The sequence below is a fragment of the Nuphar pumila genome, chromosome 5 (genome assembly GCF_984573655.1).
Source record: "Nuphar pumila chromosome 5, dmNupPumi1.hap1.1, whole genome shotgun sequence".
Classification (NCBI taxonomy): domain Eukaryota; kingdom Viridiplantae; phylum Streptophyta; class Magnoliopsida; order Nymphaeales; family Nymphaeaceae; genus Nuphar; species Nuphar pumila.
Window position 1 is genome coordinate 132,780,926 of NC_143253.1, and position 72,089 is coordinate 132,853,014.

At 37.9% G+C, this 72,089-nt stretch overlaps 2 protein-coding genes across 4 annotated transcripts; both read left to right on the forward strand.

The window, feature by feature from the left end:
* The first annotated feature begins 18,411 nt into the window (after positions 1-18,411).
* LOC149838802 (protein DWD HYPERSENSITIVE TO UV-B 1-like) lies at positions 18,412-39,241 on the forward strand. 3 transcript variants are annotated; one of them, XM_090006810.1, is made up of 9 exons: positions 18,412-18,791; positions 20,734-20,800; positions 21,990-22,246; positions 34,524-36,057; positions 36,272-36,718; positions 37,076-37,270; positions 37,849-37,905; positions 38,628-38,690; positions 38,777-39,241. In XM_090006810.1, exons 1-9 carry the CDS (start codon positions 18,760-18,762, stop codon positions 38,843-38,845), a joined length of 2,721 nt encoding a protein of 906 aa, XP_089862936.1. In that variant the 5' UTR covers positions 18,412-18,759; the 3' UTR covers positions 38,846-39,241. The 3 variants fall into 3 exon arrangements, with proteins under 3 accessions (XP_089862936.1, XP_089862938.1, XP_089862939.1); XM_090006812.1 differs by lacking the exon at positions 37,849-37,905 and having other exon boundaries at positions 18,413-18,791; XM_090006813.1 differs by lacking the exons at positions 18,412-18,791; positions 20,734-20,800 and having other exon boundaries at positions 22,093-22,246; positions 34,537-36,057.
* Positions 39,242-45,813: 6,572 nt separating this feature from the next.
* Positions 45,814-70,680, forward strand: LOC149838803 (thioredoxin domain-containing protein 9 homolog). The gene is made up of 4 exons (XM_090007799.1): positions 45,814-45,955; positions 46,047-46,322; positions 69,778-69,936; positions 70,287-70,680. Exons 1-4 carry the CDS (start codon positions 45,932-45,934, stop codon positions 70,467-70,469), a joined length of 642 nt encoding a protein of 213 aa, XP_089863925.1. The 5' UTR covers positions 45,814-45,931; the 3' UTR covers positions 70,470-70,680.
* Positions 70,681-72,089: the final 1,409 nt, after the last annotated feature.

The following is a 72,089-nucleotide window of genomic DNA, read 5'->3' on the forward strand; positions in this document are numbered from 1 at the left end:
TGTGTTTATGGCAGGCAAATCCAGCACGGCTAGGTCTCTGTTTTGGAGGCGGTATCTCCATGTAAATATCAAAAATAAGAAGGCTCGTGGGTCCCGCATGGGTTCCACCTTATGAGTATTCATTTCAATGGAGGTGGGAAAATGCCCAATTTCATACGAAAATGGATCATTTATCTTCTTGCATCCAACAGACTTACTCATTTCATAACAACTAAGTAGGCTATAATCGATAAAACATGGATGGTGGTAATTATATGTTCAATGCATGAATAGAGACTTAGCTAGCTACCTAATAGATTGTTAATATGGCATGATATTGCTCTTTTCTATGTCTAGGATGAGGGGCATGTAAACCAAACTTCGTGATTATGGATGATCGATTGACATCCAAATTAACCCTTATTTTCTTCCTCAAGCAGTCAAACAAATTCACATATTTCACAAGTGTGACAGCAAGGAGGGCGAGAAAAAAAATTAAAACATTGCGTGTTGCATCGTATTTTATATATGTTTTATCAAAATATAAGGACAAGTTTTCGGGTTACAACTCACCTTTGGACGTACGATAGCACCTGACATTCTTATGTATTTGTCATTTTTGCCTAGATGATCGGAGAATGAAGTACATAGATTTTCAAGCACACTTTTACTCTCTCTCTCTCTCTCTCACATCACTTTGTCTACAGCTTGTAGTTCTCATGAGAAATTGCTGAGCTCTCTTTTTCTGACGATGAGTGAGACAAACATTCAAGAATCATGATGAAAAAGTTGGAACCTCGGTGGGTTCAAGAAACTCGTTTAGGGTGGTCATGGACGGTGGGGCATGTGTACTAGAAGGAGAAATCAATCATTCATCTATCTCCAGATGCTCTTTCTTTGAGCTATTCCAACCCCCTTCTCCATGGTGGTGATTCTCTCAATCTCCTCTCCAGAGAGATCTCACTTTTTTTTTATTCTCATTATCTCTCTCACTAAGGGATTCACCACTTTTTTATTGTGCAGCATGCCCCACTCTCCAATAACCACTGCACAGTCATTAGATTTTTTTGTGAAACTCAATGGCCATACTCTGGATCCAATACCTATATCCAACAAAAGTGTCATGCTGACGCAAGCTGACCCTCATTTTTACCACCACCTTATTCTTTTCATATGAAAATCCCTTCATATCTTCCCCATTACGAAAGGACTTTCATGAATAAGCTGAGATGGCAGGAGTTTTAGAAACACATACCCTTTCCCATGAAAGCTGGCCCTTCACTTCCGTGTGAATGAAACGAATGGGCTCTTAAGATGACATGAGCACTGCAATATCAGGTCATTCAAACAAGTGTAGATTGAATCTGGTTTTGGTACTGCACGTATTAGAAAAAAAAAAGTTTCTGCTGTTGGAGCTCGCAAGAATTTCGAATTAAGGGTGGGCTACAGAGCAATAATTTTCAGCTGGACTTCAGAGTAAGAATGCTACCACATTAGACGGCAGTCTGCCCAAGAAAATGTTTATCCCACTAGTTGTGGGGCTTGGCTGTTTGCTTAGATCAGTAATATACCATGTTAAGCATGTCAAAAACAGTGAGTTTTTGGTTTGGCCCATACTTGCCGTGTTCCTAGAATCTTGCAAATCTGTTAGTTGTGTTAGCAAGAGCACATGGGGATGTCAATGAATCGGAATTTATCCATCATCTGACCCAATTCAATTCAGTTTAGTTTCATTTGCTAAGCCAAAACCATATCCTATTATAATCGGATGCAGATATGGTTTTAAACAATTTTTTGTTATCAAATCCAACAAATATTCAAATTTGAAGGATATCCAAATTTGTTTACATCTAAAAAGCGGATTGATATGAGCTTTTCACCATCTGGATCCAATCTTTTATTCAAACACATTTAGCCAACATCCGATTAGGCCAATATGGTGTTGGCCACATCCAATCCCAATCTTAACCCTTTTCATCCCCAATAGCATGGGATGAGACTTTGAAGGTGAAAGTTAATGGTGTGCCAGCACGTCTGCACATAAGCGAATATGTTGATGTATGAAACCCTAATATCAAATTAAAAAGGAAAGAATATTGGTAATTATGAGTGCATGCAGCTGCAGGTTGCAGCATTAATTGATGCATAAGAGGCTTTGGTCGGTGGAAACCCATAAACGGGATCATCTCTAGCAAAAGCAATACGCATGAACAGTCAGAGTTGCTCTATGGAGAACATACCCTTCTCTGATGATGAGTTACAACAACAACAACTACTACTACTACTACTCCTTCATCCCAAAACAATTGGGGTCAGCGATATGAACCAAAAAAGAAAATCATTCTTGGTCTTCCACATGATTCCTTCTCCTCCAATCATTTCTATTGAATGCCATGTCCTCGGTGAGGTTCAAAGCATTCATATCCTTTCCTAACATCTCCATCCATGTCTTCCTAGGCCTACCCCGACCTCTTTTAACTAATATATTTTTCCATTTCTCCATCCTTCTAACTGAAGCATCATTAGGCCTTCGCCAAATATGTTCAAACCACCGTAAACGATTCTCTGTCATCTTATTTTCAATGGGTGCAACGCCTACCTTCTTACGTATCTCCTCGTTCTGAATCTTATCTTTTATTGTATTTCCACACATCCATCTAAGCATACGCATCTTAGCTACACTCATTTTTTGAATATGATGTCTCTTGGTAGCCCAACATTCCGTACCATATAATAAAGTGGGCCTAATAGTCGTCCTATAAAACTTTTCTTTAAACCGTAATGGCATTCTACGATCGCACAATACTCCAATTGCACCTTTTCATTTCATCCACCCAACCTTTATCCTATGATTTACATCTCTATCAATTTCTCCATACTTTTGAATGATAGATCCCAAATATTTGAAACAATCATCCACCGATATTTCTTGTTCACCAAGCTTCACTACGCTCCCATCACTACTCCGTTGCTTACTAAACCGACATTCCATATATTCTGTCTTACTCTTACTCAACTTAAAACCTCTTGCTTCTAATGTCTGTCTTCATAATTCTAACTTAGCATTAACCCTAGCTCTAGACTCATCAATCAAAACAATATCATCAGCAAACAACATACACCATGACACATTTTCTTGAATTGATCTCGTAAGCTCATCCATCACTATAGCAAATAGGAAAGAGCTTAAAGCAAATCCTTGATGTAACCCAACCGTTATAGGAAAATTGGTTGTCACCCCTCCACAAGTACGGACGTTGGTTACTACTCCTTCATACATATCTTTAATTATACTAATGTACTTGAGAGAAACACCTTTCTTCATCATTATCCACCAGAGAAGGTCCCTAGGTACTCTATCGTATGCCTTCTCCAAATCAATAAAAACCATATGCAAATCTTTGTTCCTCTCTCTATTTCTCTCAATAAGTTGTCTAAGAAGATGTATAGCTTCCATAGTTGATCTTTCAGGCATAAAACCAAATTGATTCTTCGATATCATGACAACCCTTCTCAACCTAGACTCAATCACCCTCTCCCAAAGTTTCATAGTATGACTCATGAGTTTTATACCATGATAGTTTGTGCAATCTTGTATATCACCTTTATTCTTATATAGAGACACAAAAGTACTCTTCCTCCACTCATTAGACATCTTATTTGTCTGCCAAATCTTGTTAAAAAGATTTGTCAACCATTCTAAACCTTTCTCTCCCAAGCATTTTCAAGCCTCGATAGGTATACCATCTGGGTCAACTGCCCTTCTTGATTTCATTTTCTTCAAAGCCTCTGTAATTTCTTTCTTTTCAATCTTGCGCATGAAGTCACGATTCATCTCATGAAAAGGAATGGAGAAGTCTCCAAGATTCTGAGCATGACTTCTATTAAATAGCTTATCAAAATAATCTTTTTATCTCTCCTTAATCTCCTCATCTTTGACTAAAACCCTTTGCGTTTCATATTTGATACATCTAACCATACCCAGATCCCTCAATTTTCTATCTCTCATCTTTGCAAGCCTATAAATATCCTTCTAGCCCTCTTTGGTAAACTTGTCATAAACCTTCTTATATACCTTATCCCTCGCGTTTCAAAATACTTTTTTAGCTTTCTTCTTTGCTATCATATACTTCTCCAAATTCTCATTATCACGACTCTTACTTAGATTTCTATAACACTTTCTTTTAACCTTAATAGCTAATTTGACATCCTTGTTCCACCATGATGTATCCTTACCTAGCGGTGCACCACCTTTAGACTCACCCAATACCTCCTTAGCCACCTTTCTCATGCCACCCGCTATCTTATTCCACATTAATTCTGAATCCTCCTCGAGACACCAATCAGCTTCTTTAACTACCTGCTCTACAAACATTCCTTTTTTAACTCCTTTCAGTGCCCACCACTTAATTCTAGGATCTATCCTATGTCTATCTCTTTTGCGGCATTGTCTAATTCTAAGATCTAAAATTAAGACTCTATATTATGTAGCTATACTTTCTTCCAGTATAACCTTACAATCGATGCAACAACCCCTATCTCTCTTTTTAAGTAGGAAAAAATCTATCTGACTCGTAATAACCTCACTTTTAAATGTTACTAGGTGAGATTCCCTCTTCCTAAACCAAGTGTTTGCTAAGATCATATCATAGGACAAACCAAAATCTAAAATTCTTTCTCCACTTTCGTTTCTTTCTCCTATACCATCGCCTTCATGGATGCTCTTAAATCCATCTCTACTAATGCCTACATGTCCATTAAGGTCACCGCTGATGAAAATCTTTTCTCCATAAGATATCCCTTGTACTACATCTAAATCTTTCCAAAATTGATGCTTAATGAAATCATTTAAACCTACTTGAGGTGCATAAACATTAATAATATTAATAATATCCGTACATAATACTAATTCAATAAGTAAAATCCTATCACCCTTCCTACGGACCTTAACTACATTATCTATAAACTCACAACTCATAACAATCCCTACTCCATTCTTATTTCTATTTATTCTTGTATACCAAATCTTATATCCCAAAGGTTCTATCACTTTTGCTTTCTCACCTACCTATTTGGTCTCTTGTAGACATAAAATATCAATCTTTCTCCTACACATAACATCTACTAACTCTACCAACTTACAAGTTAAAGACCCTATGTTCTAAGCGGCTAACCTAATTTTATGGTCTTGGACTAACTTCTTTACTCCCACCCGTCCAACAAAGTGAGGAAACCCTTACCTATTTGACACCACACCCGGGCGCCAGTGTGACGTGTCGCTTCTGGGCGACGACCTAACAACCCTTGCCCATTTATCACTGCCTTCGGGCCTATAGAGTATAGTGTGTCGCTCAGTAGGGAACGCCCCAACGAAATTCTCATATTGGTTCATATTCATAGGGTATGACTAAGTTTTTATGTTGGTTGTCACTGGCCTACCGCAACCCTCCTCCTTTATTCGGGTTTGGGACCGGCAGTGTATAACTAAACAGTTATACACAGACAGAGTTTCTCTGAAGATGAGTTGAAAAGCCTTATTCCTTTACCATTTGGTATTTACTACTTCCTCGCTAACCTCTGTCATCTTGCCATCCTTATACATATCCTTTTCTTTTTTCTCCCGCACTTCTTTTGTCCAAGGCAGTGCCTCCTACTGCTACTACCTGAACTGTAAAGCTTGTAATTGGAAAATTTTATACCATCCAGGCTGCTTCGCTCACTTAGACATGGGATTTTATTTCTCCTAAGAGTACTTGAAGAGATACATGAATAACTAGTTGACCTGAGTTCTGCTGTTAATTTGTTTCTAAATGTAACTAGTGAATGATTGGAGTCGTAACATCATAGCCCAAGCCCACAAGGGCTCTGCACGCTTGGCTAGATGGGTTGGCTTAAGGCGTTCAGCAGGTTGAAAGACATCAACAGTTTGATAACAGGGTGTGTCCCTTTCCACAAGGCCAAAGCTGACATAAAACTATTCCGAGTAGGAAGTAGGAGGGGAGCTACTGAAGGTAAATCAGACACGAGAATGAAAGACTAGGAATTATATGATTCGGTGTAAAGGTCACCTACGTCCAAGAGTGTAATTTTCTACACACAAGCACTGTAGGAGTTTCCACTAATATAGCACACGGTTACAAGAGTAAATAGAAGGTGATTACAATCACCAAGTTACAAAGCAAATCTCCTATTATTGAGGCACAAAGTAGGATGTTATCCTTTCATAGAATCTGAGCCAGCCTTAGCACTGATCCCATATGACCTTATCTCCTTTATTTTGAAAATCTTGATGTCATTGTCATTTGGATCTCCAATTGGATCTGATTCTCCTGTCATCTGGGTCTTCTCACTATAATGCTCCCTCAAACATTCGAGAGTCTCAAGCTTGATCTTCAATGGTTCAAACTGTTGTTTGGAAAGAGCTTGAGTAAAGATATCCACCACTTGATTAGAAGAAGCAACATACTTGGTCACTAATGTTTTCAACACGACCTTCTATCTAATGAAGTGATAGTCTATTTCCACATGCTTCATATGAGAAGTAAAATGATGACTTAATTGTAGTTAGGAGAGCAAAGATATTATCACAAAAAAGAGTTGGTGGCCACCAAAGATAGATTTCAGTATCCTGAAGAATGTAGATAAGCCAATTTATTTCAGCAGTGTAATAGACATTGAGGATTTGTATTCCACTTCAGCACTGGATCTGACCACTGCATATTGCTTTTTGGCACTCTATGAAATACAATTAGCTCACAGGAAAGAGAAAAATCCAGATGTAGACCCTTTGGTGATAGGGCAGACACCCGGCCCAATCAACATAAAAAAAGGCATAGAGTTGAAGTGGGAAATTGGATAGCAATTTGATCCCATGATCCATAGTATCATGTATATACCTCAAAATGCATTTTAGCGTTTGGATTGTTCAATGGGTTTTGCATGAATTGACTGACCAAATTAACACTAAATAAAATGTGTGGCCTTGTCATGGTTACATATTGAAGACCCCCAACTAAACTCATGTAGAATGTAGGATTACCAAATGGTATTTCTCCTTCTATACTCAATCCAGCACTAAGAACCATTGGTGTTGACACTAGTTTGGATCCAATCATTTGAGCGTTATCCATAAGCTTATAAGCATATCTCTTCCTATTCAAGAGGAGACCAGTTGAATACCAACAAAATAGTGAAGGAAACCTAGGCCCTTCATGACAAATTCTTGACTTCCTGTAAGAAACATGAATCATTTTTAGTCAATATGATATCATTTACAAATAAATGTAACATAATAGTCTTCTTGTTATTATGACATATAAATAATGATGGGTCCATAATGTTTGAGAAAAATCCCAATGACAGTAAAAAAAGATACTAATCTTTCATACCAAGCTCTAGAGGATTGTTTCAAGCCATATATAGCACGTTTCAGTGTACTGGCCAATCTAGATCTTGAAAGCATTTTTTATATCGATTTGGTGAATATCTCATTTATAGGCTAACACAATGGTACGAACAATCTGAATTGATGCAAGTTTGATAACAGAAGAAATAGTTTCTAAAAAATCCACTCTTGTAACGTGATCAAAGCCTTTGGCCACAAGGCAAGGCAGGCCTTTAGAAGTTCCAAGGTCCCATCACTCCTTATCTTAGTTTTAAGACCCACTTGCTCCAGTTCACATGAATATCAGATCTTTTGGGAACCAATTTGTAAGAATCTTTCATATGAAGAACATGCATCTCTTCCTTCATAATTTCTTTTCATCCTGGTTGACTTATGAAAGATTTTAAAGATCTTGGTTTAAGAGGAACAGACAGGGTAATAAAATATCTTGGATTTGGTTTGACAATTCCATCCTTCATGCGTGTAATCATGTGATAACCACTTGGCTGACTTTATGTGATTAGCTACATTTTCTTCAACCATAGGGGTACTTTGGTCAGCTCCATTTGGACTTTCATCAATCTGATTTTCTTCAGCAGCCTAATTATCATGCATGATTTCAGCCACATGGTGATTAAGTTCAGTGTTAACCAATTCAAAATAATTGGTCATACGGGTAATATCAAAATCATCAGGCATGTGTAACCTGTTTTTCACTGCATTCTTGAGTTTCAACCCACTCATTAAAGGTCGTGAACTCTTTATTTTTGTTACTAGTAGAGATCAATGTCCCAGGTTTAGCATAGGGCAGATTTGACTCATCGAACACCATGTGCCGTGAGGTGTATACATATATACCTTATGTAACCAAGGAACACATGTCAATGTTTTTTTTATCAAACTTATTAGCAACATAGCCACCGAGATAGGGAAAACATTGATACCCAAACACACGTAAACATATATAATTTGATTTATTGGTGTACAAGACTTCAAGAGGTGACTTCATATCCAATGTTGGAGACGGTAGCCTATTGATAACCTAGTCTGCAATAAGAAAGGCTTCGACCAAGAACCGAACAGGAACAGGCGTTTGAGCATAGAACATCATGGTCAAGCCTAGTTCGATAATGGTGCTATGCCGCCTCTCGGCCATGTCATTTTGCTTGGTCATTTTTCGGGCAGGCCCTGTGGTGCAATATGGATAGTTTCTGAGATAAGCATTCATATCATAGCTATAAAATTCTTCCCCCTTATTGGTTTGAATTTTTTTTACTTCTTTCCCAAACTGAGTTTTAACAAACTTACGAAATTTCATAAATTTTTAAAATAACTTGGATTGGTGCCTCAATAGATAGAGCCATGTATACCGAGAACATTCATCAACAAAGACAACATAAAATTTAAATTCCTGATGAGAAACAACTGGCGTAGGGCCCCAGATATCACAATGTTTTTTTTTCTAAACTTCTTGACAATGTTCCTCTTTAGACATAAACAACCTACAAATCCTACACATCTGGCAGCTTGGGTCGACTTTATTTGAATAACATTGGTTCTTTTCTAAAAATTCAATAATTTGGGCGTGAAAGTGGCCCAAATGCTGATCCCAACTAATAGTTCTAAACCTTGTTGAGAAATACACCTCTTATTCATTCATGTTTATTTGATGAAAACCCATAGAGATCTCCAATCCTATCCTCGGCTGCCACTTGGTGAATTATGCCCATTGATGAGGGGGCCTAGCGCAGGGGTCTGGTCAAACCTTCCGGACAAGTGCTTACGCTCAGCCTTTGCTTTGACTGCCCGTCACATATGGAGGTTTTGATTTACCAGTTCGAGTCCCAAGAGGCTTCTTGCCATCGCATCGACTTCCTCAATCTCCGTTCATGTGTGCTTTCTTACCGATCAACTGGAAGGGTCAAAGCAGCTCCAACACACAAAACCATCAGATTTCAGATGTTAGTTGGCTTACTGAAATAAGGTTTTTTCTTTTAATTTCAGGAACCACTAACCCATTCTCAAGTTTAAGAGATTTACTTTTTAAATTTACATTGGCAGTTTCAACATGTGTAATTTCCAGGTTTTTTCCATTTTTTATCACAACCAAAGTATTTAGAGGAGGTTTCAAGATTACCTGAGCTGGTTGTTATGTGTGATGTGGCCCTCGTACCGGGAACAAGGCATTGTCTTGACTATCAATTAAAGAGCTTCATTGCCACATATGCATGAGGAACATCTTCACTGTGGTAAGGTTGAGAGCACTGTGATTCAACTTGTTGCAGATTTGACATAGGATTCCCTTCTCCTTTCCTTGCTTGGACCCATTTTGACCACCAACCTTGGCAGCCTGCTCAATGCTAGTTCCTCCTGGTTTAGATCCCTCCTTATTTTGGTTGTTTCTATTGGATGACTGGCTGTCCTACATGAAGCCACGCCCCTTATAATTAAAATACTGATTGCCATTGTTTTGGAATTTTCGCTTATCCACTCTCTGACCGATAAAAGCGACATTGTTGTTGATGCCTTCTTCTGAAGCATGGATAGACTTCATGGTCCCGTGACCTTGAAGGAATGCCACCACGTTATCATACTCATGAACTGGTGGCTTGATCATTGTTGTAACAAAAGCATCATATGTTGAGTCAAGGACATTAGGTAGCAGAAGACCTTATTTCTGTCTTCAACCGGCTTACCTATCGTGGATAACTCATTGCAAATAGTCTTGAAACTTGTGATATATTCAACAATTGAAAGGTTCTCTTTCAATACAGTTGGAGCCGTTGCATCAGCAGGAACTCACGTTCATTAGAAACATGAGCAAACGACTTCACAAGTGTGCTTTACCCTCAGCTTATGTCTGCAGCCCAACAATTGACAGAGCACCTCCTCAGAGAATGTCCCAGTTATCCATCTATAGAGCAGGCGATCAGACTTATTCCATGCAATGAGATCGAGACTGGGTTCAATATTGTCATTCTGAGACGTTGCAATAGGAATTGGGCATTCACCATCAAGCCAAGAATTTGTGTTTGTCATAACAGAAAAATAGAATGATTCAGCTTGAGTGTAATGTAGTTCGCTACATTTTCAAGTTGGGTAATGATATTTATGGGCAGCTGGGGATAATGCATCATTGTTGATAGTCATGGTGAAAAAGAAAAATGATGCGAACTCCTTCCAATATCAGCGCCCTGATACCATAAAGGTAAATCAGACACAAGAATGAAAGACTTGAAATTACATTGTTCAGTGATTCTCCACACACAAGCATTGTAGGAGTTTTCACTAATATAACACACAGTTACAAGAGAAAATAAGAGATTGTAGGATCTTCCTCCTGCTTTTTTCTTTTCCTTTCGTTTTCTTTGCTTTTTCTTTTCTCTTTCCTTATCTTCTTCGTCCTCTTTTTTCTTCATTTGCCTTTTTTTCTCTTCTTCATCGTCCTTCTCCTTCGTATTTTCTTCTCTTTCTCATTCTAATGCTTCTTTTTTTGTCTTTCCTCTTCCATCTTCATCATGTCTTTTCTTCTCTTCCTCCTCTTTCTTCAATTGTCTTTTCTTCTCTTCTTCATTCTTATTCTTTCTTTGTCTTTCCCTCTCCTCCTCCTCCTTCCTTTGTCTTTCCCTCTCATCCTCCTCCTTCTTCATCTGCCTTTTCTTCTCCCTCTCCTCCTCCTTCATTTGCCCTTGCTTTTCATTTCCCTCCTTATTCTTTCTTTACTTTTCCTTCTCTTTGTCATCCTTCTTCTTCTTCATCTTTAGTTCTTCCCCATGCTTCCTTTGATCTCCAGCCTCAATATCTGATGGATATTGCTTTGCATAATACAATTTCAACATTTTGTCCCTTTCTTTATCATTTTCAATCTTTATTATATTTTGGTACCTTTCATAACGCTCATATAGATGAGACTGTCAGATCATTTCAGATTTCTTGTCTGACGAGCTTTAGACATTGCTAACTTGCATAATACATAAATTTAATTGCATCATTATATGTTACAACCATCTCTCCAAGTATATAATAATACAAATTATCTTATTCGTTAAACAATCACCAACATTACAAATCATCGCAATATTTGGCTTCATAAGTAAACATCGTTATAAGATTTAGCAAACTTAAGTACAAATCGAGGTAACTTCATAAATACACATCGCTACTGCTTTAAATGTATAAATTGTTGTTGCTTCAAACTTATAAATCGTTGTAGAAATCGCAATTTTCATAAGTACATATCGTTGTAACGTTTGGGCTTCATACATAAATATTGTTGTACGATTTATCAAACTTAAGTATAAATCCTGGTAATTTTATTAAATTGTTACTGCTTTAAACGTATAAATCGTTGTTGCTTCATAAGAATAAATCGTCCTTACTATTTTTCGATGCCCAGAAGGTAGATAGGTACAAATCGATTTATTTCACTATGAAAATAGGTGTTATTTAGCATGAATAGTAAAACCAGTTGTAAGATTTAACATTCAGATTTACAATTGATTTGTTTGTATAACGAAAATTTACACGAAACTCACCGAAATGATACGAGTTTTGGTAATTCGACAGTGGAGAAGAAACACCTGTAATGTAGATGCAGCTGATGGTGGCAACTATGTTGCCACTACGTAGACGAGGGCAAAGGATGTTTCGATGGTAGTAGACGATGTCAAAGGGTGCTATGGCGACAATAGACGAAGGCAAAGGGTGCTCCAGCGGCAGCAGACGACGACAAAAGTTGCTCTGATGAAAATAGACAATGACAAAGGAGGGTCTGGGGCAACAGACGACAGCAAAGAGGTGCGTCGTCAAAGGGAGCTGTTGTTACAGCAGATGGTGCAAAAGTTTACTGCTTAGGGCAAAAATGAAACGTTTGGACTTTGAAGAGTTAACATCATTATCAAACCGGCGTTTCACTTTTCTAGATAGAGGATCTCGAACCATCGTTTCACTTTTCTAGATGGAGGACATTTTTGTCTTTTTCTCGAACTTTCGTTTCTTGGCGAGAATGGCGGGAAAGGGTACTTAAGTCTTTGCAATCACACCGGATTTTGATGTTAAGTGATGTCGACACACACGGGGATACGAGCCCCACAAGCTTATATATGTGGCACTCATTTGGACCCCTGAACACGCACTGTAGCAAACAATGTGTCTTCAGGGGAGAACATATAACCTGCTTCGATCAAGTATCCGTGCAATGACACTGAAATTTATTAAGCACCTATTCAGTTGCAACGCATGTATTTCTTTTATTTAGGGAAATTTTCAAAAACGCACCCAAAGTTTTAGTGACAATAAAAAACACAACCAAGTTTTTGATATTGTTAAAAACACACCTAATTAATTTTATGTTCTAGTAGGGGTGGGCATCCGGACGGTCTGGCCCATTTACTATCAGACCAGGTTTTGGCCCAGTTCTTAACTGGTTCGGGTTTGAAGAGAGGCCCATTGGCCCAACAGGCCAATGTGAAGCGGGTCGGGTCTGAACTGACAAGGGCGGGCCCAAATAAGACTATTCCTACACAAAACAATCCTAGCCAAATGTGTGTGCAATTAATGTGATTTGGTACAATTAATTATCTTTTTCTTAAAATTAGTACAATTAATTAGGTAATTAACAGTAGTTAACAAGTTCACATGTACCCAAGTTACTCTGTGATTTCTAGTTTTCATAAAAAAATAATTTTATTTATTTTTATTTTGTATAACTCAGGCCCATCAAGTTGGCCCGGGCCCAACCGGCCCGCTAATGGACCGGGCTGCATTTTGGGCTGGTTCCTAATAGGCCCGAGCATAAAATCCTAGCTCAAACCCAGCCCATGGTGGGCCGGGTCGGCTTGGCTCATCGGGCTGCCCCGCCCGTTGCCCACCCCTATGCTCTATTAATCAAAAACACATTTCTTTCAATTTAACTTGGGTTATCATCATTAACTCAAGTTGAGTCAATAGGATAAAGTTACTTATTTACCCTCCAAGCAATAATTTTTGTCTTTGAAAAAAAAAAGAAAACATTTAAAGTTTTGGTGAAAACAAAAAACACACCTAAGTTTGGTAATTGCAAGACATTTAATGGCAACATTGATGGTGATAATAAAAAAGGGTTGCTTCTTGTCTTCTACACCTAGCCAGAAGCAATTGGCGACACTGGGGGGTTCTGAACCCTTTACCTGAAACTCATAGGGTCGTATTGACCAAATCTGACCTTATAGATGTATTCAAAATAGTCCTTTTAGTAGTGGTTGGTCGTATTTTTTTGTCATAAAAACATGAATTTTTAAGGGGGTAAAATTTTGGTACACTTTAAGCTGTTAGAATTTTTCAACCCCAAGAAAAAACTGTATATATGCTGGAAAAACATGACCTAACTGTTGGTCCCTACTCAATTAAGCATGTAGATCACATCTGAAGGTCTGAGCTACAAATAATACATATATAAAATATAAAATAAAAAAATTAACATTTTCATTCATAGGTAACCCACCAGTGAATCAATAATTTCTCTATTAAACTATGGGCTCATATGAGCACCATTATCATTTCCAGAATCACTATGCGAATTTTGATGGAATATACAATGTGAAGATCACCAAAACAAAGTTTGTTTGTTTTTTTTTTGAAAGAAAAAACAAAGAAATAAATCATGCATGAGATTTAACGTGGTTTGGCAAAAATGCCTTTGTCCATAGGGTAGCAACACGAGAATTCTTTTTCACTGTGTCAAAGTGAACACACGGGAGAAATAGCACCCAAAACTCTAATAAATAAAAAAACCCAAATAAGCTATATTACCTCTCACTTAAAAGATCCCCTTTTTATAACCCATGCACATGAGGTAACCAAGTTAAATCAAGACTCTTTCACCCCATACATATGACTAGTCAATGGGTTAGGTTTGGTTCGAACCTAGGTGGAACCAGACTCACACCTGATTTGAGATGCCGGTATTAGGACACCTGGGTCCAATCGAACACACCATAAGAAAAATCATACCTATATCTTATAAGTAATACATGAACCAGACTCATACCATGGTAAAATAATATTTTTTATCCTTTTACGTTAGAAGGTTTTCTATCTCAACATATATATACTATGGTGGAGACCTCAAACAAGTCCTTGAGTCTAACATCCCCATTTGAGAGAAAGTCTGATCAAGACAAGGGCCTTGATCTCCATGTCCATGGATCATTTTAGAGAACTACAACATTCAATCATGGAATTCTTGTTCACCCAAATATAGGATAAACAATGGAGCCGGGGCTCCAGTTGTCTGGTAGGAGCTGTGAGTGCATGTCACCTTGTGTTGGGATGTTGCAAGTTCAAGGGGTCTGACTAAACCCAGCTTGCCTATCAAAAAAAAAATATATATATATATAGGACAAACAAATTTTCCTGTACGTTTGGAAGAAAGAAAAACTCATAGGAAAAAAAATTTGCCTATGAGAGTTTTTGATATGAGAAGTTTTTCAAAAGAAAGTTTTCTGCATGTTTGTGTAGCATGAGAAAAACAGAGTAGGAAAATGTGAAAAAATGAGAGGCTAGGAGAAAGAGGGTGGTAGTGATGGTGGTGGTGATGGTGAGATTGTGGGTGGTGGTGGTGGTGGTAGTGGTGAGATGGGTGGCAGTGAGTCTAAGAAAAACATCTCTTAGTAGGAAACATTTTTCTACCACGATAAAGCTATAAAATAAAATATATTTAAAAAAAAAAAAAAAACTTCTCTTTTGAAAAGGCCAAAAAATCCATACTGATTTTCTATTTTGCATCATTTTTCCTACATCTTTCTCGCTTCCCGACCGTGATAAAAGCAAATTCCGATTAGTTGTTCTTATCCTATCCATAGCTGCTGAGACCCTCCATAGAAATCACTTGCAAGAGAAGGCTTTGCAGGAAGTCAATGCACAAAGCCCAAACGAAAACGTGTCAAGGTGAGACAATGTTACGTGTGGGTATGCTTTTTTAATTGGTGTCCTGAACATCTAATTGACTGTTTGAAAAGTTTGGTATGTTTTCTCAATAACGATTTTCTTTGGGATCAAACCCACAAGGGAAGGGAAGGGATCAGGTCAGAGGCACATTATACGGATTACCATTTGGATTGCCGTTCATCTCATGGATGAACGGCATCCAAAGCACACTCTGATAGGGTCTCCATCGATCGACACTGAGGGGCTGGTCAAATCGTCCGAGGTTTACCACTATAAGGTGGGGTCAATTAAAGCTCTATCGGATTGGGTTTCTTATGAAAAAAATAAATAAGTACTTTTTTTTTATGACCATGGAACCTTAACGACCACCCAACCTTATATGCCGCAGCCCTGATAAAATAAATAAGTAAAATTATTCTCAATAATTCAAATCCTCTTAACCTGTGGCCCATTGTTTTGGACTCTATCAAAATTACGCTTTCTTGAAGGATATGAAACGGGGATGGATGGACTTACGCTTTCTTCTGTTCCACTCCACTTGTCTCCGATCTCGGTTAGTAAAAATAACTAAAATGTCTTTAGGGATGGCAGTGAATTTGGGAGAAACAAAGCCCGTCCCGCCTCGCCCTGCCTCGACCAGGAATGAAGGACATGAAACGAGGATGAAGATGGGGATGAAGGTTAAAATCAAAACCATGAAGCTACGTTTTTTTGGTTTTTCTTTTTGCTTGGTCAAGAGAAAATCCTTCAATTGTCAACCACACATGTCCTGTTCATCGAGGAGTACATCTAACTTTGACCTTCCTCGCAACGGCGGCTAGGGTGTTTTGAACCTGTGACGTTCCATTAATTTGTTAATGTTAAGAAGTCACCCTTACCAGATGAGTGGTGCCTTTGTGAGCCTTGTTAGAACATGTATATATATATATATATAGTAATGGGTAGGTGCTTCACTCTTTTTGTGCCTAGTGTGTGGATATGATTTATGTGCTTGATTTTGTGGAAATCCACTTTTGGATCATCCGATTCCAATACAAGTTAGGTTTTCATGAGATTCAAAAAATCAGCGGTCTATAATTTTAAAAAACATTCAATGCTTAAAAAATCACCTTTTTCTCAAAAAAACATTATCCAAGTTTGATTTCTTAGCAAATGGATCATGCAGGGTTAGATTTTTGAAAAACAACCTGAAGACTCCTATCCACTGTTGTTGATTAGGATCATTAGGTGGAGTTGGGGTCACATTTCAAGTGGGGGTCCAAAATCACGTGCAATTATTGAAATGCATGAAAGATGGCTGATAAACCTAAGGTTTTTTTCCTTTTTCCTAAATAAAAATATCTCTGAATTATTGGTACTCTCTCTCTCATAAAATTAGACTTTAAATTTTCATTGAGTAAGCAAATTTACATCTAAACAAATACTAATTGAATCTAAATCCGATAGATTATCCTACCTGAGTGCATATAAAATATATGAAAATTGATTATACTACCCTTAAGAATAATGCTATTTTACGAAAATAACTGCAAGATATTGTAATATTCTTTGTATATCCACCTGCTCTATTTTCATTGAATATGGGAGCATTTCTTAAAATTTTACCGTTCTACTAAAACATGAAAAATGAAACTCACCATTCAGCAAAACAGAAATTCACCTATACTATTTTAATGAAACTCAGTGTTTCAGCAAAACTCATCACCAACGAAACTGAGAATCACCTATACAGTTTTAGCCAAACTCAACATTTCAAAGAATCTCAACCGCCTACAAAATTGAGTTTCGCCTATAAGTTTTAGCAAAACTGAATAACCATAAAAATAGTGATAGATGGTAACGGTAATTGAGAATGGTGAGTGGTGTCAACCTTGGTGTCAATAGAAAAACTCATCAATGATTTTGCCAACATGGTAGTGGTGTCAATGATAATGGTGTGGTGGCCATGGATGGTAGTGATGGTAACGGTGATGACAATAGTGATAGATGGTGGTGGTAATAATGACAAAGAAATGGTAGTGATGATGATGGTGGTGATAGAGATTATGAGAGTAGAGTGAAAGAAAAATAATTGTAAAAAATGTCTCAAAACTAAGATTTATTAGTTCTGTGGCAACTAAATTGAGTTTAGCTATTTTGATGTATAGGAAAATCTTAGATTGTGTTTTGTTGAAATAGTGACTTTTGCTAAAATTATATAGGTGGATCTTAATTTCGTAGTGACGAGTTTCGCTTGAATGGTGAGTTTCACTAATACTGTATATAAGCGCATCTTAGTTTTGTCGTCGATGAGTTTCGCAAAAATAGTGAGTTTCACTAAAACTGTATAGAAGAATCTCAATTTCACTTGAGTGATGAGTTTTGTTGTTTTATGATTTAACGGAAGGGTAAAATCTTAAAAAATACCCTCATATTCAACAAAATAGTGGTTGGTATTTGAAGAATATTACGATGTCTTGCAGCTATTCTGTAAAACAGCATCATTTTTAAGAATAATACAATCATTTTTCATAAAATATATGGATTACTTGGTCGGGTTCGACTTCACATTAACTTTTTCCCATCCGACTCTAAATACTGGCCTCATTTGATGACACTTTAAACAAGCATTAGTAGGGGTGGGCAATGGACTGGGCGGCCTGATGGGCCAAGCCGACCCGGCCCGCCATAGGCTGGGTTTGGGCCAAGGTTTTAGGCTCGAACCCAATAGATACCGGGGCAAAATCCGTTTATCATATGTGGGTCGAGCCTGGTCGGGCTGACCTGGCCTGGTGGGCTTAAGTTATTTATTATTTTTTTAATAATATAAAAATTTTAAAAATTAACTTTTGCATATTTATTTAGTAACTATCATTATTTACCTAATCAGTTGCATTAATTTTATGAAAATTAGAAAGATAATTAATTGGGTGTGAGAAGTTGACAATTTGTTAATTCTTAATATTTACAAATGAATTTGGGTCGGGCTGGGCCAAACTCGGACTGCTTCACAATGATCCGTTGGGCTATTGAGTCCGGCCATGGGCTGCGTTTCAAACCGGAACCCGTTAAGAATCAGGACTTCTCCGGGCCCATTACTCCGGCCGAGCCGCACTTAAAGCCCGGCAGGCCGAGATATAACATGCCCGCCCGTAGTAAGGACTAAGGAGACAAAAAAAAAAGAATCAAAAGTAACTTGGATTTTGGTCGTTTAGACAGCGGTTATGGACTGTGTCCGTGGATTTTACCAAAGGAGAGTGAAATCCGTGAGATTTTTCGTACCATGGCCTGGATGTATCCGCTCTTTGGATATATAATGCACGCCTCTTCATAATGTCAATCATTTTCCATGATTTCTTCTTCTTTCCACCAACCATCCAATCTTATCCACCCCTGGAGGGGTTCTAATCCTTCTGATACTCTTCTGCTTTGAATTCGTAGTTTTCATTTGTTGGTGTCTTGCAGAAGTGTTGAACGCAATAGGAAGATTGATGGCTATTGGTATTTGTTGTTTGGAGTCAAGGTATGGCGTTTCTTTTCCTATCCTTTTGGTTGGGATTTTGGTGGTGGTTGCCTTTTCGTGAGGTCTCCTTGGAGGAGCGTGAATTGTTGATTGGAGTGTTTTCTGGAAGATGGTGTTCTTTTTTTTTCTTTTGTGTTAATGTTTTGCATTGTTTTTCGGGTGGTGGTTGTGGTGAAAAATTGTATTTGGTAGGATCTCTGGTTCTCTGGTGAAGAGATCAACTTGTTGGTGTGGTACCAATTTTGTTCATGGATTCTTTCTTTTTTATTGATGGGTGTTGTAAAAGTCGGTCATGCGTGTTTGTTGCTGGAATTGGTTGATGTTATATGCTAATAATCTGTATATTGGATTCCTTTTCCTTCTTCAATTTTTGTAAGTTTTAAGATGATGTAGTCTTGTAGTTCTCTTTACATAATTGGTATGAATTCAATTTTCATGATTTGTATGAGATTAAGATGACACGGAGGATCATATATCTGGAGGAAATGAAATGCATAGCAGTAGGTGAGCGGTGCTATTCTCTGTGGTGAACTAAGCATGTTCATAATCAAATAAGCACAATAATGTTTTTGCGTACCCTAAATATGCTGGAAACTTTTAGATGATGAAAACACTGATGGAGGAGCCACTAGGAATTAAGCGAGAATTGTCCAGGGTATATTTCTAGGGCTCTTGGTCCGTTGTGACGGTTATGACCGTCTGTTTTAAGGATTTATTTGAGATCATATAGTTTAGAAGTTTGCTAGATCGTGCTTGATAATCTGTGTGATCATGCTTAACTATCTTTGTTGTTATTTTCTTCTTTTCTCAAATGTGTGGTATATTGTGCATGAGAGACATATGATGCTATCACGAAGAGGAGGCCTTGGATGTTTATTTGGAGAAATGCGCAGAACAACTTCTTTTATTCATGTACTTAGGTGAAAATGGCCTTCTGCAAGAACTGAAGAAAAAACCTATGAAAGTGGAGAAGTACAAGCGCGCATGTTGAAATAATAACAGATGTGGAGTGAAAATTATACATAATGCATCTATATTATATATCTTTTTGGGAATTTACCAAACAATAAACTGATCTTATGCAATGACCAGGACTTTGCAAATAGTTTATATGTGGAATGTAATATGTGATAAGGTGATGGTCAAATCAGGTTAATGTATCAATCATAATTGCAAGCAACCATAACATGTTTAATTTTAAAATGAAACACAGAGTTGAAATCAGCAACTACTGTCCTTCCACACAGTTGGCTCCTGACCTTTTCTGGCTTCTGAAGGCTATAGCGGTAAATAAAATTTGGATGATATACTGATATTCTGATATTTCTAGTATCTTCCACAGCAGCCATCAGATCATGGACTGAAGTGGATGTTAGAGCACATGGTCCATTAATGTCTAGTATCTTTTTGAGTAGGGACACCATATGGTTATGTTATTAAAATATTCTTAGTTTCCCATCAAAATCATGGTTATATCTTTCTCTATTCTTTTAAGTTGCATTTGCTTTTTGGTTATTGGACATTGAGTAGCATTTGCTGGCTTTATGCATTATATCTGGTACCGACCAGGTACATGAACAACATGAATGATTGTTTGCTTTCATGTTGTATTTTAGGAGCACCATCTTTTACAGAACCCAGAGCCTCCACTTTGGGCTGTATGTTCGTTTTGAATAGGAGAATATTGGTGGTGTTACTAGTTTTTCCTTCTGCTTTTGATATGAAGGGCCAGTTAATTTGTTTAACCCTTTTTAGATGAAGAAAAAAGAAAAGAGGAACCTTTTAGGATATGAATGACTTCTGCATTACTGTATGTACTATGTGATCATTTAGAAGTTATCATCGCTAGGTATTCCATGTTTCATGCAATTTTATTGATATCTAAAGTTCCCTCTAATTTTATTGGCTTTCTGACTTATTTTGTTCTTGGCTGCATTACCAGGTATCTCATTGCATGCAAGAAAGAAGATTTGCAACCCAACCCTTCCATTTTATTTGGATTTCTTAAGGTTAGCCTTTTTGACTTAATATTGGTTGGTCATTTATAAGTTTGCACAAACATTGCTTTTGTCATATTTTGTTTTGGGCATGTTATTGTTTTCACCCATCTTCCTGTTTATCCATGTTCACTTTGTTAACAAGTGTTTTTCATGTACATTATATATATATATATATATATATATATATATATATATATATATATATATATATATATATATATATTTCTGTTATTGCATGTTTAGTTTCTTGGTAGTGTTGGTGGACATGGTGGTGATGCGGAAAATGGATGATTCCTTGTGGCAACTGGCAACAAGGAGGTGGAGAGATGAAAGTGATGCTTTGGTCAGTGAAGGCTGTGCAGAAGATAGGAAGGAATTGGTGGGTTAGGTCTTGCACGCGTGTGTGTGTTTCTATATATATATATATATATATATATATATAAAGGGGGGGAGGAGAGAGGGATAGTTCTTGAGATGTGGTTGAAAATGCTGCATTTTGTGGAACTTAATTATGGGCGTTGTAATCTAAAAAGCAAAATATTGACAGGGAATTTTGCAGTGATAATTCACAAATTTTTGTGGCATATCAATGTATTATACATGTACTTGAATCCACCATCTAGATGGAACTCAAGTTCCACCTGAGTTAGGATGCCAATATTACCAATTCTAGTTACACCTAAAAGGAATTTCTCTTTTCAAGGAAGTGAGGGACAGTGGCTCGTTTAGAACTTAATTTGTGACATTTCTCTGTTGTGGTTGCTGGATAATGTTTTTTCCTTATTAGGCCTTCTGCATTTTGAAGAAAGTAAAAAATGATGATGCATCCTCTGAAGAGTTGACTGATTTAGTCTTTTGTTCATCTTGCCACATTTTAAATCTGTATGAATGATCTTTCCTAAATAATTTATTTTTAATGGTACAATCATTAGCAATTTCCCAGTGTTTATAATTTATATGATGCTGCTGCTGACATGAAACCATCAAATTTCTATCTTGGATACACCAGTTGAGAGGTGTTTGTTCAATAGCAACAACCTATTGGTCATTGTCTGGTCGTCGGTGATTGTTTATCTGTCATTAACATGTAGTTGAGATGTTTCTATTGCATTGTGTCCTGGTTATTTGTATTGTCCTTTTGAATTACAAGAAAAGGATTTGGAACCTTTTGTTTAAATCATTTACCTTGTTTTTCCAGGCGAAAGTTCTGAAATCCCTCAAGGAGGTGTGTTGCTTTGAGGTATTTTTGGACCAGATGAAGGAATCCGATATTCTGTCTCTTATTGACGTGTTTTCTGTAATTGACTTGTCTGAGATTGAGGCAGTTGATTTCCTTCACAATACACCTTGTGCACTTTCCGATCAAAAGTTTATTTTGTCTCTCATTCGTTTGGTTGGACAAAAGGTCCGGATAGTCGATCTGGAGGATGTTTCATGTGGCAAAAACTTTATGAGGTATGCAGCCATAATTGCTCTATTTTATCCTGTGACATTGTATTCCCCATTTTGTTTGTTCAGAAACTTATTTGAAGCAAGCCAAAATGACATTGAACTTGTCTCTTTCTAATGGTCTCCATATTTTATTCTCTTCCCTTGGAGGTGAAATTTTTACATTGTGGGTAAATGTTAAGCATCTTGGCTTAATTTTTTGCATTAGATTTTCATGTGTGCATGCACGTGCTCATGTGCATATGCACATGCTTTATTTACCTTGTTAATCAATGTATTAATTTACTCTCCTTGTCAAGTTATGCACTGAAAGTTATTTGTTTCTCTGTTTTAACTGTATGTGATTTTCCACCTATTTTTAAAAATCTTGAGTTTTTATATTTGTCAACTTTATCCTTAGGCCTTGAGTCTTCTAACTGAGATCGGCTCTGTTAGCTTTTGAAGTTCTGTTTCTTTCTATCTCTTGTTAAATCTATAGCAATTCTATAGCTCTTTGTGTCCCTATTGAATTTCTACTTTCAAGTCTCCTCATTCAACTTACCAAACTGTAACATATCGCTGTTTGTAGTGATGCTGCTCTCTACGTCTGTGTTTGGCATACATGACGTTAATTTTCTTTGTTGTGATGCTATGCCTAAGTTTTGTATTTTATACTTTTATAACAAGAAACATGTTAAATTACAAAGAAAAATAAAAGGTGAGCAAGAAAGTAATTATGCGCGGTCATCCTAACAGAGATTGCAAGTTTCACAATCAAAGGGTACACAATCCAGCTCTGATCTTCCATCATCCAGGTGATGCCACTTGGACTTGATGTCGTCATTAAAGTTGTTCAAGATCAAGAGCAGGCCCAAAATACCCCTTGAATGCCCTTACATTCCATTCCAGCTAGAACAATCACTGGGTAGATTTGAATGACCATCATCACATTTTGATCCATTCTTCTTTTTTGAGGCCATCTTCCTTTGCCACAACTCTTGTTCTTCAATCTCCAAAAAGAGGCATAAGGCCGACCATCAAGTTCCATGCAAGATTATGGAGAGTGCCAAAGAGCATCCCAGGCATACATACAGAACAATTTCTGTTGCATACTGCAGATTGTTGCAAGTTGGAATGTTGCCCCAAATTACCAGCTAAGCAAAGTCTTTATTGAGGGAAGGGTCATATAGCCACAGAGACTTGGCTGCTAAGGTGTTGGCCAAGGAATACATCTTGCATAAGTAGATTTAGATTTGATAGCAAACCTGCCATATCTAGCTTTACCCTGTAGCGTAGTGACAAAAGTTTAAAATGGGAATTATCGTTTGTGCTTGTCTCGTATGATTTAAAAAATATTATTGTTCTCATGTTATTCTTTTGGGAAAATCTCTGCTAACATTAATTAAATTACAATTTAAAATAAATATGGTGAAATTGGAAAAAGAAAATAATCCTAGATACCATTAAAGGTTTATTTCAAAACTCTAATTAAAAGAAATTAAGTTCCACTTTCCGAAGCTTCATTTTAGGAAGTCCACAAGGGCTCCACTCATCTTGTAGGGGCAACTTGTGAATGTCACCAAAGTTGACGAAACATCACAAGTTCAAAACATGTAGCTTGAGTTCCTTGCCACAAGGTCAAAGTTGGGTGTACCCCTTGGTGGACAAGGGAGAGCTCAAGGGTTTTATCAACCAAAGGTCAGTCAGTGTGTGGTTGGTTATGGGGAGCTTTTTCCCTTAGATTATCCAAAAAAAAGCATAGTTAGCATACCCGTGACTCGAGCTCGGATTGCTCGACCCTTGACTCGCGGGTCAGCGGGTCAACTCGGTAACTCGGACGGGTTAGGACCTAAAATTTTTTTACTGTTTTTTTATGTTTTCTACAATGTGAATGCAAATAATCAAACTCCAATCAGCAAATTCACTAAATCAAAGCATCAAAGAACAAAAACTAAAAAATATCGGCATAAAAAATAAATAAGCTTCATAACTACACATAGCCACATACATAAGAACAATAATGAAAATTGTGAAATGAATATTAATAATTAAGCTACACAGGTAGAGATAAAACAAGTAAACTAGTAATCACTACCTTTCTAAGTTCTAATAACTTCTAACAGTATTATACATTAAAAATTAAAAATCATAAATTGCAATTAACACATAATGCATAATTATTAAGTATGCACTGCAACCTGCATAGTGCATACTTAATAATTACAAAGAAAAGAAAGGCGAAAAACCCCTAAATGTGGGGTTTATTACTTTATTTGTTGTTCGCATTCCACACAATTCCACACTGCACACACACACATGGTACACAACGTGGTGAAAAACACCAAAAGTGTGCATTGTACACACTGCGATATAGGGAAACCCCCAATAGTATGGAAAAAAAAGTGTGCATCGTGCATCTCCTCTCATGAGCTCGCCTCTCAGAGGTTGTCTTGTAGAGAGAGAGAGAGAGAGAGAGAGTTTGGTTGTCGGTGGTCGTTGAAGGTTGTTGATAGTCGTCGGTGGTTGTTGACAGAAAGAGGGTTGCTGAAAAATAGAGAGGAGGGGAAGAAGGTTCGTCTTCGAAAAATGGGGAAGGAGAAGAAGAGTCAACTCAGTCGACCCACTTTTATACATTAAAACTGGTTCATCTTGGAATGAACTGGTACAAATACCGGTTCTACCCGATGAATCGGGTCATAATCGATTGGTCATGTATCAGTCCTGAATCGTCCAATTCAAGAATGACTCAACGAGTTGCCGAGTCGGGAGATTTATAGTCAATTCACGCCTAGCTAAAACAAGTTTGAGCTGGATCAGTGGCCCAGTTATTAGACGATCTTATCCGAATTGGACGATTCCTGAGTCGAATCACTGGGTTTGCCAACTATGAAAAAAAACTTCATTTTAGGAAGATTTTTTCCTTTCTTACCATTTTCCATTTTTTTTTTTGGAAACCCATCTTGTGGTCTTAATGAGTAATCAATGAGTGTGAGAGAGAGGTAACAAATCAATTAGTACCAACGGGGGCTCCGCTTGACTGGTAGGAGCAGCTAGTGCACGTCACCTTGTGTTGGGACATTGCAGGTTCAAAACTCAATTGTATAGTTGTATAACTGGTATGGGTCTGCCTAACCCCAGCTTGCCTTTCAAAAAATAATAATAATAATTGGTAAACCAATCATAAAGGTTGTTAAAAGTGTTGAGGGGAGGCAAAGCACATGTATTGAGGCATTGAAGTGTGTCACAACCAGAGTTACCGGAAGCTTCTTAGATAGGTGGGAAGCTCGCTTCCCGAAAACTCTCTTCGAAAGCGCGATACTCCTCGCTTTTGAAACTTGATGAAAACCTCGATTCCCCCACGCTTCTCTTATGCTTTCCACAAGCTTCATTTATTCTTATTATATGTTCTCTTACTCAACTTTTCATGTTTTTATGTGTTTTCTCTGACTCTTCTCACTCACTTCCATGTGCTTGCGCTAAATTGGTAGTCATAATTTTTAGATTTTGTTAAAAATTAAATTCTTACACTAAAAAATCATGAAATTTAATATTAGTCACTTTTATTTTATTTTTTATTTGTGTTTTATTTTGATTCTCATTCAATTCTTATATTTCTTTTTTTTTTATTCCTCGCTTCCCGCTTCCTATATATTTTTAAATGCATCACTTCTCGCTTTCACTTCCTGTATCGTTTCCCGCTTCCGCTTCCGCTTCCTAGTTTGGCAACCTTGGTCACAACCATGGTTGCCAGTTGAGGAAGCGGGAGCGGGAAGCGATACGGGAAGCGGGAAGCGAGGCACTTTCAAAATCTTAGGAAGCGGGGAAGCGTGGGACCACTTAGGAGCGATTCGGGAAGTGTCTCGGAAGCGACCTAGGAAGCGTCTCGGAAGCGACCTAGGAAGCGTCTCGGAAGCGAGGGGGAAGCGAAAAAAATAAAAATAAAAAATAAAAAATACAAAAAAATTAAAAAAAAAACAAGGGAAGCGAGGGGGAAGCGTGGGGGAAGCGAGGGGGAAGCGTGGGGGAAGCGTGATGGGAAGCGTGCTTCCCATTAAAGGGAAGCGCGTCCCCCATTAAAGGGAAACGCGCTTCCCAAAAAAGGGGGACGCTTCCCCCCACGCTTCGGAAGCGCGACGTTTCGCGCTTCCGAAGCGCGCTTCGGGGAAGCGCGCTTCCCCTTTTAGCTAGGCGCTTCCGGTAACTCTGGTCACAACCATTAAAAATGCCATACAAGAAAAACAAGCAAATACAAAATAAAATGAAAAATAAGCAAATAACCCAACATTTTATCGTAAATAATATGCAAGAAGGTAAAAAAGAATATAGAAGAATTAGAAATTACTGTTAACATATGTATCGATACATACATACATACATACATTATATATATATATATATTCCTTCAAATACACCATAATACCTGATAGGGGTGTTATGGTCTTTTCACATAATACCCGATAAGGGTATTTATTTTTCTTCTTTTCTTTTTTCTGTATTTCTTTCTTTTTCTTTTTTATTTATTTTCTTTATTTTAAGTCACATAGGGGGGCCCACCATAGAGTCATTGGGGGCTCCCAATAACTCTATTGGGAGCCCCGTTGTGGTCCCTTGAGTGTATAAATAGGGGCACTCACCCTTGTGCTTTGTAAGCCTTTTTAAGCTCCTCTTTTAATAAAAAGAGTCTATCATTTTTATGTGTAGCCTTTTTGTAATAAAAAGAGTCTTCTTGTTAAAGCAATGGAGACCAAGATCGACCTATCATTCAAGCTCAATGAAAAGAACTACATGATGTGGGCATTCGCAATGGAAAATAATCTCAAAGGAAAGAAGCTTTGGGGTTATATAATGGAGATCGTTCCGGAACCCCAACTTAAGCTCACAAAGATTGAAGGAGGTCAAGAAAAGACTCTTGAGGGAGATGCTTGCCTCAAAGCAATTGAAGACCATCAACGACAAATGGAGGATTGGGAAAGCAACCATGCAAAAATCCTAGAATGGTTTATGAACAACGTTGAACTCAAGGTATGTGCAAATATTGTAAAATTTAGTCGGGCCAATGAAGCTTGGTTTTTTATGAAGGGTATGTATACCCAAAAAGATCTTGCAAGGGCCTATTTTTTACAATAGAAAGTTAGAACTGCGAAACAAGGGGATATGAGCATCCAAGATTACAATAGTGCTTTAAACCCTTTATTGGGATGAATTGACTCTTTTAGAGCCTAAATGGGTGGCTATGGAGGATGTAGAGCTTAGACAAAAACAAATGGAACAAGATAGATTGTTTCAATTTTTATTTGGGCTTTATCCCGAATTTGAACAAGTAAGATTCTCACTCCTTCATAGATTCACTCTTCCTCCATTAGAGGATGTCATTGCTGAAATTACTCAAGAAGAGACTCGGCATGGCATGAGTAAAAGTGTGGGTGAAGTTCTTGTTGTATCTAAACCCAGCAATCATGTTAAGACCTACAAACCTCCCCATTTTGGAAAACAAGGGAATGGTGGAAGAAAGATGATTATATGTCATCATTGTTATGAGTCGGGACATATCAAACCTGCATGCCCAAAATTGAATGAGACTTTTAAGCCTAAGGTGGCTTCCGTTGAGGAATCCTCCACTAAATAAGATGAAGGCAAAAGCAAGGATCTCAAAGACACACTTGGACAAATGTCCATAGCTCTCCAACAAATCTTAAAGGCTACTTCCTCCACCTCCGGTGCCGTCATTGCCTCTTCGTCACTTCCTGGTACGTATTCTTGGATTTTAGATTCCGGAGCTTCTTTTCACATGACTCCCCATGAAAGTGCTTTAACCAATGTATACACCAATTCAAAAATATCTTGTGTCTCTACGGTCGATGGAACTTTTCTCAAAATAAATGGCATTGGAACTCTAGATCCTAAAAATTTCCGAAATTTCTTTGTTCCAAAAGTAAGAATAGTTCCTAGACTAAACCTCAACCTTTTTTTCGTTTCCCAAATTGCCGACCATGGATGTGAAATATCTTTTTCATCTCAAGGGTGCTTTGTATATGATCTCCAGTCCAGAAAGCGGATTGGGCAAGGCCATAGAAAGGGAGATCTTTACTATATAGATCACTTGACGCTCCCTACAAACTCTTTTTGTACTTATGTCCAAGATAAAAGTATTGAAACATGGCACAAAATACTTGGACATCCAAGTTATGTTAAAATACATGTAATATATATATTTATATATATATATATTTATTTATTTATATATATATTTATATATACCCGATAGGAGTACTTGTTATTTTCCTCTTTTTTGTATTTATTTTTTGCACTTTCTTTTTTCTTTTTTCTTTTGTTTTTTTACCCACATAACCCCACCATTGAGTCGATGGGGCCCCCAACGGTCACATTTGTGACCGTTGGGGGCTCCCAACGACTCCATGGGGAGCCCCCTTTGTGGCTCTTCTTTTAAGGACATAAGGACACCCCTCACTCTCTTTCTTTTTGTATATATAGGGGTGAACCCCTCTTGTATTCTTCACTCTTGAGAGCTCTCTCTCTTTTCAATAAGAGACATTTATATTTTTATGTTGTGTTGTCCCTTTGTGGATTTGGGTGTCATCTCTTTTGTTTGTCCATTGGTGGACATTGTAAGTGCTTATAGCACTCTTTGTTTTTCCGCATATCTCATTACAAGTTACTCTAAAATGTATATTTTTTCTTTTGAAAACAAATTTTGTAGAAAAAAAGATATCAATTGCAAAGATTGCATTTTTGGAAAAATAAAGTCCATTTTATTTCCTACGAGAACCTTTATTTCAACAAGACCTTTTGAATTGGTGCATTCGGATGTGTGGGGACCATTTCCGGTTCTATCTAAAGGTGGTTATTCATACTATGTGACGTTTATTGATGATTATACTAGATATGTATGGTTTTATTTTCTTAATCTTAAATCGGAAGTCTTTTAACTTTTTTAGAGAATTTTGTGCAAAAATTCAAAATCAATTTCAAAGTCACATATCCATTCTTAGATCCGACTCCGGTGGAGAATACTTATCAAATGAATTTCAAATATATTTAAAACAACATGGCATTTGTCATTAAAGATTATGTCTAAGAACTCCCCAACAAAACGGTCTAGCGGAAAGAAAACATAGACATATTTTAGAAACCACTAGATCATTACTTATTTCTAAAAATATTCCTAAAAATTTTTGGGCCGAAGCCGTCTTAACTTCCACTTAATCAATCGAATGTCGTCCTTAAAATTAAATAACATCTCTCCTTATGAAAAACTTTTTAAAATGACACCCGATTTTAATCGTCTTCGTATTTTTTGATGTAAATGTTTTGTTCTTTTACATAAAAGAGATAAATTATCACCAAAGGCAATTGAATGTGTATTTTTAGGATATAGTGAAAATCAAAAGGGTTATAGATGCTTTGACTATAAAAACAATAAGTTATATGTCTCAAAAGATGTGACATTTTTAGAAGATGAGAACAGATTTGAAATATTAGACAAACAAAATAAAATTGAATATATGTTTCTAAATGATCTTTTAGAAGATATAAATAATGACTCTTTAAGTCATCCGGAAATATTATAAAATACACATAATAGTGAAGATACACATAATATTGAAGTATCACCAACTCATGGTGACAATCTCCATGTTTACACCCGGCGCGAACAAGAAGAACCTATTAGTGCTTTAGAAAAATTCTCACGACTTAACGAACCTCTAGAAGAAACTTCTCTTAGGCGATCCTCTAGAGAATCAATTTCACCTAATAGGTTTGTCTGATATGAATCTCTCTCACCTAATTATAGCGCTTGTCTAATAGCCTTACATCCATACTATTAGCCCTCTCATTATAATCAAGCAAAAAATATATCACATTGGATTGAAGCAATGAGGGTAGAACTAGATGCTTTAAAAAAGGCTAAAACTTGGAAAACAGTTCAACTTCCTCCAAATAAAAAAGCTATTGGATGTCATTGGGTTTACAAAGTTAAGACAAAAAGTGATGGTTTCTTAGAACGCTATAAAGCAAGATTAGTAGCTAAGGGATACTCACAAGAATATGGCATTGACTACGAGGAGACTTTTGTCTCAGTGGCTCGAATGACTAGTGTCAGAACCCTAATTTTTGTAGCATCATCTAAAAAATGACCTATATTCCAATTAGATGTTAAAAATGTCTTTCTTAATGGCCAATTAAATGAAGAAGTATATATGAATCCTCCGCCGAGAATTACTCTTGAACAAAGTCAAACTCTTAAACTATTAAAAGCTTTATATGGTCTTAAACAAGCTCCTAAGGCTTGGTATGATAGATTTAGTGCTATTATGATTAAGTTGGGATTTCGTTCATGTTATACTGGCACTGCTCTCTTTGTTAAAAGTGCAGGTAATAGTATTGTAATTCTCTTACTTTATGTTGATGATATGATCATCACAAGCAATGATGAAATTGGTATTATTAATGTTAAAAATATGTTAAAAGATAATTTTGATGTCTGATTTAGGTTTTCGCATATATTTTCTTGGTATTGAAGTTGCATACTCTTCCCGAGGGTATATATTATCACAGATGAAGCTTGTTGCAAATATATGTTCCAAATCTAGAATTTCAGATGATAAAAAGGTGGAGACTCCAGAGGTTATCAATGCTAAACTACGGTTGGAGGATGGGGTTCCACTAGAAGATCCTACACCCTACAGACAACTCATTGGATCTCTCACCTATTTGACTATCACCAGACCAGACATCGCTCGCGTTGTTCACTCTACTAGCCAATTTCAGCATGCTCCTACAACTGTGCATATGAGTGTCATTCTTCGGATCATTTGCTACATAAAAAACACTCTAACTAAAGGGCTATTTATATCCTCACTCTCTTTATTAAATTTGCTTGCTTATACTGATGCTGACTGAGGAGGAAACCTAAATGAGAGAATCTCAACTACTGGTTTTTGTGTCTTTTTAGGAGATTCTCTAATTATTGGGAGATGCAAGAAACAACAGAAAGTCTTGTTATCTTCTACTGAGGCTGAGTACCCGGCTATGACAACTACTACAATGAAACTTGTGTGGCTTCGAAGTCTTCTTCAAGATATGGGAGTTGAAATTTTCGGCGCCTCGAAGCTTTGTTGTGACAACAATAGTGACATATATATTGCCAACAATCACACCTTCCATGAGCGGACCAAATATATAAAAATGGATTGTCACTATGTTCGTGATGAGTATCTCCGTGGGACAGTTACACTGCCATATGTTACATCCGAATATCAGCTTGCAGACTTTTTTATTAAAGCGCTTTCTGCTCCCCGCTTCTTATTTCTCCTTGGCAAACTTTCAGTCATCTCTCCGTAAAGTTTGAGGGGGGTGTTAACACATATATATATATATTCTTTCAAATACACCATAATACTTGATAGGGGTATTATGGTCTTTTCACATAATACCCGATGGGAGTATTTATTTTTCTTCTTTTCTTTTTTCTGTATTTCTTTCTTTTTCTTTTTTATTTATTTTCTTTATTTTAAGCCACAGGGGGGCCCGCGGTAGAGTCGTTGTGGCCCCCAACTGTCACATGTGACTGTTGGGGGCTCCCAACGACTTTATTGGGAGCCCCCTTGTGGTCCCTTGAGTGTATAAATAGGGGCACTCCCCCTTGTGCTTTGTAAGCCTTTTTGAGCTCCTCTTTTAATAAAAAGAGTCTATCCTTTTTTGAAGGCCTTTTTGTATTATCCCTTAGTGAATTTCCTCTTTGTGTGCCTTTGTGCCAAGTCCATTGTTGGACATTGTGAATGCATTTGCATTCTTGATTCTTCCGCATACTTCATTTCAATTACATCTATCTATATGATACAAAAACAAAAGAAGCAAGTAAAGAGTTACATAACCTAACCTAGTATCAAAATAAATGATACGATAAAGGTGTGAGAACATTCAATTTGTTTTCCATTCTTTAATTGTGATAAGTAATTGCTGCATGAAGACCTACATAGAAATAAGACACTAATTTAGCAAAATACTTATTCTCATACGTTGATAAAATTATGCATAAACAATAAGTTAAATCCAATGCTTTTCTTTTGAATCCGGATGAAGCAGCATGCACACACACAGAGATGGTTGCTAGTAGCCTAGTAGCTTCCCGCCACTGGTCTAACAGGTGTGTGCCCTCCACTTGACTTGCTTCCTATACTAGGGACCTTAATCTGAAGAAGAGGAAAAATAATGGTTAAAGACGAAAAGGCATGAACCTGATCCCTCTTTTATTATGTTTTCACCTTTGCCATTATTTTTTGGTTTTTGTCTTTTGCTTTTGCAACACAGTCAACCCTTTGTTTGACCTTGCAACTGAAGCTAATGCCTCACCTTAAGGTGTGTCCTTTAGGCTATGCCTCTATGTTGTGCCTTGAGGCGTGAAGCATCACCTCGCCTCTGAGGTGTACACTTCATGCCTCGAAGCGTAGGTACTTAACAACTCTGCAAGCATATTAAAGCAACAATTGATTTAATGCTTTAGCTCTTAACTAATTCTTATTGCTAAAAACGGCTAGCTGCATGCATTTTTTTGTAAAATTTGCCATTAAAAACGTAAAGTATGGTGATATAATGATGAAAACGATTTTATCCTAGTTTTTTGCTTTTCAATATCACCCATATTTGTCACAGAGACCTGTAGCAATTCATCAGAGGACTGATCAGGGGAACATACTGAACATAAACACCAACAGGATTTTCAGTTCCATCATTTCTACCTTTGATTAGCCACATGTCAATTGGATCCTGCACTAGGTTGTCGAAATTTTCTTCTGCTGTACTACTTTGAGATAATGCCTTGCTGAAAATATGGGTACACTCTTGTATAATCTCACAAAACCAATTGTCATGAGGAAAGTTAGAGAATCTCCCATAGCGTAATACTAAAAATATTATCTCATAAAAGATCAGTAAAGTACAAAACTAGACCATCCAAAGGCCACATCTGCTCCAACTGCTTTTACACTTGCAGCACCAAGGCCTGTTTGAGAGACCCTGAAGCATTTGGCCAACCACTCACCAGGTTCCTTCACAAGTCATTGCCACCATTTAGTTGAGAAAGCTAAATTGGTAACTTGGATTATTTTAATGCTCAGACTCTTCCAACTTTGGTGGATTATTCCAATTTCCACATTATATTGTAATGATATTAGTAAGTACGGTAGTGCTAGATATAATCTGCATATTCTGTTTAGCTTGCAATGACATTAGTAACTATGGTAGTGCTAAATACTTCACTGGTATGTATTTAGCTTGGGCATACCGTGGGTGCACACATATTCCCTTGCTTTAGTCATCTCTTGTATAGGTTTTTTCCACCAAATGACTATTTGCAAGTGTGCACTACAAGTGCAACCAATATAAAAACCACAGATGGGCAAAAAAGAATTTCTCACTTGCCTGTAGTATATGGAGTTGAGTTTCATGAGGGCCTATGCATTCATTTTAATCATATACTTGAGACTGCATTTGCTCGTGTATCTACAAGTGTAAAAAATATGACAACTTGAGATGAAGTGAAATATTTTCTTCACATGTGCATGAAAAAGAAGTCACGTTGCATGTATCAGACCTTATTGTGCAAGACATCAAGAAAAAAGGTCTACATGAGCATGATGTAATGAGATTCTCTGGCTAGTATAGTTGGTATATTTGCTGCAGTAATTCAAAAAATTAACTGTAGGAAAGTTTGTATATTTTGAATTACAATAATTTTCATGTCTAATGGTTTTCTTATGAATTAATATGCTTAGCATGTGAAAAAAGTTTTTTTTTTTAATCTTGGGAATATCTTGGGAAAATATTCGGAAAGTATCATGATATTTTCACTTCTGGAGAAAATCTCGGAAAAATCTTGGGAAAATCTCCAGAAAATATCACGATATTTTTTCAGTTCTGGAGACATTTTGAAAATCTCGGGAAAATATCAACTGACCATGAAATACCGATGATATCACGATATTTTCAAACTAGTGGTGATATTGGTGACTATGGCTTCATCTGTTTAGATAAATTATTTAAAACACAGTGGATAAATGTCACTTCTAATGAAGCAGTGCCTCTTTATTTTTGTAGACTGGTTAAGTTTACAATCCACTGCTGATTCTACAAAAATGGATTTGCCGAATTTACTTTATTAGAGTTGTAATTGTATAATGATCTTCAAAATTGATTTTATGTTTACATGAAAGTATCCTAAGGTATTAAAGCTTGTTTGAATTAATTTCTTGTTCTCTTTCCTTGGCTCAATATGCACTGACAGGGATCTCTTCCAGGGGGTATTGTTATGCCAAGTCTTGAACTTAGGTTCCTGGCATACACGAAAGTTGAACATCAGTGGGAAATTTATGCAGCTTCATACACTAAATTTAGACTTCAATACTACTCTTAGCAGTTTCTCCAAGGAGTGTTTTAATTGTATGCCAAATTTGTCGCGGCTCTCTCTGTGTGAAACCAGAATAACTAATCTTTGGACAACAAGTGCTGCTTTATCAAAGTTACCAAGTCTACAGGAGCTTCGTTTCCAGAATTGCTTGTGTTGCAGTGACACCGGACAATGTCCTGCATCACCTGGTGGAAAAACTTCATTTTCGGTTGAGGAATATAATCCTGTCAAGCTGCGGCCTTATTTATATGTGCATACTCCATCAAGTGGCAGAAAGGATTTGATATTTGAAAGCCCAGAATCTCCCACAAGAGACGAGATGTTTTATGATGCATTTTCTGATGATGATTCATACTTAGGTCATTGTTTGATTGAGAGCACCAGTGAAGAATCATCAGATGAAAGTGATCTGAATTTTCCCACTCATTGTCAGGGACCTGGTGCCTGGGAATCTAGGTTAGCAAATGTGTATTCTAAATTAACTAGCTTCAATACAAACAATGGTCCCACTTCCAGCATGGGTCCTGTTAGTTTTTCAGATAAATCTTTCTTCCCATCTATGGCAAGTGAAAGCCATTCTTCATGGGATGATGAATTCATTTTAGAAACTGGGGATGCCAATGCAAAAATCAGGACAGGAGCCATTCATAGCACTCGTGACATTGATATGTTTGATGTTACAAGCAAAGAGCATTTAGGTGATTGTGACTGTGTAACAAGGGTACATTCTGGATCCAATGTTAGAAGTTGCTGCACTCTGGCAGTTGATGATCAATGCCTGGAGAAAGGACCCAGTTTTGAGAATAATGTGACGAAACATGAACTTGCACTTAAAAAGTATAAATCACACCATCCTTCACCTATTTGTTTCGAGAAACATTACAGAGAATATATGATTGCTTCATTGCCTCGTCTGAAAATTCTAGATAACTTGTGCATCACGGATGCAGAAAGGGAAAAGGCTAAGTTGGTATTTTCTCAACATTTTGAATATTTGCCTTACAACAGGAGATGCAAAGAAAATGTTTTTAATATTTTGCAGAGGCGTGAAAGAGGAGGAAGTTCTGGGGGAGAAAGACCATTCAAACTGAACCAACCATATCCTACTATCAGCAAGAGTTCTGTTTCCTTCACAAGGTCAATATCTGCTGCAAAAGTTGGTTCTGCTGTATGTCCATTATCTCGTCCAATGTCCAAGTTCAAAATCATTGAGACAGACGACATTAAGAGTTTTCGTCCACGGCAGTTTGAGTACCATCCATCTGATCCCAGTCTTATGGTTTTTGGGACTTTGGATGGGGAGATAGTAATTTTCAATCTTGAAAGTGGTAAAATTGTTGGTTATGCTCCATCAGTTGGAGCATTAAATAGTGTTCTGGGACTTTGTTGGCTCAAAAGATACCCTTCAAAGGTAAAAAAGTCTTTGTGACATTCATATTTGATCTATTGTGTTGATTGAGATGGTCATTGTATCTTATGTGAGCTGGCCCATGTTTCCTGCATGCTTATGTTTCAAAAAGAATTTGTATATGATTGAAAATACATGTTGGAGTTCATATTTTGTCGTTGTGCCCTTTCAATGACATTGATTCTTATCATTCTTCTAATTCTAATTTTTCTGTCAGCTCATTGCTGGTTCTGACAATGGTGTTCTACAATTATATGATGTTCATCGGATGGGTTCAACAATTTCAGATAGAGTTCACCCAACAGATCCCACTACATGTACTTTTGAAGAATTGGAGCAGTTAACATCTGTGCATGTTAATTCTACAGATGAATATTTTCTTGCAAGTGGATATACAAAACATGTGGCACTCTATGACATTGGCAGTGGAAAGCGGCTGCAAACATATGAAGATTTGCATAGGGAACACATAAATGTTGTCAAATTTTCCCACCACTGTCCTTTCACGTTTGCTACTTCATCTTTTGACCATGAAATAAAGATGTGGGATTTGAGACAAAAGCCCTTGCATCCATGTTATGCAACCTCCAGCACCAGAGGAAATGTTATGGTTTGCTTTTCTCCTGATGACCGTTATTTACTATCATCAGCTGTTGACAATGAGGTACCATTTAATCCACTGAAGCACATAGCATGCTTTGAATACATTTGAGAAGTTTCAGTATTGGGTTTTTCTTGGCAAGGGAAAAAATGTTGCATTAAATTAAAAATTCTGCTTTTGGAAAAATCAGAGAAAATATCAAAAAATATAAAAATTAGGAACTATAAAAGCTTGTAGGAATATGAAGAAAATATATATACCATGAAAATTTAAAAGAAAATTTGTCATGTTAATCTCTCAAAAACATCATGATATTGTCAAAACAGGCGATATTTTGAAAATATATATCTTTCGGATTCGGTGATATTTTTCAGTGTGCTTTGAATGATAAGCTACAATTTTCCTTCATTTATGAAACAGGTTAGGCAACATTTGGCTGTCGATGGAAGACTACATATGAAACTTGACATTTCTTCATTGGGGAGTGCACATAATTATACAAGGTCATATTATATGAATGGTGGTGACTATATTATAAGTGGGAGTTGTGAGGAAAGTGTTGTCCGTGTTTGCTGTGCGCAGACAGGCAGAAGGCTACGGGATATTGCTTTAGAGGTGAGTTTATTTTGTTACTTTCAATTTGAGCAACTGCTCTTTATAGGGCTAACAGTACTGGGATGCATAATAGTCCCTCAGAACATATTAACTAGCATAAGGTTTCATGAATGTCCTATGATCAGGGCTCCATCTTGCCTGGTGTATTTGGAGTACTCCATGGATGTAATTGGATTTTTTATATAATCATTAACAACCTTTCAAAGAAAATGAAGCCTAAAGAAAAATCAACTGGAAATATTGTCAGAGGAGAATTATCAATTTCTCGACTTTCTCATCCTAAAGACAGAAAAATTGTGCTGAATATATCATTTTTATTTAGGCAGTTTTGGCTTTCTAAAGTTGGTGTCAGCTTAGCCTGTTGTAAATTTGATGTGCTTTATAAGTTGTGCAAAGATGACATGGAAACCTTTCTGGTTAGTGTCAAATTGTTTTCTCCTGTGGATTGAGATGTTTAGTAGTTTAAGTTGAAACCTTCCCATACAACAGAGCACAATGTGCCAGCAAATATCTGAGTGTGAAAGAAATATGTTAAATAAATATATGGAATTGATCCCGGCATCCATGTTCTGTTACAGGGTGTTGGGTCAAGAAATGCTCATTTTGTGCAGTCTCTTCGTGGTGATCCATTCCGGGTAAACTTCTTATCTCACTGCTGATGATGATATTTTCTTCAGCTTCCTATGCTTTTACTTTTGAATTGGTAAGTCTGTTCCAGTATTCTTGGACTTTAAGGCATGCGTTTTATATACCAGTGATAACTTTGTGCATTCTGCAATGCAGTAAAAAAGGTGTCTTGATATTTCTGCTGGATTTAAAATGTTTTAGCAGAAACCATTAGTCTTGTGAAATTTATCTATTGGAAATTATTTCCTAGTAGTTCCTGACAATTTTTCGAGTATTTCTTCTTCCCATGTAAAACATTCATCAACTTTTGTCCATTATAAATTTCCAGAGGTTGTAAATTGAAATTTCTCTAGGCTACTTTGGAGTTGGGGCATTGAAGCAAGTTACATGGGAATATAGTTAATTCCTTCTCTCAGTTTGTGTCCAGAGATTTGGCATAGGGGGATTTTGAATTCTTTGTTTTAACATGTTTCTCATTTCAACAATTTGAGAGATTTGTAATTTAATGGCATTGTGTTCTTGGTGCATGTTCTCTTGGTTAAATAGCTCGTCCACCAGTTGCTCTCTTCACATGCAAAATATCACCTAACATCATGGCTGTGGCTATTTTCACTGAAATGAATCCTGATATTCACGGAAATTGTGGTTTTATGATAAGTGATGATATGTTCTTGCCACATCTTCCTTTTCATGTTGAGATATGTTTGATGTGATGTTTTGACCAACCCAGGTTTTCCACATGAGTATTCTTGCCGCCTATGTGCGCCCAAGCACCAGCTCTGAAATCATACAGGTCTCTCTAATTTGAAGATTGGTGCTGCTTCTTTCTATTCAAATTTACTTATGTCTCAAGATTTTTTGTTTGATGCCTCTGCTTAGTTAAACTTGCTTGCGTCGGATATTAGTGGTGAGGAAAAGGGCCATGATCAGCTCCGTTGTCAGTTTTGAGGGTGGGGTGGTTGATCTCTCTCTGTTTGAGCGTACAGCATCAGGCAAGCAAGGGAACTTTTGTAGTCACATCTTCATGGGGACATTCATGTGAACTGTTATGCTCGTATAGTCTCATCTTCTTTCTACAAGTTATCTTAGAAAATGTAAAGGTGTTCTTTGTGTTTGTACAATCTTGTTAAGCAGTCATCCCATTCTTATCCTAAAGAAGAAGAAACAGTACCCCCACTTCTGCAAACCGGCATGTTATGATGCACCTGGGTTCGATCTCCAGTTTCTGTCATTCTGTAAACTAGTAATGTGCTCGTGCAATGCATGAAAAGGGAAAAAACAAATGTTCAGCTATACTACTATGAGAGAGAAAGAGAGTTCATTTGATAAGTTTTTAATTCAAAAGGATGAGCTCCCATCTAATGTCCTGCAGAATCTCTAATTCTGCGATTCTGAACTCATCATTGGTTCACGCTTGCAGCAACTCAAAGGCCTTTCGATCACATTCATTCACTTTTCTATAAAACTCCTGAGAGGGCTCTTTGATTACTATACAGAGCAAACCCAACCACCAAAACAATTTGCTTCCGCGAGGGCTCCTTTATCACAGGTGGCCGTGTCCTCAACCTAAAGTTTTACCTTTTAGGGAGCTAGGCCCATTAAGTGACCCGGTTAAACAAAAAAAGATCAAGTCATTTTGTAGGTTGATACAATTAAAAGAAACTTCAAAATTGTGTCCATTAATGCAGCCAAGCACTAAGCTTGAAAATCATATTAGAGACACATCAATAACAGAAATTAAGAGCAACCTAATAATGTTAGAACTTAATTTGAAGAGATTAATGCAAAAACAGACTGCCCATCATTTTTTTTTTCAAACATCTACTGGGCAGTTTAAGACCAAGGACCGCTCCAATCCAAGCAACATTGCCCCAGTCTTGAACCCAATCCTTTCAAGACCTTGAGCTACCTAAGCGCTATAACTGTCACAGTGGCACGCCCATTTTGGGGGCGTGTCCCTGGTGACATGAGCAGACACGTTTGGACATGCCGACAGAGATACCGACATGTAACATGTAAGGCATTATATTAATGATTTTTTAGTTTTGATTTTTTTCAATAAAACAAACATTTTTCAATATTAAAACAAAAAAAAAAGTTTCTTATTGATTAGCAAAATTAACAAAAATTTCGCTTCCACTGCCTTCTTTTCCGAAAAATATTAGAACTTGCAAGTCCAACTCGTCATGTGTCCTCGTGTCCACTGAGTTATGGCCCTTAATATTAAAAAATCAGTACCACAATTAAGCTTGTTATAAACATAAACATAAATACGGTAGCATTTAACTACATTTTCTACCGTGCCATCACAAATTTTAAAAGGTTGCTTTTTGTTGGACCGTATTTAGGATCATATGACCATATTGGAACACATTTTTTGCTTCTCATGTTTGAAATAACATGTACCTAAATATCACAAAATCACATAATATGCTTCTGTTTCTTATTATGAACAAGCTTTATCACACAAATTCTTTACTTAACACCCTTGCTCTCCCTCATTCTCCATAACCTCATTTGTGCACAACAGCGCTGCACGGCACAACAGATAAGTTTTTTTAAATAAAAAACCCAAAGTTGTTTGGTGTTGCTTGTAGTGTGCTTGTATTGTTAGATTTGTTTAGTTATTTGGTTTTCACACTCAAAAAGTGTAGCATATTGAGCGTGGATGGAAGGTTGCTTTCCACTTGGTTTTAACACGTCTCTATACCTTGCAAGATTTGGGAGGTGAGTAGATCACAATCAACACAAGAACATGAACAGTGCATATCATAGTTTGTGAGGTTTTAAATGGTGTTAGAGAACATATAATGTCAATTCTCAAATCATCTGATTGGACTTGGTTCTACCAAATAAATGGAAACTGCCATATCATGGATGATGGGGGTGTGAATGGTGCCATGCAGCAACAATTTCAAAATACTCGAGTGCAGGTATATATATAAAGAAATGGAAACCAACAAAATGGGCACTGTGGTAAATGAAAAATGATATTAGATTCCCAGTGTTTTTTTTCGAAATTCCGACTCCATAGGCGTGTTCAGCGTGATTGATTTACTAGAAATCAACACTTGGATCACACATTTTGGATGAAAAAAAATGGTATTTGGAGTCTCGGAAATTTATGCAAATTGTAGGCCATTAATTTTTAAACCTTGTAAAAACCTATCCATGAATCCGAATCAAATGCTCCAAGTGATTCCTATAAAAACAAGCATATAGATCACATCTGTATGTTAAGAACTACAAAAAAAAAAAAAAAAATCCAATAGCATGCTTCATTTAGCATCATGCCCATTTTGTAGGTTTTCATTTCCCTATATATATTATTTATTTGTTTATATAATGTAGGTATTTATGTATGCATGCACGAATGTATGGATGTAGTTATATGTATGCATGTATATAAGTACATCCATATTATATCCTATACAATGCATTTAAGAACTTATAGAGACTTTTAGGTCTTTGGCTTCCACACTTTGGTTTCAAGGAATGGATGTGGTGATATGCAATGCTTGTTTCTTCTAAATAATGTTTTTACATTCCTAGACAATTAGTCAATTGAAAATCCTAGCTTATGATCATTCATGGCAAGATTGATTTTCTTTTTCACTATGCTGCTATAGCCTGTAACTTTCTTGTACTCTGGCAGTGGTCGCTCTAACTCAGCCTGTCAATTGAAAAAAGTTTCAGGTAGCATTAGTGCATGGGTATGCGCAGAGCAAATATGAATTGCTCAGATGTGAACATTGAACAGCCTTGAAAGAACATCTCATGGTATACCTGCAATTAGCATGTGTAACCCGTGTGATGCAGTGAGGAAGCCGAAAAATCCTTCACTTAAAGGATGCCGACTTGATGATCGTGATTGCAGCGAGGGAATGGACGCTGTTCCGATGTTGGGCTGACATTGATACTGATTCTCCAATGCACGAACAGTTGTGCAGCATCGAATAACTTAATGGAAATGCTGACGCAAGGAATCGGATCAATCGATCCGATCAATAGCTTATTAATGATTGAGAAAGGCTACACTGAATCAAGACAACGTAACTAGCAAGAAAAATGAAAAAAAACTGTTGTAACAACTGACCAACAAGACAAATAACATAAATGCAGATATTCAAAAGGCTGCTGCCAAAACTGACGTGAAACTGAAACAAGCAATGAGAATAAACAATAGGAAAGAAAGGAAGCAATGAAAAAAAACAAAGGATTGCTGCAAAAATGAATGAAAAAAAAAAGAAGGCTCTCAATATATTCTTTGCCGCAGGCAACCCTAGAATGACCTACTTAAAGGTTGCAACTGAACTTGGGTCTCGGGTCCGATCCTGGACCCGAGGCATCTTCATTCTACAGATGGATCTGGGACGATCGGGGCCTTCCCTTGACTAGAGTAGGTGCGCAGGGTTGCGTCCCTGCATCGGGTCACCTTACCTGCGATCGGATCCAGCTTTTGGGTCCAAACGTCCATCCTCTGTGAGTCAGGTTCCCTGGCCATGCCTGGGTCACGCGGTACAGGCCCGATCTGGTCCTGCTCTGCAACATTCTCCCCTAGTTGGGAAGAAGTTGGCTCCGACGAATTGTTGTCTCCACAGTAAGCATATAGATCAGACACATTGAAGATAGGTGAAACGTGCCAATCTTCAGGCAGTTCAAGGAGGTAGGCATTCGGGCCCAATCACTGGAGAATCTTGAAAGTGTCATATTTCTTAGGGCTCAACTTGCCATAAGTACCCACTGGAAAATGCTCAGGACGCAGGTAAACACATACTAACTGACTGACTTGGAACTGAACATCTCGACGACCTTGGTCTACGAAAGCTTTGTAGGCTTCGTAGTTTTCAACAAGTTTGGCTTGGACCTGTCTGTGGATATCATACATGTACTCAATTGCATCAAATGTGTCTGAGGATGGGTCTAGGATACAAGACACAGGTGCTAGATCTACTACATGGGTTGGTGACCGCTCATAAACTACCTGAAAAGGAGACTTGCCTGTAGACCTATTGACGGAATTGTTATATGCAAACTCGACTTGCGGCAAAACTAGGTCCCATGTTTTGACATTCTCTCCAACTACTCCTTAGCAAGTTTCCTAGGGTGCGGTTCACAACTTCGGTTTGACTATCGGTTTGTGGGTGGTATACACTGCTGAACTGGAGCTTGGTTTTCAATAAAGCCCATAACGATTTCCAAAAATGGCTCATAAAGCGAGTGTCATGATCTGAGGTGATCATGTGAGGCAAACCATGAAAGTGGGCCACGTCCTTGAAGTAGTATGATGCTACTAACGAGGCATCGGTGGTTCGCTTACAAGGGACAAAGATAGCCATCTTGAAAAATCAGTCAACCACAACTAAGATGGAATCAAAATAGTGTGAGGTTCTAGGACCCACAATAAAATCCATGGACACATGTTCCCAAGGCTGCTCTGGGATGGGCAACGGAGTATACAGACCACTATTCTGACGTCGACCTTTGGACACAAGACACACTCAACAACTTTGGATGAACTTGACAACATTTTTGTGCATTTTTAGCCAAAAGTAGCGTTCATCTAACAGAGCGAACGTCTTATCATGTCCAAAATGCTCAGCTAGTCCCCCTTCATGTAACTCAGAAATCAATTGGAGTCTATGAGAGAAAGCAGGCACACATAGCTTGTTACCTCGAAAGAGATAACCATTATGTATACTGAACCGTAGGTCAGTTGTGCTATCCGGGGAGAGGCACCCCTCCCAGACCTGTTGGAAGTCAGGGTCTGTTGGGTACAACTCTTTGCACTGCTCGAACCCAATGACCTACACTGACATAGTCATCAAAAGACTATTCTTCCGGTTAAGTGCGTCAGCTACCTTGTTTAGAGTACCTGATTGATGGCGAATAGTGAACATGTACTTTTGCAAGAAACTAACCCACTTGGCATGACATGCACTCAACTTCTTTTGACTATTAAAATACTTTAATGCCTCATGATCCGTGTACAAGACAAACTCCTTATAAATAAGATAATGCCTTCAATAACGAAGGGCTTGTACCATGTCATAAAACTCAACATCATAAGTGGAGTATTGGCACCTAGCTTGAGTCAGCTTCTCACTAAAGAAAGCAATGAGTCTACGGTTCTGACTCAAGACTACACCAATTCCCACTTTAGAGGCATCACACTCAACCTCAAAGACTATGCTAAAATTAGGAAGGGCTAAGACGGGGGCACTAGTCATTTTCTCTTTGATGAGCGTGAGGGCCTTTCTCGCGGTAGATGTCCAATGAAAACTAGTACCCTTTAGGCACTCTGTGATGGGGGCCATGCGGATGCTAAAGTTTCTCACAAAATGACGGTAGAAAGTTGCTAAGCCATGAAAACTATAGATTTCTCCTATAGTCTTTGGGGTAGGCCATTCCACAATCGCATAGACTTTGGCGGGATCCGCCTTAACCCCCATCAGACGACATAATAAAACTCAAAAATACGACACTTGACGTCATAAACTCACACTTTTTTTGGCATTGATATACAACTTTTTCCTTCTTAAAATCTCTAAGACCTGACGCAGATGACTCAAATGAGCAGACAAAGACAAGCTATAAATCAAAATGTCATCAAAATAGACGACAAATTTTCCTATACAAGGGCGCAACACTTGGGTCATCATATTCATGAAGATACTTGGGGCATTTGATAACCCAAATGGCATGACTAACCACTCATACAATCAATCATGTGTCTTGAATGTCGTTTTTCACTCATCCCCCTCTCGGATGCAGATTTGGTGGTATCCACTTTTTAAATCAATTTTGGAGAAAACAGAGGCAACGACCAACATATCAAACATATCATCCAAAAAAGGAATGAAAAAACGGTATTTGACCGTAATGCGATTTATCCCTCTACTATCAACACACATGTGCATGAACCCATCTTTCTTAGGAGTGAGCAGGACGGGTACTGCGCAAGAGCTCACACTCTCACGAATAAAAACCTTTTGCAGTAACTCTTGCCTCAACAACTCGGTATGCTCGAAAGAGTTCATGCGATACACGGGGAGGTTAGGGAGACTTGATCCTGGGACAAAATCAATGGCATGCTGCACCACCCTCATCGAAGGTAGTCCATTAAGAAGGTCGTCTAGCATAATGTCATGAAACTCCTCAATAAGGGGCACAACGTCCGTCAAAACGGGCAACAACGTACTCATCGATGGCTTAGCCACCAGGGCATAACAATAACCATCCTCTCAACAATGGCTCAAAAAAGACCGATAAGATAGGCCCGTAAGCCGGGAAACTCGCTCAGGCTTATCAACAATGGCTAAAAAAAGACTTAATTTATGTGTGAGACTCACAAATGGTTATAGGGTATGATTTTTATGTTCCTGTATTAGCGAGGTATGACTTTCTTGTTCCTTTATAAGAGGCATACATATGGCATCAACAGAATTTTGATATGATTCAAGGTCGTTTAAGCTAATTTTTAATAAATGTAAAAAAATTAATTAAAAATATTTTTCAATTTTTAATTATTTTAACACGTGTCACGTTATGATTGACATGTAGTAGTTTTTTTTTTTTTTTGAGGGGATACAGAACGATTCAGCTGAGTATCGACAGCCCAACTAGGGATGGCAGTGGTGCGGGGCGGGGCAGGGGACAAGGTCTCCACACCCGCCCCGCCTCAAGATTTTATCCTCCATCTCCAGCGGGGAATGGATTTTATCCTCCATCCCCGTTTCATGTCCTCCATCCCCGGTTCAAACCGGGATGAGGCGGGGCGGGGAAAAGTGCACGTCCATCCCCGCCTCCACCCCCGGACGGGGATGGATTTTAACCTTCGTCCCCGCTTCCATCCCAGTATCCCCGGTCCAAACTGGGCGAGGCGGGGCCCCGCTTTCCCCCGGTCCACTGCCATCCCTAAGCCCAACCATTGAGGGCCGATACCGATACTGACAACATTGATAATAAACACTTAAAATTCAAAGATCGGCTTCCTTCCCTGCAGAGAGAAATCCCTAACTCTAAACGTCATCCATGGAAGACGCAGTAATTCAACAGGTGAGATTTGTCTCTTTCAAAAGTAGTTTAGGGTTTCTTGTTTCTGTTTCTTCTTCGTGAAGAAGATTTAGGGTTTTTTTATGCTTGTCAGATCTTGGAGAAGCAGATCCTGACGGTGGCGAAGGCGGTGGAGGACAAGTTGGAGGAGGAGATCACGACATTGGATCGGCTGGACCTCGACGATATGGAGGTGTTGAGGGAGAGGAGGCTACAGCAGCTCAAGAAGATGGCGGAGAAGCGGAGCCGATGGCTCTCCCTCGGCCACGGCGAGTACCAGGAGCTGCCCTCCGAGAAGGATTTCTTCGCCGCCGTCAAGTCTAGCGATCGTGTCGTCTGCCATTTCTATCGGGAGAATTGGCCGTGCAAGGTCCCGAACCGATCGATCCTTTTTCCTTTTCTGATCATTCCATTTCTTAGATGATGCTCTCGATCGTTCTTCGTTTGTGCCTTTTTTGGATTTTGAGGTCCCAATTGAGTACATTTGTTATTTTTGAATGATTTATGATACATAAAATGCGTGGAAATGGGGGATTTCTTCAGGAAAAATTCGTTGCTCTAAAAAAAATTAGGGTCAATGTTGGATGTTTTGGAATTCTCTGGAGCATTAGGATGCGTTAGGGAGTTTCAGGGAGAATGATTTTGCAGAAGGTTTTCCACATTTTTGTTGAGAAACCAGGAAGAAAGTGAATCTTGTGATATTAGGGAAATCTAATGACCTAGTTCAATTGAACTCCTGTGAAATATAGGAATATTTTTGCGCAATGCATCAGGGTTATTGGACGCACTGGTAGTGTTATAAATCACATTGTTTTGTGGGAGAGGGACTTCATTGAATAAACTGGGTATGTGTGATGTCCGAGGACCAACGTTCTAGAATGAAGGTTTAGAGAGGGAATGAAATGGAAACAAAGTTCTTGTGCCTGAAAGAGGGAGGACCATATCTTTATGCGCTCAATCTGACCCTATAGGTGTGATCGACATGGCTTTTTTATTAGGAGACAAACTTGGAATCAAGTTGCTTCGACATAAAAACACACTTTTTCAACCACAAGTTTTTCATGCATTGTGACTTATGGATTTTTTAAGCCCTTGAAAAACTTGCTTACACAACACAAACAGACAAAAATATGTTTTTTTCCTCTAAATAAACCATTTAGGTCATATTTGTCAGTCTTGATCTACAAATAATTGAAGAAATTGTTGAGAAATTGGTGAGTTCTAGGTCCTCATTGATTTTAGTTCCCATGGAATCTAGTTAGACTATATTTCCCAGTTCAGGGGCTGATTTATCTCGTGGAAAGTTCTTTCAAAATTGTGATCAAGTCTTTGATGGAAAGATAATCTCCCAAAATGTTCATGCATTTGTATCAAGAAAGAAAATGAATGAATGTGTAATCATAGCAAATAAAGCAGACTACTTGATAAATACAAAGGAGTTTGATATATTCATTCAGAAGGCTTTCCATTCACTGAGATGGGGCTTGATGCTTTGCTGAAAAAGTTGAAGAGAGGTTAAATAAGTCATTTGCATCATTTCTTTGGCGCCCCATGATGGTAAGAAATCACATTTGATTAGTTGGCAAATGATTTCAGTCCCAACTGAGTTGGGCGGTCTAGGATTTAGAAAGTTGATTTCATTAAATAAGGTGCACATGATCAAAAGTTGAGGGATATATGTACTTTGAGAATAACTGGTGGTCATCAATGTTGGAGAAATATGAATTTTGTGGGGATTGTACTAAGATTGAAATCTGGCCTTTCCCCATGGATGAATACAAAATAGCTAAAAATGAGGTGGCGTACAATACAAGGACATTTCAGTTGCAAACAGCTGGATGGGTAAAAGTATATGTGATATCATTGTGAGAAGAAGCCTTGCAAAAGAGGAAATTGAACAATGTGTGGCACTGAACTAAGAGCTTGCAAGGCATGAGACCAGCAAAGGCGAAGACAGCATTACAGGGAAGTGTAAGAATTTGGTATCCTTCTACTTGTTCTTATGAGGCCCATTATCTTCACTGTTTTCTAAAAGGACCACTACCAGTTTTGTAATGTAGAGAAGTGATCTTTGTGTGGCTGATAGCAATGGACAGAGAGCCAGCTCACTCGCTTCTCAAGCAAAGGGGATTTCAATTTGGAAGCCATTGCGTGATGCATGAGTTGGAAAAAACAACCACCTTGGGATCAATTCTGGTCCTGGTCCTTCTTTCACGAGCTTTTTGTAGTTTTTTGGCAGGAATTGAAACTTGATAAGTGGACCATTCCATCATTTAGGCAGGTGCTATTGGGCCCATGGATAAAGTTGAAAGGGAAAAATGATGATTTGACAATGGTGCTGTTTATTGCTTGGTAGACTATTTGGAAGGAAAATAGTAGGAGGATATTTAACAACAAAAAGGAGAGTTCAGAGTATTGTTAATGGTATTCAAGTGAAAATTTTCTAATTACTAAGGATAAATGGGAAGATTGGAACATTGATTGGATTGGCAGGGACAAAGTAGGGCACCATGCAAGAAAGAGGGGAAAAAAGGATCCTTGCTATTGAGATTGTATTTATTTTGTATTTACTTCTGTAGTTTAGTATTGGTCTTATTGTATTTAGATCTGGATCTTTGTATGTATGTTTCTTTATGTTTATTATTTCGGGTCTGGATCTCATGTAACAGACCCGACCCAAACTTATTATATATAATGAAGTAGGGCACAACTTCCAAGGTGTTAAAGACGTCCCTCTTGTTGCTGCCACCCTTTTTCTCTACGTTCTTCTCCTTTTGCATCAACTAAACTGTGGTGAATGAATTCTAACATGGTATCAGAGCATGCAAGATTCTGATCGTGGTTCAAAGTGCAGGGAATCGATTCTAGAAGGTGTGTCTTGTGAGAATCAGGCCTTGACAGGTTATTTTCTTTTCTGTCCTTTCTTTCTTCTCTGAGTTCCCCTTCTCTTCCTTCTATATCTCTATCTCTTTTTCTGTATTCAGATCTGAATAGGGGTAATACTCTATTTTGCCCTAGATCTGATCGACAGATCTGTCTCTCATCGTCTGGATAATTTTTTTTCCTGTTATTATATTCTTTGACTGTCCTTGGTCGATTTCTGTTGTTCTAATTGTCAGGTCAGATTACACACTTCTGACGTCTGATCTGGTCTAAACATTAGATCCGATCTGCTCTGTATTGCCTGATCTGATAACACAAAAAAAGAAAAAGAGGGAAAACGATGACTGCTATAACAAAAATCTGTTTTGTTTGGTTTCGTCAGGTCTGAAATCAGATTCACGATAATCTGATTTCATTGCCTTTCCTTCTTGTGATCTGAAACCTGTTTTGTTTGAAATCTGAAATCTGATTTCTCCATCAGATAATCTGAAATCTGAAACCTGTTCCTTGGATGTTGGCAGCAATTGAAATCTGAAATTTATTCTTTCTTGGTGAAAGCAGCAAAACTCTTTTAGGTTCAAGCAAGTCTAAAGGGTCTGATTAGCCGTGACCTTTAAAAAAAGAAGAAGTAAGCTTGAGTCGATTGTTGCTACTCCAGTTAAGACCCGTACTGCTGATTGCTGCCTTTGTCTAATTTTATTCCTTCACTTTGTTTTATCTCCCCTCTTTCCTCTTTTCTTTGTCATGGATTTCCCTACTCTACCGTCAAGTTTCCTTGGTCAACTTATTTATGAAAAATTGAATAATTCTAATTATTTGACCTGGAAGAGGCAAATCTTGCCCTTCATCAAGAGCCTTGATCTCTATGGACACCTCGATGGAACACTTCATGCACCACAAGAGTTTGTAATGTACGAGGTGAATGATAAAGGGGAGGTTTCCAACCAATTGATTTGAAACCTAGAGTACGTAGCATGGAGGAGAAAGGATCAAGCAGTTGTTGCTTACATTACCTCTACTGGTAGGCATCCCAGATGAGTGCTCAGCTATTGAACTATGCCAGTTGTTGGCGAAGTCCTATTCGTAAATCTTAGAGGCTAGAATTTTGTATTTAAAAAGGGAGTTTCAGCTTTTGAAGGAGAGTATGACAGTTACAGAATACATGAATAAAGTGAAGACCATTACTGATCAACTTGCTATGGTAGGTTGCATAGTTTCTGATAAAGACAAGGTGCAACATACACTAAATGGTCTTGGACCTAATTATCATACGATGGTAACTTCTCTTTTATGCCTCCCTTCACTTCCCAACTTTGAAGATCTTCGGGCAAAATTACTACAATATGAAAGCACTATTAAAGAGGACATGGCACATAACCCTAGCAGTCAAGAGGTGCTGCTCACAAGGATGACTTTAGGGAGAGGGCGAGAAAGTTTTCGAGGTAGACGTGGACAAAAAAAGAATAATCAAGGGGGTCGTGGATTATTGCCCATGCCCAACACACCACCTAATTTATTCCCAGGAAATCAGAATTCTAGAAATATACCAACATGTTTCTTATATAACAGAAAGGGATACATTAAAGCAAATTGTTGGTATAATCCACATAATAAATGGAAGACAAATGGCGCAGGATCTTTAGATAAAGGAAAGGCAGGTGAAAGCTCAAAGGATGACAAAACAAACAATGTTAAAAGTCTTTTGATATCTGCTCTTTCAGGATTGAATTTCAGGCAGAACGACCAAGGGACTTGGTATATTGATTCCGGTGCTGCAACACATATGACAGGTGATGTAGGTAAGATTCTAAAACCTATCCCTTATCATGGAAAAATCAGTATTAAGACTGGAGACAAAACTTTCCATCCTATATCTTACACTGGAAATGTCAATATTTCACTTCCTAATTCTTCCTTAAAATTGTCCAATGTCTATCATTCTCTTAATATCATTAAAAACATTGCTTCTATTTCTAAACTTGTTGATGATACTAATTCTTTTGTCGAATTTACTTCTTCTTCTTCTGTCTGTGTCAAGGATCTTCTTACGAAGAAGACACTCGTTGAAGGGGAACGACAAGGAAACATGTATGTTCTCAAGGAGGCTTCTTCTTCTGTTCGTGAGACTTCGTCAAATCCGTCCACTGTTCAGCCAATCAAGTTAGAGTCATCCAAAGACTGTTTAAGTCTGTCTCGATGTAATAAGCCAGATATTTGGCATCATCGTTTGGGTCATTGTAACCGTTCTTCCTTTGGAAAACTTGTGTCAGGTGGTCTTATTCCTAGATCTAGTCTAAATGTTGAGTTTGATGATTCTCTTTGTTCAAGCTGTCAACTGTGTAAGAGCCATGCACTTTCGTTTAATTCAATAAATCAAAGAGCTTCTTTTCCATTTGAAATTGTTTATTTTGATGTATGGGGACCTGCCCCATAATCTTCTTTATCTGACAGTCATTATTATGTTACATTTATTGATAGTTATTCCGGATATACTTGGATTTATTTTATGAAATATAAATCTAAGGTATTCAAATTCTTTCGTTCATTTCATGCTTTAGTCTCCAATCAATTTTCATCTAGAATCCAACATTTCCAGTGTGATGGAGGGGGAAAGTATCCGTCGAAGGAATTTACTGAATACTCCAAAATAATGGGATAGGACGTCAAATATCTTGCCCACACACCCCACAACAAAATGGAGTGGCAGAACGAAAATATCGGCATATTGTGAAAAGTGCCTTGAGCATGATACATGACACCCATATTCCTTTAAGTCTATGGACAAAAGCCTTTCATTCTGCGATTTATATCATAAATCATCTACCAATGAGGTTGTTGGACAATTTGTCTCCTTATTTTACACTCGTTGGAATTCAGTCTGACTATAGTAAATTACGAGTGTTTAGGTGCGTATGTTATGTTCATATTGACAGCTCTCAGCGCAATAAGTTTCAGGATAAAGCATGTAGATGCAAGTTTGTTGGATATGCCGATGAACATAAAGGGTACCGATGCTATGATCCCATCACTCATCGCATTAAAATCTCATGAAATGTTGTGTTTGATGAGGCTGTTATTCAGGACTCAAGAAGAGAAGATGGACTCATCAGGAATGTTGAGAGTTATCAACCATGGCTTGCCACTGAATTATTCGACCAGCTAGGGAGGCATGACATTTCCCTATGTCATACATTACCAGGTGAATCAAGGGAGACAAATGTTGAATCCTAGGAGGAAGGATTGACAAATTTACAGGAACCGGTCATGACCTCTTCTTTGGTCAATCCTCAGACCTCTATTGTGCCCTATTCAGATGATAGGAGATTCAAAGGAGGTGTATATGTAAGGCAAAACAGGAAACACACCCCTCAGATAGATGAGCAGGTCAGACGGTCTGGGAGAATTAGACATCCTATTGAAAGATGGGTAACTTATGACAAATTTTCAACAAATTTATAATTATTTATTTCTCAAATTGGAAAACAGGATGAGCCCATTACTTTTTCTCAAGCATCTTCATCACCTAAATGGATTGAAGCTATGAATAAGGAAGTGAAAGCTTTATATGAGTGTGAAACTTGGGAAATTGTTTCTAGACCCTTAGATAAAAATGTTGTAGGGTCTAAGTGGGTTTATAAGATCAAATACAAGCCTGATGGTTCCATTGAACGTTACAAAGCAAGACTTGTTGCCAATGGCTTTACTCAAGAATACGAAGAAGATTATTATGAGACTTTTAGTCCAGTGGTCAAAATGGGAACTATTCGGCTAGTTTTATCTCTGTTAGTTCAGTATGGATGGTCGCTTAGCCAGCTTGATGTTAAGAATGCCTTCTTACATGGAGATCTAAAAGAGGAAGTCTACATGAAACAACTCCTTGGTTATGCAGAATACAACCCTGATACATATGTTTGTAAGCTACAACGAGCCATCTATGGGCTAAAATTAGCTTCTCGTTCTTGGTTTGATAGTTTCTCTCTTTAAATTCAATGACATGGGTTTGTTCGCTCTCAACTTGATCATTCCTTGTTTGTCTTTCGGGAACGGCAGATCAGTACTTTGCTTCTTATATACGTAGATGATATTATCATTATTGGGAATTATCATGAGCATATAGAGGCTATAAAGGCCTTGCTGAGTCAAAAGTTTAAAATAAAGGATTTGGGGATTTTATGGTACTTCTTAGCTATGTCACAGGTGTTAAATTTTATCAACTCATGTATACATATATTTATATATATATATATATGCATATGTATCTACTATTATATATTATATATATATTTTCTTTATGTAGCCCTTGGGACGTTTCTATCATTTCTCATTTTATGCATATTTACACTTGTGAATGTGCATGTAATTTTTCTTCTTTTCTCTTTTTTTTTCTTTCTTCCTTTTTCTTTCTACCTTTTTGACTAAAAGTCAAAGGAGGGGGAGACGTTGGATCCCCCTCCAACGGTTAGATTTCTAACCGTTGGAGGGGCTCCAACGTCTAGTAGGAGTCCCTCCTTTTGGTCTCCTCTTGTAGTATAAATAGGGGTGTATCTCCACTATTGTAACTCATTCTTTTGGGAGCCTTTGTGCTTACCTTTGATCAATAGATTCAATCTTTTGCATTTCAAGTGTTCTCTTTGTACCTTTGTATACTTTTATTCTAAGTGTTCTTGGTGTGTCTTTGTACACGTATCCCTTCGTGGAGCTTGTGCTTGTAGTGCACATCTTTGAAGATATTTTTACATGGTATCAAAGCAAGGTTGGGAGAAAAGAAGATCGTGTATTTTGTTCTCTCTATTGGGTGCCTCAAAAAGCGTGCCATCAAGTTTTGGTGATCGGAGTAAAAACTACTTTCTTCGTTCAATATTTTAGAAGCATTCTACATCGAGTAGGACCTTATATCTCCTTGTGGTACGCATCTCTTCTCTTTCTTCTCTCTAATGGGCGAAAATGACTCTCACTTCTCTTGGCTTCAAATTAAATGGATCTAATTATCATATGTGGGCCGGGAATATGGAGGGCCATATCAAAGGTAAGGGTCTTTGGGGATATGTTCAAGGAACTATTCCCGAACCCGAACATAAAATAACTATCTTTGAGAAAGGGGAGATTAAGGTTCTTGACGGAGAAGAAAGAGAAAAAGCTTTTGAGGAATACAATAAAAGGCATGAAGAGTGGGAGATGAAAAACTACAAAATCCTTTCGTGGTTTTTCTCTTCGGTGAAAACAAAGATTAATGCCAATATATTGAAATTCAAGAAAGTATATCAAGTATGCGAGTATCTTGAACGAATGTATACGTCAAGAGACTTGTCCTATAATTATTGCCTTCAAAAGAAGGCTTTAACTCTTCGTCAAGGAGAGATGTCGGTTAGAGAATATTTTGCCGAATTATCAGCTATTTAGGATGAACTTGCTCTCCTTGAACCTAAGTGGAGTGGAGAGGCAATCAAATTGAGGCAAAAACAACTTGAAGATGATCACTTTTTTAATTTCTTAAATGGGCTTAGACCTAAGTTTGAACAGGCTAGATCCTCTCTTTTATCTTCTTTTTCTTCTCCACCTTTAGAAGATGTTCTTACCAAATTAAGTGGAGAAGAAACTAGATTGAGAATGAATAAAACCAATCAAAATGTGTTGGTCGTCCCCTTTAAAAACGAGGATGAGGGAACTTACACTGTATCTAGATCGGGGAGCAATGTCAAATCTTATAAACCTCCCCACTTCAACAAGAATCAAGGAGGAAGAGAAAATAACAGACATTATGGAAGAAGAGACTACAATAAAATTGTGTCATTTTTATAAAGAACCAGGGCATATAAAACCCGTGTGTCCCAAATGAAAAAAGATGATGGCAATGTCGAGAACCTTCCAAGAGGAGACATCGTCTACCTCCAACAATGCCAATCTATCTCTAAATCAAATTATTGAAGCTCTTCAACCACTCCTTAAGGGATCAATCTCTGGAGGTCCTTCTTCTCTCCTCTAGGTAAAATTCTTTGGCTATTAGACTCAGGTGCATCCTTTCATATGACTTCAAATGCTTTTACACTGATCAATTATTCTAAAAACCTCTCACTATCCTTTGTTTCTACTGCGGATGGGGCTTCTCTTGAAATTAAAGGAATTGGAGACTTTGAAAAACAAGATTTTTTTGTTCCTAAAGTTAGATTTATTTCAAAATTAAATTTGAACTTGCTTTCCGTCTCTAAACTTTTGGATCATGGATGTGATATAAAATTTTCATCACATACATGTTGGATATAGGATCGCTGGTCCAGGAAGTTGATTGGGGAAGGCTCTAGTAAGGGTGATCTTTATTTCATGGAGTCTCTTCAAATTCCAAAAACCTCTTTTTGTAACATTGCCCAACATAAAGATATAAATGATTGGCATAAACGCCTTGGGCATCCAAATATTGACAAGCTTTCTCATATTTATTTTGCTAAAACATTATGTAAAGAAAATTTCAGTTGTAATGATTGTATTATGGGAAAAATGAGAAGCTTACCTTTTGGTTCAAGATCTATGTTTTCAACTAAGCCTTTTGAAATTGTGCATTCGGATGTATGGGGACTCGCACCTGTAGTATCTAAGGGAAGTTTTTCATATTATGTTATTTATGTTGATGACTATTTGAGATACAGTTGGATATACTTTCTAAAGCATAAGCATGAAGTCTTTTCCACTTTTAAGAATTTTCATGTAATGATAGAAACCCAATTCAATACGAAGTTACAAATCTTTAGAACAAATTCTGGGAGAGAATTTCTCTCAAATGATTTTAAAAGCTATATAGAGAGTAATGAGATCATTCATCAAAGGTCTTGTCCTAAAACTCCTCAACAAAACTGCTTAGCTGAACGAAAATACAGACATATTATTGAAACTACAAGGACTCTGCAAAGATTCCAAAAAGATTTTAGGCTGAAGCTGCCCTGGCCTTTGTCTATTGTTGAGAATAGGTGTTTTTAGTTTAAGTACTTTTATATTAGAGGTTTTTTTTTTGAAATTTTGTTTTCATAAGGACTTAGATGTAATTTTTCCTTTTAGCCTCTCTCTATTTAATATAAAGAGAAGCCCTAATCCAAAAGTAACGAGATTAGTTTCTGTGCAACCGACTCTCTTTCTTTCTTTCTCTCTCTCTCTCTCTACACAGGTGGCTGCTTCCTTCTACATGGTATCAAAGCCCTCGATCTCGGGAGCGTGATCACGAGAGGACTGATCTTCACCAACGAGAAAAAAAAAACCCCGACTGCGTGAAATCAGGTTTGCTGTTGCACGATTGTGGAAGATCTGATAACAGATCTGGGATGTTACCCAGATCTGTCATCAAATCTAAGGATGGAACTCCCAACGAGGATTTCCTGGAGCCGTAACCTCTTTTTTCTTTTGGAATCTGGAGTTTTTTTTCTTCGTGATCTTCTGTCGTGATTTCCTGGACATTGACGAATTGTGTTCCTACTGTTGCGTGCCTGCCGTGATTGCTGTGCTGTTGGCTGTTCCTTTTGTTTGGGTCACGCAGCAAGTTTCTGTGTTGCTGCGTGCCAGCCGTGATTTTCATTTTTCTGTGCTGATTGCGTGCCTGCCGTGATTCTGAAATTTATTTCCTGTGTTTGTTGTGTGTGATCGAGATATGATTGATCTATTTAATTGTCCTCTGAAGACTTATTGGCTGTTATGCCTTATATGTTTGGGGAACAACAGTCGTCGTGATCATTTGTGTTGCAACTGAATATTATCGTTGGTCGTGGTGTGTTTGGGTACAGCAATGGTCGTGACTCCCTGCTGTGTCGAGTTTTGTTTCGTGCTGTGTCAAGCTATCCCTCTGTCGTGAAAGCAGCAGGAGTGATTCCCTGCTGGTTGTGGGCAGTTTTTTTTGGAAACAACAGGGCTGATTCCTTACAGTGTTGGAAAATTCTACTTGAATTATTGTTGTTCAAATGAGCAGTATGGCTGAAAATTCGAAATGTGATTCTAAAATGGAACATATTGGGGAGTATAAGGCTTTTGCCAACCCCTTCTGGTACGACTCTTCGTAAGGTTGAATGAAACCAACTATGCCAGGTGGTCCAGAACTTTTATATGTGGGTATCTGGACATCGTCGAAAACATATTCTGTTGGAAGACGAACCCCCTGAAAAATTGGGAAAATATGTTACTTGGGATGAAGATAATGACATAGTTATGTCATGGATCATGAATAGTGTCAAACCCCATATTGCAGATTGATTGATCTACTATAATACAACCAAACTGATGTGAGACAATCTTCGTGATACATACTCACAAGAAACTAATGTGAGTCGTATCCTGCAAGTAGAACATGAGATATATAATTTGCAGCAGGGAGATCAAACCTTGGCCCAATACTATGCCTCTGTCAAAGCTGCGTTTGAAAGACTTAATGCTCACAGGCCTCTTTGTTGCTCGAAGCAAAAGGATCATCAAGAACAAACCATGGTTGCTCGTTTTCTTACAGGTCTTCAGAATTTTCTGTTGCAAAAGTTCAAATGTTGACTGGATCAGATGTTCCCACTCTTGCTGATGCATACAATCGTCTGAGTAGACTTGCTATCTCTCTGCCACAATCTTAGCCTGTGACTCAGTCATCTGCTCTTGTTGTCTCATCTGGTTATGGGCGTGAAAATATTCAGAATATCAGAGGACGAGGACATGGACGTGGTATGGGAGGCAGAGGAAAGCTTCAATGTACATTCTGTGGAAAATCTGGACATTTAGAAGATCGTTGCTGGGATAAGCATGGTCGGCCAACCTCTTCTTCATCAAAGTCATATACTCCTAAAGCAAATGTTACTACTATCGAGGCAACAAATGTACAGGAGAATATCTCTGCAAGTGATCGTAGTATCACCCTCAGTCGTGCTGAATATGATGAGTTGATAGCTCTTCGTCCTTTGAGTTCCACTCCTCCTGTAGCTGGTGTTGCCTATTCAACCGGAAATCATCTTCATCCGAATGACAATAAGTGAATTATTGACTCTGGTGCATCCAAACATTTGTGTGGAAATTCACTTGTCTTCTCAAATATAAAGGATATTAATGCTCACCGAGGAGTCTCATTAGCCGATGGGAGTTCCTCCCCAGTCGTTGGTCAGGGAAATATTTCTATATCCTCCTCATTACAGTTGCAAAATGTTCTTCATGCTCCAAATTTTCTTCAAAGTTTACTCTCTGTTAGTTGCCTTATAAGAGAGCAAAACTGTAGAGTAATATTTGATCCGATGGGTTGTCATTTTCAGGATTTGCTGACGGGGAAGATGATTGGTGGAGGCTATGAAGAAAATGGAGTCTACTACCTACATCATCCAATGGGTAATGTTCATGCTGCAGTGGAACACTCATTCAGTCTTGTTCAGTGGCATCGTCGTCTTGGTCATCCTTTTTTGTCAAAGCTTCGGTCGGTCTTTCCTCAAATTCCTTCCACCACATCATTTCAGTGTGAAGCATGTCAGCTGGGAACGCATCATCGAAGTTCGTTCCCTTCGAGTCAGAGTCAGTCTAGTAATAAAGTTTTTGAACTTCTTCATGCAGATGTATGAGGTCCTAGTAAGATTCCTACTAGGACTCAATGTCGTTATTATCTTGTTATTGTTGATGATTTCTCTAAGTTGTCATGGGTATTTTTAATAAAAGAACGATCTGAAGTTCCAAGTATTATCAAATCCCTAATTCTTGAAATAAAAACTCAGTTTGAATCTATTGTCAAGATTGTTCGCACTGATAATGCTCTCGAGTTTAAATCAAAAGGTCTGTTACAATTTTACCAAGATCATGGCATCTAACCCCAAACTTCCTGTGCCTATTCATCTCAACAAAATGGGGTGACTGAGCGAAAACATCGGCACCTGCTTGATGTTGCCAGGACCATTACGATTACCACTGCTTGCTATCTGATCAACCGCATGCCTTCGTCTTCTGTGGGTGATCAAATTCCATTACATATCCTAAAACCTAATGCCCCACTTTTTTCTTTCTCACCAAAAATATTTGGATGTGTTTGTTTTGTACACAAACTTGGCCCTGACTGTGATAAATTAGCCGCTCAAGCTACAAAATGCATATTTATAGGTTATCCAAAAAATCAAAAGGGCTATCAATGTTATGATCCTATTTCTCGTCGAGAGTATGTCAGTGCAGATGTATCTTTCTTGGAATCCTCTCCATATTACTCTATTTCCGGTTCCCCGCTGCAGGTTGATCCAACTGAGTCTTTTCCATTACCTATACCTCATTTTCCTTTGGAATCTGTGCCTTCATTACCGAACCAAACTTTATCCTCTTCCAGATTTAATAATCCTCCATTGGTATATGTGCGTAGAGCTCCACCTCCGCAAGAGCCTTCATCTTCTTCTTCTTCTCCTGAGGTAAGTTCTACTGACAATAGTGATCTTCAAGATGATGATAACAGGCCTATTGCTCTACGAAAGGGGACACGATAATGTACCTTATATCCCATATCTCATTTTGTCTCCGATGCCAGAATTGGAAATCAGATGAAGTCTTTTATTTCAGTCTTATCTGCTGAAACTATTCCTCTGAACTATCAACAGGCAGAACTTGATAATCGCTGGAAGCTGGCTATGCAAGAAGAAATGAATGTTTTAGTATCTCAGCATACATGGGATCTAGTTGATTCCCCAGCAGATGCTGACATTGTTGGATGTAAATGGGTATATACAATAAAGTACAAATCTGATGGTTCTATTGAAAGGTACAAGGCCAGATTAGTAGCGAAAGGGTATACTCAGACATATGGTATTGACTTCTTTGAAACTTTTTCTCTTGTTGCACGGATGGGTACCATCCGTCTTGTTCTCTCAGTTGCTGTTCAGCATGGTTGGAGCTTGTGCCAATTAGATGTGAAAAATGCTTTTCTATATGGGGATCTATCTGAGACCGTTTACATGCAACAACCTCCAGGATTCGAGGTTGAGGTGGAGTGTCAGAAGGTGTGTAGATTGAGAAAGACGATTTATGGCTTGAAACAAAGTCCTCGTGCATGGTTTCAAAAGTTGTTTGAAGTGATGTCAAGCTTTGACTTTAATAGATCAACAGCAGATCATACACTATTTATAAAGAAAACTAGCTCTAGCATAGTTGTTATGGTGGTATATTTGGATGACATCATTCTTACAGGAGATGATGTGAAAGCTATTGAAGCCACAAAGGCTCATCTTCAAAAACACTTTGTTACAAAAGACCTTGGTTCACTCAGGTATTTTATGGGTATAGAAGTTGCTAGGAGCCGTGAAGGGATGGTTTTGTCTCAACGGAAGTATCTTCTTGACTTATTAAAGGAAACAGGTATGTTGGGAGCTAAACCAGCAAATATTCCCATGGACCATAAAGTTCAGTTGTTTGAAGAAGGGTCAAAACCAGTTGATAGCAAAAGCTATCGCTCCCTAGTAGGGAAGTTATTATATGTAACTATGACCAGGCCAGATATTGCTTTATCAGTAAGCAAAGTTATCCAGTTTATGGACAAACCAACTGAGGTACACTGGAATGCTGCCATAATGATTCTTAGATATCTAAAATCCTCTCCTGGAAAGGGGTTATTTTTCAGGAAAGGTGGAACTCTGGAGATAGTAGCCTATTCTGATGCTGACTATGCTGGATCTGTAGTACATAGAAAATCTACCACAGGATTCTGTGTTTTTGGGAGATAACTTGATTTCGTGAAGTAAGAAACAAAATGTGGTTTCCAGGTCGAGTGCAGAATTAGAATATCGGGCTATGACCCAAACAGCTGCTGAATTGATGTGGGTTCGCACTGTTCTTCATGATCTCTAGGTGAAGGTTTCCTCTCCAATGACCATGATGTGCGATAACAAAGCGGCAACATATATAACAAACAATCCTATCTTTCATGAGAGAACAAAGCACATTGAGGTTGATTGCCACTTTGTAAGAGATATGATTCAAACTGGTCATATCACTACCAAATACCTAAAGTCGGAAGACCAAGTTGCAGATATGTTTACAAAGCCTCTTGCTAGGCCAAATTTCTCAAAATGTTGTGACAAGCTGAGCATGATTGATATCTATGCTCCAGCTTGAGGGGGAGTGTTGAGAATAGGTGGTTTTTAGTTTAAGTACTTTTATATTAGAGTTTTTTTTTGAAATTTTGTTTTCATAAGGACTTAGATGTAATTTTTCCTTTTAGCCTCTCTCTATTTAATATAGAGAGAAGCCCTAATCCAAAAGTAACGAGATTAGTTTCTGTGCAGCCGACTCTCTTTCTCTCTCTCTCTCTCTACACAGGTGGCTACTTCCTTCTACATCTATCTAATAAATCGTCTTTCATCTAAAAAATTTAAGTCAAATATCTTATTTTGAAGTTTTATATAAAAAAGAACTCGATTATAATAGATTACGATTTTTTGGCTACAAATGTTTTGTTTTCACTGATAAAAATGATAAGTTATCTCCTAAAGCCATTCCTTGTGCTTTTCTTGGTTATTCAGAAACTCAAAAAGGTTTTAGGTGTTATGACCTTCAAAATGATAAACTGTACGTCTCAAGAAATGTCACTTTTTTAGAAAATGAAAATGGCTTTGAGAAGGACACAACCCTCCCCGATAATACTGATTATTCTTTTTTATTCGAATTACTAAATAGGAATGAAGATTTCTTTAGTGATGATGAGACAAATAATGAGAACATTGATAATGAAGCTCCTCTGTATGTTCAACCAGTAGGAGCAGTAAATGAACCAATTACATATTCACATAGAGATAGAAATACGTTTAGAAGTGCGATGGAAAAATATAGTGATTTTAGTGAGCCCTCTCAAGATAGCAACTTACGAAGAATTGAAAGACCTAGGAGAAACCCTTCTAGATTTATATCCTATGTCACATGGGGTGCGGGTGTGGGTGCGGCACATTCAAAAACCTTGGGTGCGGGGGTGCGGCAAGGCAAAAATATAAAAAATTATATATATATATATATATATATATATATATATAATTTTAAAGTTTTAACAGTTAACATTGTCATAATATCATTCATCATGCATGCAATATATCAACCTAATTATCAATCAAATAAGTAAAGCAGAAAAGAACTAAATTACATACCAAAAGTATATCCTACAATGTATATGATGATGAAGTAATCGATCTTAATAATTTTCTTCTTCGTCATTAAACGCATCATTAGAAGGAATATTGGGCTCAGCTAAATCCATGTTTGTCATGTTGAAATCATGCTCTTCCTCGAAGTCACACTCTTCTGGGTTTACATTCCAAAATTTGGATGTTTCTTGTCTGCGTTACAAACCCAATTTGAAAATGTTAAATAAATACAAGTATATTTAAATGAAAAACTAAGAAATAATCAAATAACTAAAAGAACAAATTAGTACCTGTATTCAACATTGGTTCGCAAAAGCAATCAAAGATTTGAATGAACATATACTAAATCCTCTGCACGCTTGCTGGTGAGTTTGTTTCTCTTCATGTTATGGATTTGAGAATATGTGCTTCAATTTCTTTCACAATAAGATGAACTAGCAGACTGCGATAGCAATCCTAATGCAAGACGTTGGAGAAGAGGTGTTTCTGATCCAAATGTTGACCACCATGTGATAGGATCTATATTATCCTCCTCTCTCGTAAATAATGTCGGTCCATATAATCTCGAAGATGAAAAATTTTCAAACTCTTGTGTGACTTGATGTAGAAGATATGCTTCTGAAAAAAATCTTGTCATACACATATTTCTATGTCTTGATAGCTCTGGGTCTAAATTTGGAGGGACACGATCAATACCACCTGCATGCCACTTATTTGCATAATATTTTGGATTAAGAGAACGTGCCATGCAATGCAAATGAGTGTTGCTCTTATCCCATCTTCTGACTAAATTTGAATGAATATGGTTAAAAAATTTTGAATCATCCAATGCAGGATTTTTTTCTTCATGCTTGAAAACTACAATTTGTATTTTTTCAATCATATTATCCCACATTTCATAAACTCTGTGAAGTATGTGCTCATCCTTATCAACTTCTCTTAACATTTCTCAAATAAGTTGCGTAAATTGAAAGAAGTATATCACTCTGTCCCAAAACTCATCATCAAGAATGAATTTCTTAATTTCTTGAGTCTTGATATCATCATCAGTACGATAGAATATCCAATTTTCATCAGTCACTATGTTAACCAAAGCATTCTTCACTTTTTTAATCCTCTTCATCATCAAAATGATGGACACAAAACGTGTTTCAGCGACCTTCAACAATTTCAGGTCAGAATGCCTATTAAATATAGCATTGGCACGATGGTGGTTAACAACAAAATTCTTAATGCTTTTGACATTTATTTCTAAATCTTCAATCCATGAACATAAAGCATATGCTTGTGAATTTTCTTCTTTGGGGTTGCAAATGCTCTTTAGGGTCAGATTTAAGCTGTGTGCTACACAAGAAGTCTAAAAAATATGAGGGTACTCACTCTTCAAACTCAACGCTGCACTTTTACAAACTAGAGCAATGTCTGTAATGATTTGTACCACTTTCTCATCACTTACTTCTTTTATGACTTCTATAAACAACCCCTTCAAATACTCTGCATTTTTATATTCTCCAGATGCATCAACTGCTTTCAAGAATATTGGGCCACTAAGCGAACAAGCAATGTAATTGATCAGTGGACGCTTTTGAATATCTGCCCATCCATCAGAAACAATAGAAACTCCATTTTGCTCTCATGAATATTTTTTAATTTCCAGCAACCTCTCCACATTTGCCCTCTCTTTTGCAAGAAGTGTGGTTCATATTTTTTTTTGAACTTAAAGGCACATAGCCACTCAAATTACAATTTGCCAAAGATGTTACTAAATCCTTTCAATAAGGATTTATAGCCGCATTAAATGGAAGTGAACTAGAATAAAAATACCTCTCTATTTTTCTATCCATATCCTCTATTTTGTATGTATTGAATGCTGCTTGTATCGTTTTTCTACCTCCTATATTGACTTTTTTTTTACAGCATTTTCTTGGTGACTTTCAAATGGCACACTAATTGCACAAGAATCACTCATTGTCTTTCTCTTTTCATATTCTTCTTGTATTTTTTTGTATTGTCTTCGCATTGCCTCATCAACTTTTCTGCATCCTGAAATGCTATGTCATGGTATCTTTAGCAAATGAGCCTTCACTCTTCTGTAAGACCCAACAAAATCTCTTTCACAGAGCTTGCATCGAAATCTCTTGTTTCCACCACCTCATTCTCTAGTTTTTGCAAGCTTATCTACATGTACCCATAGTGGCCATACATCATCACTCCCACTACAACTATCAACAAAACTAGCAGTAAAACTCACATATGGGGATGAAAATGTCGTAAGTCCTTTTCCTTTATCTGTCATTTTTGTTCTGAAAACAAAACAAAAATTATATTAAAATCAATTATGCAGACAATCAAGATTTATAATATTGAGTCCAATGATGAGTTATGGAGCCTAGTTTTTGCCTTTACTGGGGGGAGGGGGTTGTAAGGGGGTGACGCCTCCCGAAAGGATTTTTTTCTTGGGAGGGGCTCGACCCTTCCCCTGAAATCAGAGGGAGCAGGGTGGGGGGCTCAGCCCCTCCCCTGCCGAAAACAGGAAGGGGCTCGGCCCCTCCCTTGAAATCAGAGGGAGCAGGGTGGGGGGATCGGCCCCTCCCCTGACGAAAACAGGGAGGGGTTCGGCCCCTCCCTTGCCGACCCAATAAGAGAGCGAGAGGGTACCTGCGACGAGGGAGAGGAGGAGATGGCGTCGGGCTCCTCTACGAGACGTAGGAGGCGAGAGAGAGCGGAGCTGTGCAAGAGAGGAGAGGAGAAGATTAGGGCAAACTTATTTCGCAGCCCTTTTTGATCGGGCAATTTTTTTTATTTTTTTTAGGTTTGAAAATTGGACGAAAATGACCTTGGGTGCGTTGATCGCACCGGGTGCTGCACCTGCACGTGCACCCTCGACGCAGGTGCGACACCTGCTTTGTCGAGTCCCTGTGACTTAGTTTATATCCTATGAATCTTTTTCCCCAAAACATAGGGCCTGCCTTAGTGCCATTCACTCGTATGAAGAACTCAGAAACTTCAAAAAAGCTAAAGAAAGATTAGAATGGAGAGATGCAATGAATAATGAACTTAGTGACCTTAACAGAGCCAAAACTTGGGAATTTCAAAGTCTTCAAGAAGAAAAAAGAGACAATATGATGTAGGTGGGTGTTTAAGGTTAAGACCAAAAGTAATGAGACTCTTGAGAGATATAAGGCCCGACTAGTAGTAAAAGGTTATAGCCAAGAATATGGTATTGATTACGAAGAAACCTTTCCTCCTGTGGTAAAAATGGTCACTGTGAGATGTTTAATCACTACTGCATCAATTAAAAAATGAAACATATACGAAAACAGGGAGGGGTTCGGCCCCTCCCTTGCCGACCCAATAAGAGAGCGAGAGGGTACCTGCGACGAGGGAGAGGAGGAGGTGGCGTCGGGCTCCTCTACGAGACGTAGGAGGCGAGAGAGAGCGGAGCTGTGCAAGAGAGGAGAGGAGAAGATTAGGGCAAACTTATTTCGCAGCCCTTTTTGATCGGGCAATTTTTTTTATTTTTTTTAGGTTTGAAAATTGGACGAAAATGACCTTGGGTGCGTTGATCGCACCGGGTGCTGCACCTGCACGTGCACCCTCGACGCAGGTGCGACACCTGCTTTGTCGAGTCCCTGTGACTTAGTTTATATCCTATGAATCTTTTTCCCCAAAACATAGGGCCTGCCTTAGTGCCATTCACTCGTATGAAGAACTCAGAAACTTCAAAAAAGCTAAAGAAAGATTAGAATGGAGAGATGCAATGAATAATGAACTTAGTGACCTTAACAGAGCCAAAACTTGGGAATTTCAAAGTCTTCAAGAAGAAAAAAGAGACAATATGATGTAGGTGGGTGTTTAAGGTTAAGACCAAAAGTAATGAGACTCTTGAGAGATATAAGGCCCGACTAGTAGTAAAAGGTTATAGCCAAGAATATGGTATTGATTACGAAGAAACCTTTCCTCCTGTGGTAAAAATGGTCACTGTGAGATGTTTAATCACTACTGCATCAATTAAAAAATGAAACATATATCAAATGGATGCTAAAAATGCCTTTCTGAATGAGGACCTAAACAAAGAAGTCTACATGGAGGCCCCCTCTGGGATGGATATACCAAAGGGTAAAGTTCTTTGGCTTAGAAAAGCCTTGTATGGTTTAAAACAAACTCTAAAGGCTTGGTACGATCGATTTAAGGAAGTAATGGTTGAAACTGGATTCAATTCTTGTTATACTGACACTGCTCTCTTTGTCAAAAAGTCTGATGCAAGAATTGTAATTTTGTTGTTATATGTTGATGATATGCTAATAACAGGCAGTGATATTTAGGGAATCAGAAATATCAAATCCACTCTAAAAGAAAGGTTTGAAATGTCAGACTTAGGGTATCTGACATATTTTTTGGGTATTGAGGTTGCTTACTCTCATAGAGGTTATTTTTTGTCTCAAACTAAACTGGCTTGCGAGATTCTTGATAGGTCCGACATTACAGATGAAAAAATTTGCGAGACCTCTGAAGTTGTGGGCTAAAAAATGAAGGGTGATGATGGGATTTCTTTGGAAAATCCTACTTCCTATCAGCAGCTTGTGGGATCACTTATGTATCTTAGTATCACACGGCTAGACATATCGCATGCTGTGCATACTGTAAGTCAATTTCAGCATGCCCCTACTTCAGTTCATATGAGTGTTGTACTTTGTATTGTCAGATACATAAAGAGCACAATAAACAAGGGAGTATTTCTTTCCTTGTCTTCTAATTTAGAATTGATTGCATATACTGACTTTGATTGGGGAGGTGGCCCAAATAACCGTCACTCCACCACTAGTTTTTGTATTTTTTAGGTGAATCACTAATCTCATGGAGATGCAAGAAACGACAGAAGACGTCTCTTTCATCAACAGAAGCAGAATATCGAGTCATGACCTCTACGACTATAGAGATTGTGTGAATTCATCAATTGTTGCAGGATATGGGAGTACTGATTCAAAGACCTACACGATTGTGTTGTGATAATAAAAGTGCAATCTATATTGCTAAAAATCACACTTTTCATGAGTGTACCAAGCACATTAAGATTGACTGCCACTATGTTAGAGAAGCCTACTTACAAAAAATCATAGACCTCCCTTATGTGACTTCAGAAACACCAGTTGGCAGACTTTTTCACAAAGGCGCTATGTTCCCCAGATTTAATTTTCTTCTTGGCAAACTTTCGGCCATCATACCCTAAGTTTGAGGGGGGGGGGGGTGTTAAATTATATCAACTCATGTATATATATATATTTCTTTATGTAGCCCCAGGGGCATTTCTATTATTTCCCATTTTACGCATATTCACACTTGTGAATGTGCATGTAATTTTTCTTTTTCTTCTTTTCTCGTTTCTTTTCTTTCTTCCTTTTTCTTTCTACCTTTTTGACTAAAAGTCAAAGGAGGGGGAGACGTTGGACCCCCCTCCAACGTTTAGTAGGAGCCCCTCCTTTTGGTCTCCTCTTGTAGTATAAATAGGGGTGTATCCCCACTATTGTAACTCATTCTTTTGGGAGTCTTTGTGCTCACCTTTGTTCAATAGATTCAATCTTTTGCATTTCAAGTGTTTTCTTTGTACCTTTGTGTACTTTTATTCAAGTGTTCTTGGTGTGTCTTTGTACACGTATCCCTTCGTGGAGCTTGTGCTTGTAGTGCACATCTTTGAAGATATTTTTACAACAGGGACTCGCCAACTAGGTGTCGCACCCGCACCCGATGCGGTCAACCTAACCTTGAGTGCAGTCAACGTACCTAGGGTCATTTATGTCCAACTTTTGGACTATATATATAGATATAATTTTTTATATTTTTGCCGCACCCGCACCCACACCCGCACCCACACCCGCACCCGCACCCATGTGACATAGCTTCTTAGGGGTTGAGATAGATTGATAAAATATGAGTCTTTTGTTGACTTAGCATAAATATACGCTGGATCTATTGGAGAAATCAGGTATGAAGAATTGTAAGCCATTGTATACCCCCCGTGTGTTGAATAATAAACTTAGTGCTCAGGATGAGGAGGTCTATGAAGATCCCAAGCAATATCGTCGTTTAGTTGGTATGCTTTAGTATCTTACATTTACAAGGCCCGACATTGTGTACGCAGGGAATCAAGTTTCTCAATTTATGCATAATCTGCATGCAAAACATGTGAATGTTGTCAAAAGAATCCTTCGGTATTTGAAAGGAACCCTTGGGGATGGCCTAATTTATCATCGATCCAAGACACTGGGGGAGTATCATCAACTAGAAGTGTATATAGATGTTGATTGGGCTGTAGATCCAGATGATAGAAGGTCAGTTTCTGGATATTGCGTATTCATTGATGGAAACTTAATAACATGGAGCAGTTAAAAGCAACGTGCAGTTGCACGTTCCAGTACTGAGGCTGAATACCGATCTATGGCAGCGGCTACTGCTGAAGTTACATGGCTGAGACATCTTTTGACTGAAACAGGAGAACGAATTATGTCCACTACACTTTTCTGTGATAATCAGAGTGCAATACAATTTGCATTCAATCCTCTTTATCATAGCCGAACGAAACATATAGAGATCGATCAACATTTTATTCGATAGAAGGTGGAGGACAAAGAGATTACTCCAGTTTACATACCGATGGGAGATCAGTTGGCAGATTTGTTTACCAAGGGACTTACCAGTGCTCGATTCTGGTCATTAAAGGGCAAGTTGTCCATGGTTCTGGACCATGCACAACTTGAGGGAGGGTATTGAGATTGTATTTATTTTGTATTTACTTCTGTAGTTTAGTATTGGTCTTATTGTATTCAGATCTGGATCTTTGTATGTACATTTCTTTATGTTTATTATTTCGGGTCTGGATCTCATGTAACAGACCTGACCCAAACTTATTATATATAATGAAGTAGGGCATGACTTCCAAGGTGTGGAAGACATCCCTCTTGTTGCAGCCACCCTTTTTCTCTATGTTCTTCTCCTTCTGCATCAACTAAACTGTGGTGAATGAATTCTAACGCTTGCTACAATTCAAAGTTCTAGGCACTTCTATGTTACCATTATGCTCTGTCTTTCCTTTGATACCTGAGTTCAAATTTCAAACATTAAGCCGGATGCTCAGTAGACACTTGATAGAAGTTAACTGGCATCATCTGTGCATGTGGATCATGTGGATGTACTGTTTACTTGGCATTATTGCCAGTAGTTATCTAAAACTAAACCAAGTTAGGTTGAATGAATCTAATGCTTAACATAATGAACCGTACATAGTTATGTAGTCAAGAATATCATGTTTTATGTCTGTATATACGTACTCTGCCTTTTCTTTTAAGAAATTTGCATCTGTCAACCATACACTTGTTCTGCCTCATTTCTGCATCCATCACAGTAACGTCGAGCTGATTGCACAAGTATTATATAACATGGCATTTGCTCAAAGAGAGCCCCCCTGTATATTGTGGCCAATGATCAGGTTACATGCGACCAAAACAAGATCATAGCCAGGTTCTCCTTCCATTTTTTTGGAAATATGTTGTGGTCTGATTCTGTCTGCTCTTTTATATTATTTTGATGTCTCCATAGCTTTGTGCCAGTTTGAATTCTGAGATTTTGTTCTTGGAATTTATCCACTTCTATCTTTTGAGTGTATGTGAATCTCATTGTAATGATTATTAATCATGCCAAGAAGATTGTAGGCCAAATTTCATCTTTCACCTTCATACGTGCAATAGATTTTCTGTATCTATGACATTTTGTTTACATTTAAAAAAATACCAATGTTAACATTCTTATCCTTACCTTAACGTTTTCTTGACCTGGTTATTTTATCTGCAGGTGATGGACAAGCATCTGAGTCTTCTAGCGAAGCAGCATATGGAGACTCGCTTTGTGAAGATTCATGCAGAGAAGAGCCCCTTCTTAGCTGAAAGGCTTAAAATAGTTGTCTTGCCGACATTGGCCCTAATAAAACAAACCAAAGTTGATGATTATGTGGTATGAGGATTTCTATTGTCATTACCATAATCATCATCACATCATCTTTATTGGCAATAATGAAAAAAATACCTTTTGGTAATTACAGCACAAATTTAGCTGTAACTCTAATGGAAGTAAACCCTGGGTATTCTTAATTAACCATGAAAAAGTTTAGGCTTACTTTTTGAAGGCTTTCCTTTTATCTGTCATGTTATTGGCAAATGTGAGATTCAGACCCAAGATCTTTTGTTTTAGGTATCACAACTTAGGCCACTGGATCTTCCTTTTAGACACATTTGAGATGGAACTGTTGGCACTCTTGTTACCTGAACATGTTTATGTTCATAATAATGTCTCATGTTTGTCAGGTTGGCTTCGATGAGCTTGGTGGAACTGATGACTTCAGTACAGAAGAGTTGGAAGAGAGGCTGGCAAAATCACAAGTCATTTTGTTTGAAGGTGAATCCTCAGTAAGCCATGCTAGTTACAAGGCTGCGAGCAAACGAAGCGTTAGGCAAGCTGCCAAACCGGAATCTTCGGATTCGGATTAATCAGTTCAGGTTTTCTTTCTTTGTACACCATCTGCTCTTTTCTTGCCTTTGGTGAATATTTTGGGTTCTTGGTATTTCACATCTGTTCTTCCTTGATCCTTTGACATGAGATCATACTGAACTTGGCTCTATATATTATTGATGTAAAATCCTTTTTGCTGGGCTCTGAAGTAAATTATGACATTGTCTTGATAATATATGTTACTTTTTGTAAGGATTCTTTTGTTGGGTGAGGAAAATTTTATCAGCTTCTAAGTGTAAATTAGTGCCGTAGAAGGATGCTTTCTTTCTTCTTTTTCATCAGACGCACACTCAGGGGTGTTTGTTCCATGCCCTTTCCTATGAAAGAGGCTCTTTTCCATAGGAAGTAGAGCCTCCTTCCTAGAAAGGGTGAAACAAGCATGTTCATGAGAAATATGTGGTGGGATGCACAAAATAAATGCAAAAAAGCAGTTTTTCTGTCAAAATGGGTTCATACTGCTCTCCATAGGGAAGCACTTTCCCTCCTAAGTGGCCTTTTCAAAGTAAAGCGGCTTCCTTTGGATGAAAGTGTAACAAGCACCCCCTCAAGGTTTAATCTTTGATCCTTCTTTTTTGTGATATAAGTGAAAGAGATACTTGAAATTAATTTCGTGGATAAGATGCATATGAAGCTTCCCCCACTTTTTCTTTTTAATGTCAAAGCTCGGGATAAACACCCCATGGGATTCGAAAGCAAGACCCCTTGGTTATGATCTTGCGACTTAACCATCCGGCTATCGCATTGGACTCCAAACATGTGAAGCGTCAACTTTAGCCTTGTCTTGAAGTGTTCTTACTTGTATTATTATACAATAGGAGCAAATTAGTAAATCTACTAAAAGTAAGTCATGATTACTCTGATTTAGTAAGGCTTAAGTCCCTATTTTGTTTGTTTATTCAAAAGGATGGGTCTTAAATCATCATTTTGGAATACAAATGTCTTTTTTGTATTGGGAGATTGAAAACTAGCAAAAGCATGGAGGTTGATTTGCACCTATACAAGTGGCTACGCCGTATGTAACAAAAGTCACTGATATTTTGAGAATATCATGATAACATGATAAAAACTCATTTTTTTTCAAATTAGTCAATATTCTGAAAATGTCCAGTTTCTCTCTCTCTCTTAATGATATAAAAACATTTTTTTTGTATTTTTTATGTTATTTATATTTGTGTACAGTTTAGTATCAAACTATTCAAAGTATCGCAAGATTTTTCCAATCAGGAGATGTGACATTGGCTACACCTACGCTCCATTGAGATTTGAAAAAGGAAAGACACTGTATTTCAAAGAAAAATCTTCATGAAACTGAAAGTGATGAGAAGCAGCTGTGGGAGCACAAAATTTCACATTATGTGCAGCGTTGCTTGGTGGGCATGCAGCAACCGAGGTCATTTTTTATGCAGTAACCTGCCTGACAACCATCCATCTTGGCATCTCGAGATGGGTGTGGTTTCTATCTCAAGAAATGTTGAGATAAATGGACTACCGCAGTGGAGCTGCATGATACGTGAGTTCCATAAAAACCAAGTTAGGTATATGAATTATGAGATTCAAATTCAAGTCTCAATGTGGACACCCCAAGGGGGGTTGGCTTA

What these genes read in the sequence shown, in the direction of transcription:
- LOC149838802 (XM_090006810.1), top strand. Translation starts at nt 18,760, where the DNA reads ATGGCTATTGGTATTTGTTGTTTGGAGTCAAG. An exon ending in TTTTATTTGGATTTCTTAAG is followed by an intron (nt 20,801 to 21,989) that starts GTTAGCCTTTTT and finishes TTGTTTTTCCAG; the next exon opens with GCGAAAGTTCTGAAATCCCT. An exon ending in TGTGGCAAAAACTTTATGAG is followed by an intron (nt 22,247 to 34,523) that starts GTATGCAGCCAT and finishes ATGCACTGACAG; the next exon opens with GGATCTCTTCCAGGGGGTAT.
- LOC149838803 (XM_090007799.1), top strand. Translation starts at nt 45,932, where the DNA reads ATGGAAGACGCAGTAATTCAACAG. An exon ending in AAGACGCAGTAATTCAACAG is followed by an intron (nt 45,956 to 46,046) that starts GTGAGATTTGTC and finishes TATGCTTGTCAG; the next exon opens with ATCTTGGAGAAGCAGATCCT. An exon ending in GGGAGAATTGGCCGTGCAAG is followed by an intron (nt 46,323 to 69,777) that starts GTCCCGAACCGA and finishes TTTTATCTGCAG; the next exon opens with GTGATGGACAAGCATCTGAG.